General features: G+C 41.1%; 5 protein-coding genes and 1 long non-coding RNA gene across 6 annotated transcripts; 1 reads left to right on the forward strand and 5 right to left on the reverse strand.

Moving 5' to 3' along the window:
- Window positions 1-2,481: 2,481 nt before the first annotated feature.
- Window positions 2,482-2,978, reverse strand: LOC122657418 (diphthamide biosynthesis protein 3-like). Its single transcript, XM_043852116.1, has one exon. The coding sequence runs from the start codon at window positions 2,844-2,846 to the stop codon at window positions 2,598-2,600; it is 249 nt and encodes an 82-aa protein (XP_043708051.1). The 5' UTR covers window positions 2,847-2,978; the 3' UTR covers window positions 2,482-2,597.
- Window positions 2,979-6,392: 3,414 nt separating this feature from the next.
- LOC122658302 (spermidine hydroxycinnamoyl transferase-like) lies at window positions 6,393-7,784 on the reverse strand. The gene has a single exon (XM_043853224.1). It carries the CDS (start codon window positions 7,782-7,784, stop codon window positions 6,393-6,395), a length of 1,392 nt encoding a protein of 463 aa, XP_043709159.1.
- A 4,342-nt stretch (window positions 7,785-12,126) lies between these two features.
- On the reverse strand, window positions 12,127-39,478 carry LOC122658303 (LOB domain-containing protein 41-like). The gene is made up of 7 exons (XM_043853225.1): window positions 39,473-39,478; window positions 28,929-28,934; window positions 18,889-18,905; window positions 18,615-18,824; window positions 18,401-18,534; window positions 14,834-15,020; window positions 12,127-12,281 (listed from the first exon to the last, which is right to left on the reverse strand). Exons 4-7 carry the CDS (start codon window positions 18,802-18,804, stop codon window positions 12,127-12,129), a joined length of 666 nt encoding a protein of 221 aa, XP_043709160.1. The 5' UTR covers window positions 18,805-18,824; window positions 18,889-18,905; window positions 28,929-28,934; window positions 39,473-39,478.
- LOC122657417 (diphthamide biosynthesis protein 3-like) lies at window positions 12,285-25,435 on the reverse strand. The gene is made up of 2 exons (XM_043852115.1): window positions 25,063-25,435; window positions 12,285-12,296 (listed from the first exon to the last, which is right to left on the reverse strand). Exon 1 carries the CDS (start codon window positions 25,323-25,325, stop codon window positions 25,077-25,079), a length of 249 nt encoding a protein of 82 aa, XP_043708050.1. The 5' UTR covers window positions 25,326-25,435; the 3' UTR covers window positions 12,285-12,296; window positions 25,063-25,076.
- Window positions 30,072-47,748, reverse strand: LOC122657416 (F-box protein SKIP23-like). Its single transcript, XM_043852114.1, has 2 exons — window positions 46,462-47,748; window positions 30,072-30,474 (listed from the first exon to the last, which is right to left on the reverse strand). The coding sequence occupies exons 1-2, from the start codon at window positions 47,708-47,710 to the stop codon at window positions 30,455-30,457; spliced, it is 1,269 nt and encodes a 422-aa protein (XP_043708049.1). The 5' UTR covers window positions 47,711-47,748; the 3' UTR covers window positions 30,072-30,454.
- LOC122657422 lies at window positions 44,191-44,636 on the forward strand. Its single transcript, XR_006332304.1, has 2 exons — window positions 44,191-44,338; window positions 44,530-44,636. It is a non-coding gene; the product is annotated as an uncharacterized LOC122657422 (long non-coding RNA).
- Window positions 47,749-51,297: the final 3,549 nt, after the last annotated feature.

The raw sequence follows: 51,297 nt of genomic DNA on the forward strand, positions 1-51,297 counted from the left end.
CCATCACCTACATCTTCCCCTAATTTCTATCCCAACCTACCCACGACCGACAACCCCATTATCAGCACAGACAACAGCTTTGGGCGATCTCAAAGAAAGAAGGGTAGACAGCCATTATTATATCTAACAAACAATTTTCTTTGGCTACTATGAACTTCGACACTACAGGAACAGCCCAAGAAGTTGAAGCGAGAGGAATACAAAAAGGGGCATCAAAAGCATCATCGCTAGGTCTCAAAAACCTTGAACTCAGGACCGACTCCATAGGACTGGTGCAATGGTTGACTAATTCGGTTGCCCATCCATGGCCACGGGAGCTATTGTTTTCAATTTGTACTCCTTTGTTAAAACTGTGAACTCATTTTGAATTAAATAATGGAAAGAAGTACTATTAGTATCACACATAATATTGCTTGTCAAGCTAGGTCTAGGAAGCTGAATGCATGTATCTCTAATGATGTAACAAACTTTATCTTTCAATACTTCAATAAATTAATTCTCTTGCACCCAAAAAAAAACATAATTAACTCAAACTTGTATTGAAAATAAAAAATTAATTCAAGGGAAAATGATTCTCATGATGCCAATGTGCAGATTCATGTACTGTCTTACACCCCACCTGAAAATGATTCTCATGATGCCAATGTGCAGATTCATGTATGTCTTACGCCCCACCCGTGGACCCTACACACTCTTTTCTCATTAGATCCCCCTATTGACCATTTTGATTACCACCTCCTAATTGGTGGGAATTACAATTTGGTGTAGTAGCAATCCCTCTCCCTTAAAACTCAAAAACAAAATGGATAAATTTTCCTCCCCTATATTGTTTTTCCCATCAATAAATCCATTATATGTACCCTTTAACAAATTCAGATCCTGTCCCTCTCCCTCTCCCTTAACTCAAACAAAAAATGGATAAATTATCCTCCCCTATATTGTTTTTTTGCCCAATAAATGCATTATATGTATTCTCTAACAAGTTTATATCCATTTCCAACCCCCCTCCCCCCCCAAAAAAAAATAAAATAATGACCTATGTATTGATAAAGGGGGAGGCCAGCCTTCTTCCACACCCTCAAACAAACAATGATGACAATAGATGTAAGCTGATACATGATGATTAAGGTAATTGATGCAAGTCAAACAACGGGTATATCAGCAGTTGTATTGTTACAATTAAGGATAATCTAAAAATAAAATAAGAACAGAAAGAGAGAGAGAGAGCGAGAGTGAGCAAATAGGATAGGGTTTTGGCTTTATCGACGAAGCCGGAGGAAGCCAAACTCATCTCTAAACAGAGAATTTCTAACGATTCAATACTTCCCCTTTCTTAATTGAAAAAAATTAAATAGTTGGGTTGAGATAGCAACCGATTACAAGACACCATGTAGTTACAACTTACAACCTCTTAAGTTAAGATAACTACTAACACTACTACCACTCACATCTAACTTCCACCACTAACACAGTTACATAGGCTATACTAACAACTTACAATTGCAAATCAAAATACTCACGTACATACCAGCACATAACATATGTATGTTGCAGTAGTTTTCAATACTAAATAAATTAGGACAGATACAACAGCAAGTTCAACTCTTTTTCCTACAATAGAAAATAATAGCAATAATGCAACATTGGTCCGATTGAAGCATGTATTCGCAGAAAAAACTGACCTTATCACTGCGAATTCGATTTTTCAAGAAGAGTCCAGACTAACAAAAAAACACCCTCATTTTGAATGGCAGAAGGCAGTGGAAGAATTTCCTCATATTGTACCCGTCCCCCTTTCACTTCCTTATAATCTGATCCTCTTCTTCTTTTTTTTTTGTATTCGCAGACAAAAGCCCTAATGTGGAGAATCTGTGGCTCTTCTTCTAATTTCTTCTTCTGCTTTCACTCTTCTTCTAATTTCTCTTCAATTTTAGTCATTGCAGTCCGCAATGGAAGCCCTTGAAGGCATGAACACTGTGGAAGAAAAAACCACAACGTATTGGACCCGACTCTTCCTCCTGCGTCTTTTTCATTCAATCGGTTGTCACGGTAAAAGCATGTAATGGGTTTCCAGGGGCTTTCTCATTCATCGCCTGAGATTTATCTAAACAACATATCAACAATTCACAATGAGGGCAATGGGAATAGGGTCACAAGACAGCCGTATTGCGAGTCTTGCGACCACTCACCCTGTAAAATTTCAGGATGAATGTTTGCTTTGTACCCAATTGAAGAATCACTTAAACTGAAGGAAACACCGCATCAGCAAGGGGGGTGTCTCCAGAAAAGGGGGGGAAAATCAAGGAATTTCAATAAAACCTTACTTAATCATCGAGAAAATTACCCAATCATAATAATTACTTCCTCATCGAGAAAATTACTCATAAAAACCAGTTTTGCTTAAACTGGTTTTATATCAATCTTATTAAATTTTCGCCGAAATCACTTTACAAAACCAGATTAGAAAACTCGAACACTCGTAAGGAAACTAATAATTGAATGCCATCAAAAGTTCAAAACTGTTACAACTCATCAGGGTAACAAGAAGAAAAAATTAAGAAGAAATTCCAAGAGTGCATAAACTCTGACCAGACTTTCTAGGCCACGGCGACCGGCTGCTGTTTCGAAGACTCAAGATTGTTCTTCTTAGATTCTCCCAAGAAATCTTCCATATTATAGATGACGGTTATGTAAAGAGAACAGCTTGGGCAATGAGCAATTTCTTCCCCAAGTCTTAGCTCCTCCTTGGTGATCTGAAACAAGTCCCCACATGGGCACGGATAGGTGAAAGCTTGAAGCCCTTCTTTCCACTCCATGTCTTCGATTTCTACATCATCGTACGACATCCTTGTTCTTCCCTTTCGTGGAATAAACGAAATTTGATCGAGGGAACCGGAAAGAAAATCGGATGCGGGCGATTTTGAGAAAATTAGGGTTTACAATCTCACCCAAAAGCCAAAAAGAGGTTTTATGTTTCGGCGGTGTTTGTTTCCTAAGGCAGCACGCAGCATCACAACTGAGAAGACGCGTGAATCTTCCGCCTGTGTTGAAGTGATTTGTATCTTCATCGTTCTGTATCTGACGCTGTCTCTCTTTCCAATCTGAAAACCTCATGGGCCACAACTGTGACGGCGTACTCATTGTGTACATCGTAGGATTGGAATATTACAAGAACACTGAATGGTAGTTATGTTCTTGGAATTTTTTTCATCACCTGTAATTCACATGGGTTCGCATGGTGAGTCTAAGGTGATATAGTACATGGCATTAAGGGTGTTAATCGATCGAGTCAATCCGGTTTCAATCGGGCTGAACTTGGTTCAATCTATTTTTTTGGGCTAACCCGAAACCAAATTGTTAAGAGTGTGTTTGGTTGCATAAATCAATATCGTGGAATTGTGATTCTCAGTTATCAAAACTGTTTGATTGTGTAATTCCACTTTTTGTACTCAAGTTGCTTTATTCCTAAGATCACCCTTAACATATGGACCACCTAATTCCTTGGATGAGAGGGAAAATTTTGATAAAGGGTTTGAAGGTACTTGATTAATGATTATGCTTTTTCTAGTTGGATGTACAGAGATATGTGTGTATTCTATTTGGTAGACGAGAAAGTAAGCTGTGCGCCTGCGTCAAACTGAAAAGGAAGAAAACTCCGTAAACCTTAAAAACAGAGGAAACAATGTAATCGCAAATCGCAATTCCCCAAGTTGACTTTTGATTCTTTGCTTGTTCGCTTAGGCCTCTCGTCTCTTCCCTTTGTTTGTTTTTTCTTCTCCACTTCGAACTGTCCCTTTAAACTCCTAAGTTATTTTGAGTGTCTTAAACTTTCAAACAATACCTTGTTTCTAGACTTTTTTTTCGAGGGGTCTAATTAATTTCATTATATCTCTCCACTTAGTATTCAGTTTGATCCGATATTTAAGAGAAAGCTTTTGCCTTGGTTCTTATATTATAGAAGTCATTAAGGTTTGCCAATTGTGCCACAGGAAAGAGATTCCATTCTTAAGTGTCGGCAGCAGAGTAGAGCAACTAAAAATAAGAAGTTAAAAGGAGGTGAAAAATTACGAATGTTGTATATGGATAAGAAGAAGGTGAAACGAATACGGTATTGGTTTGGCTTAAATGTCTTATGCATTTCATCAATGCTCAAGCTTGAATGCCTAAGATTTCATGCATATTCAAAACCCTAGATATTAGAATCTTTTCAGGAAGATTAAAAGAATAGGAACAATTGAAGGGGGAAAAACATACCGGTGTTGATGTTCTTCCTTCTTCCATCTTCGAAGCATGGAAATGGGTCCAACAATAGCGTCGATTGCCTATACAATTTCACAGTTCTTGCGCTTCTTCTTTCAACCCAACGAAATATTGAAGAGGTGAAAACGATGAATGTGTTTTGTTTTCTGGGTAAATGGGGTTTTACCCTTAAAGGTATTGTGGTAAGTTTATTTCTTTTTAAGGATAATTTGGCCATTATTAAAAACTAACAGCAACTTAACTGTAAAAGCCTAACGAAGTGGACTAAATTGAAATATAACTATAAAATAAGAACAGTCTGTGATATTTTTTCAAAGTTTGGAAAATCCATGACATATTGAATACTTACAAGGGGTGTTCGTGAAATTTGCCTTAAATCTTTTGAAAATCACATGAGACTTATTTGAACCATCTTAAACCCCAAATCAAAACCCACCCGACCGATTCAAACACATCAAACCAAAAAAAAAAATCCAAATCCAAACCCAAACCCAACCCATTTCACTTTCACCTACCTTCTTCATCCCTCGCTCTCTTTTTCCACCAATCTGCCGGAACAACACCATTGAAACCCTATCTCTAAACTTCCTCAAGTTTTGCTCTCTCTCTCGCTCAACCTTGTGTGTGGTTTGACACCATTCAGTTGGGTTTCTAAACCCCAAAGCTGCAGACCACACCACCAGTGTTTCCGACTAGGGCAAGGGGGTGGCTTCATCTGTCCTCAGCATGAACGAGAGAATAGCTCCATGGAAGAGATGACCATCATCTGATGTTACGGCAACAGAAAGGAGACAACAAACAGGTAAATTTACGGTTGGGAAATTGTACAAAATGTTGAGAGCCTCAAAGGAGAAGCCAAGGCAAGGAGGGGTTAATGATCCTTGTAAAGTTGAAAAGGGTTGAAGCTCAGCACCGATTCATTTCCCTCCTCTTGCAAGTTACCACCTGTCTGCTTTAGCCATCATCTCTCATTAAAGACGGTAGTAGCAAAGAAAACGAAGCCCACAAGTAAAAAAGAGAAAGAAATAAAAATCCATTAATTACTCTAAATATCTGTAATTGATATCACAAATCTTCTCCAAAAACCCAACACTTATTTCATCTGAGTTTCCCTAGAAAAAAATTAAAAAGGAACAAAGAATTTAAACTGAGATTCTAATTTTAATTTATAGTTCAAGCCATGGCTGCTTCTTCTTCACTTCTTTGGCAGCTCCTTCTTCCTCAAGCTCGAACGCAAAGATGGGGGAATTTGAAGGAAAGAAGATGAATGGCTTGATAGGGTTTCTGAGGCTTGAACTGTTTGGGGAATTGCGGAGATGAACGGAAGTCACCGTTGGAGAAGCAACAGCAGAGATGAACAACGGATTGAAATGGGTTGGGTTTGGGTTTGGATTTTTTTATTTGTTTATTTTTGGTTTGATGGGTTTGAACCGGTTTAAAGTGGTTCAAATACGTCTCATGTGATTTTCAAAAAATTTTGAATTTTTTCAATATCAGCCATTGGATGGTTGTCAGGCCAGGTGGCCACCCACTGGGAGCTCATGGAAGTAGGATGGATGTACAAGTTTCGTAAGTAAAGGATCCGGATCCATCACTAAGTATAGTGAAACAGTTCATCCCACTATGACATTTTTACCCTTAGTAACAAAAAGGACTTGAGGATTTATTTGATACAGTAACATTTTAAAGGTGATTTTACAAGAATTATCCCTCCACTGATCCACTCTTTAGTCAGCAAAATTATTAATAAGGGTAAAAACGTGATAATGAGATGAACTGCTTCACACTTTCACTAGACCTAGTGACACGGAAGATACTTCCAAAAAAAAATGTGGTACGACATCTAAAATAATTTTTCACGGTTTAAGAGTTGCATCTGAACCCTAAACCCTATAAGGTTTTCCAGAAAAAGAAAATAATAAATCACAATAAAGATGGTCGCTGAACAGATTCTAGGTCCGCCAAACACATTCATTCATTCGGATATATAACGCCATAACCACCATGATCTTACTTGCTACTCCCCTTGGAAACAAAAGAAGAAAAAAAATTAAAAAAACGATAAAGATGCCTAACAAGCTTTTAAATCAGAATCCAAGCTTGCAAGATCAGATAACAGAACCCCAATCTTTCTAATATGCTGCTTTCAAATTCAAAAATTTAGATATCTCTCCATAAAAGAACTTCTTGAAATCCTCCATGTGTGCAGCCATCAATCGTAATGGAACAATGAACGATCCATCCTCATCATCAGGTCCTGGTATGATATAAGACCTCCCTTCAAACCCTAACGCCACGGGTCCCATATAAATTGGCTTTCCCCACCCAAAATCCGCACCATAGATGGGCAACCCTAGCCAGCTAGTAATAGCCAGATTAGGGTTCCCAAGGAAGGCCCCTTGTGCACAGCCGACCGTATGGAACGCAGTCCTGAAAGGTCTCATATCTGCTTGCCCTCTCAAAAAATCAATGGCAGACTTAAAGTACTCATCATTCATCTTATCCACTGCCTCTCTTATCCTACTTGCAGCAAACCCTAATGGATTCCCCATCAGCTCACCCGCCCGGCTCGTCGCATTCGTCACAAAGACTGTGTTCCCAAAGAAGTTATTTGGGAGTACTGGACGAAGCCTGTTCCGGCTATCAACGGCAATGCGCACATGTGTCAGCTGTTCACACTCGTGCCGATGGGCTTTCGATGCACACCTCCAAATATGTGCAGCTATGGATTCGAACCGAGTATACGGCCGGCAGCCAGTCATGGTCGCAGCATTAGCTTTTTTCTTGAGCGTCTCCACTTGAACTCTCGTCAACTTCAACATCACCACCGTAGTTTCCTTCTTCCTCTCTTCTTCACCATCGGTCTGACCGATTAAAAAAGGCGGTGGATCGAACTCGGGGTGGTTGAACCGTGCGGTGGGCGGATATTCGCTCCTACGTAATACAGTTCGGTCTATGAATGGTAGTGGTGTCTCCTCCAGGTTCTCTCCACGGGTGACCTTCGCCCACGTGTTTGTGAAATGCATTGCCGACTGGCCATCTACCACGGCGTGAGATATGGCAACACCAATACTCCTTCCACCACACCTGAATTGGGTGAGTTGCAGTAGAAGGAGAGGGATTTCAGTGATGGGTTGGCTGTAATCGATGTGAGGGATGAGTTCTCTCATTTTTGGAGTTGGACTGAAGTCTCCAAAGCCGGAGATTTCCATGTCGGACTCTGCTTCAAAGAGCTGAACTCCCATGGAATTGCAATCGAGCTCGAGCCGGCCTCCTTCGATCCATTGAACCCTACCGGCTAATGGGTAGAATTTCACCAGAACTTTACTCAGAGAGTCTCTCATGGTGTCCATTGTAGAGATGGTGGTGGTGATGATGGAGTTATCAGTTAGGGGGGCGTTGTAGAAGTAGACGATTGGTGCATGGGTCATGGGCTTACATTGGTCGACCTCTGATAACCAGAGCTTACCAGCTGGAGTTGGCACTGCCGGAGTGACTGTGTAGGAACCCTTGAGCTTCACCATCTCTACGCAGCTTCTTTTGGTTTTCGAGTAATCTCCTTCCTTCGTTCAAGAACTCACAAGCCACACCATCCTTCAATTTCTGGGCATTTATAGAAGCAAAGACACAAAGCATCACCAAAAAAGTGAGACCGCCGAAGAGGGAAAGTGTCTATAGCTCAATTATCCTATACACATACTCGTGGACAGAGAATTTTCACCAATAATAATAATAATAATGGAAATGGGTTCATGTGAATCATGTGTCGGTGCAATTAAAATTAGGGTTTTTTACAATTACCATTCCCAAATCTTTCATATCTACTATTATCCCCCCAAAAACTTTTAAATAACTGTTACCCTCCCCTGTTGTATACTAATAACAAAATGACCCCCACCGTTACAGACTCGTAACGGAAGGGGTTAGTAGTGATATTGTGCTGTTGTCATGAATTTTATATGACCAAAATACCCTTCGTCCAAATCCTTCCTCTGCACTTCATCACTTGCAGGAAATGGGAGGAACAAGAACATCGCTTCCTTCTCCGGCGAACACCTCCTTGTTTCGTGACGACTTCTTTCTCCGGCGAACAAGAACATCGTCGGCTTCCTTCAAGCAGATTTGGATTCAGAATTAAAGGTGATTGAGTACTAAAGAGAAAGAAACCGAAAAAAAAACAATGAAAGTTACCAACCGGGTGCCAGGATTCATCGTTCTCGACATGCCCATGGTTCTGATGATCTGTTCTGTGGCTAATTCTCCTGCAGCATTCATCAAAATGTAATACCATCAAATGTCAGACCTCATGAAGCCATTAAGTCTCTGCTACTACGTCAAATACACAAATCTATATTCTTACATATCAAAAGAAGATAGTGGGGGACAAAAGAGAATCTTTAACAGAACATACCATCCATGGTAGGGTACACTATTTAACTGAGGGTTGTTGGAAAAGCTTCCATGGCCACTGTACCATCAACATTCCAAACACAAATTGCATCAAGAGCGTGAAAATTAAAAGCAGGCGATGGATAAAAAACCCACTACACAAAAAACTGAGAAGAAATGGGGTTTTAATTTACCAATCATGGCCAAGAACAAAGAGAGCCTAGAACATGGTTCCCTGCGCAGCCCAATAGAGAGGCCAGACAAGCCAATTGTTGAGATAAGCGGCAGCAGCAGCTAACCCAAGAACCACAACCACATCTCTAACAACATAGCTCATTGAGCGCCATGGATCCTTAACCCAACAATGTTTAGGCATGGCTGTTCGAATGTCGGCCAAACGGAACGGAGGGGGATTACTTGGATCGAAATCATCTTCTTCGCCGATCCCATTAAACCCATTCAAGCCCATCTTCTCTTCTTCTTTGTCCTCTCCGTCGATGGATGGAACCTTCAAGGGAGCGCTCACCTTCAACTTCCACTCTCTACCTCTGGAACCACCACCAGAGACGGGGGAGGGGTCTGACACCACATTCTGACAAGACCCAGCTCGCCATTACCGACCCAGATGAAGAAAAACAAAGATATTTAATTCAGTGCCTACTACTTGTTTGTGAGAAGTCCACAAAATAAATGGTAGAGAACCAGAGACTCGCAGAGCGTACGTGAAACCCAACAAATTTGTTTAACTAAACAGATGAGAAAAGATTCTAACTAAATATAATTGATAATCAGAAAACAAACAAACAAAACAACTTGTAAAGGATTTGGGAGAAGATAAGGAGATGGGTTTCTCTCTTCTCTTCTCTTCTGATTTCCTTCAACAAGAACCTCACGTTTTGGGTTTTGTCGATGAATTGCGAGTATGGTGAGATCGAGTGAAGAAACGCGTCCGTCGGGAGAGCAGTTGACACCGTTCCAGGTGCAAGGATTGTGAGAATTAGGAATCCAATCGGTCAAGAAGCCAATGGGATCAGTGTGAACAGACAAGTTCTGGAAGGATATCAGGGCCACATCCTCGTCGTCTTTATGAGGAGCAGAGAAGAAGTTATATGCACAAATGGTTGCTGCCGGAGCAAGAGGTGTTCACCGGAGAAAGAAGTCGTCAAGGAACAAGGAGGTGTTCGCCGGAGAAGGAAGCGATGTTCTTGTTCCTCCGGTTTGCTGCAAGTGATGAAGTGAAGAGAGGATGTGAAGAAGAAGGATTTGGACGAAGGGTATTTTGATCATATATAATTCGTGACAACAGCATAATATCACTACTAACCCCCTCCGTTACAGGTTTGTAACGGTGGGGGTTATTTTGTTATTAATATTCAACAGGGGAGGGTAACAGTTATTTGGAAGTTTTTGGGAGGATAATAATAGATATGAAAGATTTGGGGGTGGTAATTATAAAAATCCCTTAAAATTACTGTTCCTCTTTAAAGTCACTTTTACCCAAGGAAAACTGCTCTCATATGCTCATCTATCATGAACTCCTTGGACGTTGGTTTGTTGACACGTGGTAGGTCATTCACGGGAATCGTTTCTTCAATCCACTCTTATTTCTCCCACTTTTTTTATTCCTTTTTCTTACTTTTAATTTTACACCCCAAAAAAAAAAAAAAAAAAATTTACTTTTATTTCTCCTTCGGTTTCTTCCTTCTCCTTCCCAGTAGGCGATGAAGGAACCCCACTGCGGCACTGTTGGACGGGGTTGTGGCCTGTGGGTTGATACTCATAGGACTGGTGACGCTCACAGAGTCACAGGGGTAGGATTTCCAACTTTTTTTTTTATATTAGATTTCTAAGGTTCTAGGGTTCGAAGTCTGGGACTGGGGTTACGAGATGTTTGGTGGGGTCCGGAGGTTGGTGGTCATGAATCACGATAGTTGGAGGCTGGGTTGGGTATTGCAGATGTGACGAAGAGGGAAGTTGAGATGTGGGTCGCGATTGCAGGTGGGGGTGCTTGCAGATAGGAATGAAACCGGGGGGTTTCGGGCGCCGTGGGACTGGGTGTGCAGGGAGAGCACCGAGTGTGGGTTGAGTGGGCGTAGGAAGTTTGGTTTGGTCGACTTACATGGTGGTCAGTTGTTCAAGGTTGAAGGAGAAGGAGGGGCTTCAGGGAGAGGCTGCATGAAGAAGAAGACGACCACGGGTTGAATATTATTAAAAAAAAATGACAAATTGAGGAGGTTGAATAAAAATTAGAAAATTGAGGTTGCCATGAATCTCTATCAAAGCAAGCGCAGGATCAGATTTTTCTTTTAGTCTGGCGTGGAAGTGAAATAAACCAGGAATGGTGACTGAATTTTGTTACTAACTCATGCCATTATTTATGGATGAATCAATTGAAATAAACGTAGGACAACAATTTTAAACTGTAGCTCTGAATTGATAACGGGAGAAAGGAAAAAAAAAAAAGATTTAACAGAGACTTCTGGGGGTATAACGAGGGGTTGCAGCAGTGATCGCAGCGGGGCATAACGGTGCCTTCGCAGGGATTCGGCGAGGGAAGGTAATTGCTATGGGTGAAAGAGGCTCGTGCGGAGATGCAGAGGGTTATGTCGCGAAAGACGTTCCCAAATGGTCCTGTGTGTTGTCGGTGAAGAAGATGTGTTCCGTTGGGTGGGTCCATTTATTACATTTTAAAAATAAAAAGTTAACAATCAGCGACTAAACCGGGAGAAAGAGTTGCCTGTTTTGAAGGACACATGTACGAGGAGCTGAGCCGGAATCGAACCGAGTTGAAAACCAGGTTTTTTGACCCGATTCGCTCTCTTCAAAACTTGGCTGAGACAAACGAGTCAAACTTAATGAAAAACAAATCATGTTTTTTGACCCGACTCGCTCTCTTCAAAACTTGGCTGAGTCGAATGAGTCAAACTTAACGTAACAAGGGTCTGTTATTTTTTCAAACATAACAAGACAGCTACTACCATCTTAAAACTACAATTAAGGACACAATTGAAAATAAATTTATAAGAATAATTGGATGAAATCACATTCATAAAAATCTAGAAACCCAAAAATTTTAACTAAATTTTTCAACAAGGATTAAAATGTAATTGCGTACCACCCATCTCCCCCAAAATCATCTAGCCAACATCTATTGCCTCCTCTTACCATGAACCAACCACACCTCTTTTTCTCTTGTTTCCGACAGGCTAAAGGTGACAGACTAACAAAAAAAAAGAAGCAAAAACTCAAACAAGATTTCCTAACCCTTCCCTAAACTAATCTACGAGCATCTCTCATATCCGCCGGTTGGTGGAAACTCCTGAAGGTAACGTCTCCTTCCCCTGTCCCTCTCTCTCTCGCCAAATTTCTGGTTTTTCCTATATCTGAACCGTCACTTTCTTCTTCCAGCCAACGCCACTTTGCTTCCAGTGAAACCGAAACAGGTTCAACGATCCGTTGAGGTATCAGAGCATCATTCTAGTAGGCTTCTTCTGGTGGAGGGTCTGAAACCTCCTGTTCTAAAGCCTCCGCCTCCAAATCCTCAAGCTTCCTCTTGTGATCTAAAGGAACATGGTTTACAGCTTCTGCCACCCCTTCTTCTGCCATTGATTTGTCACAGTAATCTATATCCACTGAAATACAAAACCCTAAAACTAGCTTGGGCCAAAAAAATCCCACCTAGAGTTTCTAGAAAGTGATAAAATGGTACAGAAAATGAAACAGAATCTAAGGATGAGAGGAGACCTGTGTGAGAGAGAGGGGTTATGGGTTCACAGAAATTACAGTGACATAGTGATCATGCGGGGTGAGTGGAACGGAGAAAGTGAATGTTGATTTTCAACATGATTTCCACACCATTAGAGCTCAACTCCAAATGAGATGAGTTGTAGAGAAGAAACAAAAAGTGATGGGTAGTGGTGGATCTATGGTTGATAATGAAACCATATATTGAAGGGTGGTGATGGTTAATCGGCTGGACATAAGCTAACTACTACTCATATAATTAATTGAAGGCGGGAAGAAGAAGAACGGAGGAGGGTCGGTTGTCTTCGTCGAGTAGACTACAAAATGCAACGATGACTTGGACGGAGAGAGAAAGAGAGGGGTAAGGCAAGGAGTATGTTATGAAATGTCAGAAATGCCATTTTAAATACCAATTTATAATACAATCAAAAGATTGTAATAACATAAAATGAAATGTCTAGTTTACCCCCACCCAATTGATACTTTTATGTCCCATTACTCGTTTTTTATTAGTCTTTTCACTATTTTGTTATTTTTTCAAATGTAACCCACCCTCCTTGTTAGATGAATAACAACCCATATATTAAATCTAAATAAAACCCAAAGAGACAACTACATTAAATATAAAAATAAAATCCAAAGTGAATGCATGACATGGACTTTTCACGTGAAACAATAAATTGGTAAATGTTCACGTGAAAGGTAGATGACAACAATTAAGAGCCCGTTTGGTAATGTTTATGGTGTTTTTCTATGCTACTGGCACAGGAAAATGGAATCTATCGTTTGATACGTCTGGTCTATTTTCCTGTTTTATAAACCCGTAGCTGTTTTCCTCCACCCTCCCCTTCAATCTCTGTCCTCTTACTGTCCCAATCAACCTCTTGTGGCTTCAACTCGCTTCTCTGGGTCTTTTCTCGACCCTTCAATTATTGTCTTCCAAAGATAAGTATCATGCTAATTATGTCGAAGACAAGAGTTACTATAAAGAGAAAGGACAGCTCAATCCTCTTTTGAAGATCTGTTTATCTACCTTGTCACCCATCTGGAGACACCCTGAAAGGAGGGGAGAAAGTCTGTGTCCTTAACAAAAGATATTTCTCAAGTGTGATTCGAAAATGGCCAAAAGGTAGCAGCGCTCGAGTACTGCCATTCTAAAATGGTACTAGCAGTGCAACATTTAATATCAGCCATTGATCTATATCAAGGCTAATCCTAATCGTTGATTACTTTACAAGCCTTTAACCTATTACTTTCTGTTACAATGACAACCGGTTAACTCCTCTTCTATCAAATGTGAAGGAGCGAAGTGGAGATGGTGTGCAGAGGTGGGTCAAAGATGGAACAGATAGAAGACACAAGAGGATGGCGCTGAATTCTTCTCATCTTCATCAACATGGGCAATGGAGACAATGACTCCCATTCGACCTTCTAATTGAACCCCAAAATTGTGGAAAGAAACCATTACATTCTTCTAATTAAACCCTGAAATTTTGGAAAGAAACCATTAAATTCTTCTGGGATTAAAACCCAAATTTTCCGATGGAGTTTGAGTTCTTAATATCACTTCTAATTTCAATTTCCGAATTTCCGAGAGAGAAAGAGAGAGTCGAAGAGTGGAGATAGGGGTGTCAACGGGCCGGTTTCGGTTCGGACTTTTCGATTTCGGTGTGACTTTTATAGAAACCGAAACCAAACCATTAAGAAATATTCGGTTTCGGTGCGGTTTGGTTTCGTGTCGATTTCGATTTATGATAACGGGTTGATATCGGTTTTGATTCGGTTTGGTACCGGTTTAATATAACTAGTAAGGTCTGGTTAGTGCTAATTTTTCTTCTCTTTCTCTTTTAAGTACATAAAATATTTCAAATACAATGCATCTTTGTATCCTATGTCCTATGTCCTATAGCCTATGGATACAATTGGTTGGGTAATCACTAACAAAAGATATGAGATAAAGTGAGAACCTATCACAACACATTTAGGGGGCAATGGGCCATTAGGCATTTACTGATTTGCTCATTTATCGGGTTAGGTCGGTTTGATTTTGGTTCGGGCCTAACGGTTCGGACTATCGGTGCACCGTCGGGCTAGCCCAAACCAAACCAAACCGTTTGTCTTTCTGGATCCACAAACCGAACCAAACCATTAAGAGTTCGGTCCGGTGTGGTCCGGGCTCGTTCGGGCCGGTTTCATCGGTTCGGGTTGGGTATTGACACCCCTAAGTGGAGATATGGATCATGGAAGAAAGAGAGAATCGTTGCCATGAAAGAAAGAGAGAGAGAAACAAAGAAAGAAAGAAGTGAAGAGTTTCTCTCTGACCGATCCAAATCTAACCTAAGTAATTTTTCCCAATCTTTACTCTTCACGAGACACTACAAATTCCGGCGACGTTGCAGGTAGTGCAAGACCAAAAGGAAATCGAAGAGAGAGTGCCGACTTGAGGTCGAGAGAGAAAGGAGAAGAAGATGAAGGGAGGGAGGAGAACGCTTGAACCGGTTCCGGGTCTTGACCTTGTGAAGCTCTTGAGAAGCCGCAGATTTCTCATCCTTGGAGACATGCCGTATATCGAAAGCTTTCAAGGGAGGGCATGGGTTTACCGTAGCTTCAGAGGAGATTTGAACCACCTATCACGGCCCTAGATCTTTCTAAGCAACCGCGCCAGCACTTAGCACTCACTCTAGCACTAAGTCAGCCTTTCACCAACTCTAGCAAGGGACTTGGGAAGAGAACTTAGAGAACACTAGAGAGACTTTGAAAGAATGCACTTGAATTGCTTGAAAGCTTTTAGTACAAGACTTGATAGCTTGCTTGCTTGATTGGGTGGTTGGTTGGTTGATTGGTTGTGCCTTAGCCAAATGAGGCCACCTCTATTTATAGGCACCTCAACTTACAATGTATGGTTAGGATTTGTACAAGTGTTCTCCATCCAATGGTGGAGAACTTTCTAGCCTAAGGAACTAGAATTTTCCCACCTCCTTTGTGGAGGATTCTAGCTCTTTGGAGAACTCTAGAATTGTCCTCCTTCCTTAGATATTTACAAAGCTTTTCTAGAACCTTCAGAAACTTCTTGACCATCTTTGTTTCTAGAGGTTCTAGAACATATCTAGATTCTCTTCTAGTGTAGAGAGTTCTAGGCCATGGACTAGGTCTTAGCCCAATGTCTAAGTCCATGGGCTTGCAAGTTAGGCCCGTGGGCCTTTGTTGGGCGGGCCGTGACACTCTCCCCGCCCAAGTTGGCGACCCCGCGCAACCTTCTTGGAGAACTTCGTATATGGCTCGCATGAACGCTGTACGCCTCCTCCCGTGTGAAGTAACAACGTCCATTGTGCCACAACTTGAGTCTTCCATGTCTCTCCTCATATGGGCGAGTGTGTTGGCGAGCCTTCTCCTTAGACACCTCCTTTAGGGACTTGTCGAGCACTAACTCCCCGTCTTTGAAGCTTGTCGTCGCCTTCTTTTGCTAGCCCTCCTCTTTCTCTTCTTCTTGGTCTTATCTTTGCAAGACCGGGCCACATCCACCTTCCCCTTAGGTGGTGATTGTTTGTGGATCCTCGATGGCCGATGTCCTTACATCCATCAAGAGTCTTCTTAGTAGGCCTTGCTTCGCATTTACAAGGCCGCCTTCCTTAGCTCCAACCGATACGTCGAGAGTGGAGTCTTGGAGCTTCTTTCCCTCTTTCTCGAGTCGAATCGCGGTCAAGAGCTTGGCACCCTCCTTAGTCCACGACACCGTGGGGACCATGCATGGAGCACCTTCCTCCATGATGCACACCGTGTTGATGAATGGCATGGGTATAGCCTTAACCCTTCTAAGAAAATCCATGCCAAGCACCACTAGATAGTCGTCCATGGGCACCAAGCGGATCCAAGGTGCCGCTCCACGTCCCCATCCGCATCTCGACCCCTCGAGCTATGCCTTGTATGGGACGAGCTTGGGAGTTAACCGCCTTAAGCCATCCTCCTCCTTGGAGACCTTTAGTCCAAGCCTCTTTGCTTCCTCCGTTGAGACAAAGTTGTGGGTAGCACCGTGGTCGACCATGACACGTGTAGGCTTCCCGTTCATCTGCGCCTCCATGTACATCAACCCCTTCGTGGAGTAGTGACCTTGACCTCCGTCTTGGCCTTGATAGCACCAAGCGCATTAGGGAACCCATACGAATCGGCTCTTCTTCTTGACTCTTCTCCTCGAGTAGAGCACTTAAGGCCTTCCTCTTTGGGCAGTCCCTAGCCCAATGTGGCCCATCACACAAGAAGCACTTGTCCTTGGGCTTGAACTTATCCTTCTTGTCAAGACGAGGCTTACCCTCCTTGCCTAAAGAGGGTTTGCTACTACCTTCCTTGGGGTGATGAGCATCGAACCTTGGTCTCCCCACCATTCTCCCCATTGCTCTTTCTTGCTCTGTCTTCTCTTTGGAACTCCATCAATGATTCTCACATTGCTATGGTGAAGCAAGGTCTTGCACACCATGGCGTTACGACTCTTGTGCAGCCTTGTTTTGGAGACCATCCATGAAGTTGAACAATAACTCCTCATCGGTCATACTCGGGACATCGAGCGCAAGAGTGGTGAACTCTTTGACATAGTCCCGAATAGACCCAGATGTTTGAGCCTTTTGATGTTCCTTCTTGCCAAGAAGGTAACATTGTTGGGATAAATTGCTTCTTTAACTCCTTCTTAAACTCATCCTGTGTGTCTATGGTGCACATACCTTTTTCAATATCTCCGCATGTCTTCTCGCGCCACCATAGAGTTCTTTGTGTCGGTGAGGTAGAGTGTAGCCGTCAGACCTTAGTAGGTTCATCCTCGAGTGCCATTGCCTCAAAGTACCTCTCCATGTGCCACACAAAGTTGTCGACTTCCCGCGCATCTCTCTTTCCATCGAATGGCTTGGGCTTTGGTACCTCCACCCTAGGTACCTCACGCGAGGTAGTGGCTCCCCACTTGCAGCTCCTACATATTGCCCAATCCGCTTGTACCTCATCGATGCGAGCGTCCATCTTGGCCAATGCTTCCCATACTTGAGCCTTGAAGTCGTGCAAACTCTTCTCCCGTTGGGCGTGCATTATGGTGTTGAGAGTGGTTTGTAGGGACTCCTTGAGCTCCCCATTTGGCCCACTAGCTCCTCCTTGAGCTCCATCATGTGGCCTTCGAGCTCCTCCCCACTTTGCTCCACAACATCGAGGCGCTCCTTCACCTCGGCCGTTGCTAGCTCCACCGAGCGGGCGTGGCTCCATAGCTCCACTAACGTCCACAGACTTGTCCTTGCCTCTTCGCCTCTCCTTGGTGGGAATGGCCTCCTCCCACGGGCTTGCTCACTCACCATCATGTCTAGCACTTTCGATTCGTTAGCCATGATGTCGAATCTACAAGTATCTTCCTCGCAATCGAAGCTCGATACCACACTTGTCATGGCCCTAGATCTTTCTAAGCAATCGCGCCAAAGACTTAGCACTCACTCTAGCACTAAGTCACCTTTCACCAACTCTAGCAAGGGACTTGGGAAGAGAACTTAGAGAACACTAGAGAGACTTTGAAAGAATGCACTTGAATTGCTTGAAAGCTTTTAGTACAAGACTTGATAGCTTGCTTGCTTGATTGGGTGGTTGGTTGGTTGATTGGTTGTGCCTTAGCCAAATGAGGCCACCTCTATTTATAGGCACCTCAACTTACAATGTATGGTTAGGATTTGTACAAGTGTTCTCCATCCAATGGTGGAGAACTTTCTAGCCTAAGGAACTAGAATTTTCCCACCTCCTTTGTGGAGGATTCTAGCTCTTTGGAGAACTCTAGAATTGTCCTCCTTCCTTAGATATTTACAAAGCTTTTCAGAAGCTTCTCTAGAAACTTCCTTGACCATCTTTGTTTCTAGAGGTTCTAGAACATATCTAGATTCTCTTCTAGTGTAGAGAGTTCTAGGCCATGGACTAGGTCTTAGCCCAATGTCTAAGTCCATGGGCTTGCAAGTTAGGCCCGTGGGCCTTTGTTGGGCGGGCCGTGACACACCGGAGCACCTTTCAGAACAGCTTCAACGGCGGATTGACAGAGTTGCCAGCTTCCAGACCACAACAACCCAACTGAACCATAGATTGGATTCACTATTCTCCCACAAGCTTCGTAGAGAAGTGACCTGAATATCGCTGCAATTAACCAATGGCAAAACAATTTAGCAAATCGAAATCAAATCGAAATCAGAGAAAAACAGAGAGGGGGTAGTTACCAGGACGAAGATGTTCAGGTCCGGCATTAATGAGATTCATGAGCCCAGCACGGCCATAGAACTTGGCAAGGAAGACAGTGGCATGTGCTTGGGATTCTGGGTTTTTGATCCATTGCAAGCAAGGTCTGATGCTGTAGTTCTCGCTGCAACCTTTGCGGAGAACTCGACATCCATTACAACTCATCCTCATCTTTGTTGCTTCTGCTTCTACTTCTGCAACTATTGCTAGAACTTATCTTTGCTGACTTCGATCGATTGAGAAATGGAGAAGAAAGAAAATGATTTGAATGAGAAAGGAGAAGAAGACGAAGAGAGTTCATTCTGCTTTGACCTGCACACCTTTGCAAGAGAAAGAGAGAGTTTCACTGTAACAGCCGGTTATAGGTTAATGGTAGAAAAGCAATGAACGGCTTAGATTAATCTATATTCATCAACGATTAAGATTAATATATAAATAGCAACGCTTGCAGTGCTCAAGCGCAGCTACCACTCACCCTTCGAAAATAATCAAGCCCGAAATGCTGTCCTAGAAGCCTCACCTTCGTGGTGGTTGCAGAATCACTTCTTACATTTCTTTTCTACGCCCCCCCCCCCCCCCCCTTCCTCCTTCAAGATACTGTAGAGAAACCAATTTTCACCCGATCTAGATCCAGTTACACTCAATTCCAGAAAGTTTCATCCTCACCCGTTGTGTGTCTTCGACAGCCCTGGGAATGAAACAGCCTTTAATAAGAAAACAACTGCAGAAAATGTGCGCATCATGGAGCTTTTCCTTGATAGCCCTGACGCCAAGATCCAAGGTATTCTAGTTACGTCTCTCCCTGCATCAATCCCGCCCCCATTCCTCGTCTGAAACACCCCTGCCATTGTAGACACCCAATTTTGCCCTCCGCCAAAAAGCAAAAGAATGCTCCATTTACAGTATCCAGCACTACGCGGTAAAGTTGACCACTTTTACCCCTAAAGTTGGGTGCTAAAAGCCACCCAAAGAAATTATTAAAAAAAAAATAATTCAGAAATAAGAGATACTGGTGAAGCATGAATTTTGCCAGCCAATCCAGAGATTCTTTGGCGAAAAAAGTGCTGATTCACCAACGAATCCCCAAAATTACTAACGCAATAGCAATTTGTCAGCACTAGGGGTGTCAACGGGCCAGGCTGGGCACTTTCCTATTCCCCTCTAGATCTAAATGCTCTCACCTCAACCATCTTGTAGGTCGTGTAAACCATTTATCCTACTGGAAATGTAATCTCTTCTCCCAAGCACAAAGGACTATTCTAATAAAATCAGTCTCAAGTGCTATTCCGACCTATCTGATGTCTTGCTTTCTATTTCCCTCCAAAACATGCAACACTTTGGATTCAATTCAAGCAAATTTAGGAAAGGGAATCATGAACCCAAAAAGAGCCTCAACATGATACCTTGGTCCTCCATATGCAGACCAAAATCTCTTGGAGGATAAGGGCTAAGGCTCAGTTCTACTCACAATAAAGCCGCCTCAAACTTGCTTGGCAACTGCTCAAACAAACTGCCTCTGGGTCCGCATAATTATAGGAAAGTAAATCCATTCAAAATCCATCTTGGACAAATCCACTAAGTGGAATAGAGGGTTCTGGTCTTGAAACAGCCTAAAGGCAACATCCACTGACCTCTACAATATCATCTGTTGGAGTCCGGCTAAGCTGGCTCCTCGTATGAGGAGGGAGAGGACTCTCCTTGCACACTCGTTGGCCAACACGTGTCCTTCCCGAAACTGTACACTGGTTCTCATGGTTTGCATTTTTTTAAAATATTCAACCAACTTCTTCTTAGAACAGCACCGCTCCAGTGCCCCACCCCATCCTCTGCAACCCCGCCCCCACCCCCACTTCGCAACCCTGCGCCCCCACCTTCTCCTTTTCTCTCCTCCTGCTTCTACTACTCTTTCTTCCTCGTGCACAGTTCCCCCAACAGCAATAGCAACAGCAACAAATCAACGTCGTAATCTTGCTGCCCTCCACACCGTCAAGAACAAAGATCCCCCGCATTCAGATTTCTTCTCCACCTGAGACTTTGCTGCACCCAATCCTTGCTCCACCTTCGCCAAGTCTCCTCTGCTCCCAACCCCTCCGCCACTGGTCGATTCAAACGCTTCCCCCATCTCTATCTCTGTATCGCAACCCCCTTCTGCCACATCGCCCACAGCTGCAACCCCCTTATGACCCACCTATCCCACCCCTCTGTTAGAGAGTTGTTTGACCGCGCTCTCCAACTGATCCAGCTGGTTGCCTCCCCCTCCTCTGGAGAAGATTGGTGGGGTTATTTTTGTCCTGTGGATCAATGCACCATAGATGTGATCCAGTACATAATGAAGGATGCTCGGATTTCCAGTAACCAGCTCCAAATGAAAAAACCCACAACTGAAACACCTCCAAGTCACAGAGGAAGGAATATTTGGATCTGATCATCCGATAATGGGTTGGGTTATAATTTACAATATCAGAGATGTTCCAATTCAATTCTCTCTCAAAAGCACAAATGTCAAAAAAGGGGAAAAGAGGAAAAAAATTCTTATCTGAATAGACCACTGATCACAACTTATCTCCCTTTTTCTCTTCTCTTCTCTTCTCCTTTTATTTTCTTAGATATATAGCCATACCGGAAAGAGAAAATGCAAAAAATCTGGAAGTGAGGATTTAAAAAGGAAAGAAAGATCGACAACTAGTAGGAGTCTCAGGCTCGCAGCGAGAAAATAGGGGGGAGAAGGTGGGGGCGCGGGGTTGCAACTAGTGTTAGCTAGAACTGATTTAGCGGAGATTTTTGGGAAACTATCAATGACGGATGGATTCCCACCAGCCCATGGTGGCTACACCAAAACCTCCAATCTTCACCAGGGGAGAAGGTGGGGGCGCGGTGTTGCAGCAAGGGTGGGGGTTGTGAAGGGGGGGGTGGGGCACTGAGGCAGTGCTGGTGGGACACTGGGGCGGTTCTTAATGAAAAAATAAACAATTTATACCCAGTATACACTTTCGTGATGGAAACGTGTCGGCCAAGTGAGTGTGCAAGGAGAGTCCTCTCCCTCCTCGTATGAGGAGCTGAGCCGGACCCCATCTGTTGGAGGGTAGGTGATGGACTGTCAATCAATATCTAGACCGATCTATGGTTACCCAACTTCCAAGATTTACGCATCCCTCTCTCAGTGGAGAGCTATCCCCTTTACACCTATGTCGATGATTTGATTCACAAGAAGCAATGGAACCAATCCCTCATCTACTCCATTTCTCAAAGATGATAGCAGATGCTATTATTAGTATCCCCCTCAGTGCCTCTCCTCATCCAGATCAAATTTTCTCACCCATTACCAAATCTGGTCTCCTCACCATTAAAGTTGCGGCAACTATCCAAGAGCCTCTAAAATCTAAATCCAATCATCAGACCTCTAATGATAAGTTGGTTTGGAATACCATTTGGAAACTCAAATTACTCCCCAAATTTAAATTTTTTCTCTAGAAGATCCTAAAAGGTGGCCTTCCTTATCTATCCAAACTCAAACTCTTCATTAACACTAATGATCAATGCAGATTCTATAACTCTGCAGCGAAGACCAATTGGCACCTCTTCCTTGCCTATAATTTCTCTAAACATATCTGGTCGACCGGCTACCTCGGGCTTCAAATTGAAGTCATTCACAGCAATAGTATCCTAAATTGGGTCAAAGATCTCATCACCAACTCCAACATAGAAAAAATCTAATCAAACCCACATCTTGATCACCGTCTCCATCACAACCTATTTCATTTGGATCGTGAGAAATAATTTGATCTTCAAGAACGTCAAACCAAACCCATACCATCTTCTCTCCCAAATAACCAAATGGGAGTAAGACTTTCAAATCCTCCCATATTCGTTGGAACAACATACACCCCCATCTGCCCACCACCTACATCTTCCCCTAATTTCTATCCCAACCTACCCACGACCGACAACCCCATTATCAGCACAGACAACAGCTTTGAGCAATCTCAAAGGAAGAAGGGTGGGCAGCCATTATTATATCTAACAAACAATTTTCTTTGGCTACTATGAACTTCGACACTACAGGAACAGCCCCAGAAGTTGAAGCGAGATGAATACAACAAGGGACATCAAAAGCATCATCGCTAGGTCTCAAAAACCTTGAACTCTGGACCGACTCCATAGGACTGGTGCAATGGTTGACTAATTCGGTTGCTCATCCATGGCCATGGGAGCTATTGTTTTCGATTTGTACTCCTTTGTTAAAACTGTGAACTCATTTTGTATTAAATAATGGACAGAAGTACTATTAGTATCGCACATAATATTGCTTGTCAAGCTAGATCTAGCAAGCTGAATGCATGTATCTCTAATGATGTAACAAACTTCATCTTTAAATAGTTCAATAAATTTCATCTCTTGCACCAAAATAAAACATAGTTAACTCAAACTTGCAATGAAAAAAAAAATTAATTCAAGGGAAAATGATTCTCATGATGCCAATGTGCAGATTCATGTAATGTCTTACGCCCCACCTGAAAATGATTCTCATGATGCCAATGTGCAGATTCATGTACTATCTTATGCCCCACCTGAAAATGATTCTCATGATGCCAATGTGCAGATTCATGTACTGTCTTACGCCCCACCCGTGGACCCTACACACTCTCTTCTCATTAGATCCCCCTATTGACCATTTTGATGTAGTAGCAACCCCTCTCCCTTAAAACTCAAAAACAAAATGGATAAATTTTCCTCCCCTGTATTGTTTTTCCCATCAATAAATCCATTAGTACCCTTTAACAAATTCAGATCCTGTCCCTCTCCCTCTCCCTCAACTCAAACACAAAAGGGATAAATTATCCTCCCCTATATTGTTTTTCTGTCCAACAAATACATTATTTGTATTCTCTAAGAAGTTCATATCCATTTCACCCCCAAAATATGGCCTATGTATTGATAAAGGGGGAGGCCAGCTTTCTTCCATACCCTCAAACAAACAATGATGACAATAGATGCAAGCTAATACAGGATGATTAAGGTAATTGATGCAAGTCAAACAACGGGTATATCAGCAGTTGTATTGTTACGTGCAAGGATAATCTAAAAATAAAATAAGAACGAGAGAGAGAGAACAAATAGGCTAGGGTTTTGGCTTTATCGACGAACCCGGAGGAAGCCTAACTCGTCTCTAAACAGAGAATTTCTAAGGATACAATACTTCCCCTTCCTTCATAGAAAGAAAAATAAATAGTTGGGTTGAGATAGCAACCAACTACAAGACTCCATGTAGTTACAACCTCTGAAGTTAAGATAACTACTAACACTACTACCACTCACGTCTAACTTTCACCACTAACACAGTTACATAGGCTATACTAACTACTTACAATTGCAAATCAAAATACTCACGTACATACCAGCACATAACATGTATGTTGCAGTAGTTTTCAATACTAAATAAATTAGGACAGATACAACAGCAAGTTCTTTTCTTTTTTCTACAATAGAAAAAAAATAGGAATAATGTAACGTTGGTCCAATTGAAGAAACTGACCTTATGACTGAGACTTCGATTTTTCAAGAAGAGTCCAGACTAACTAAAAAACCCTCATCTTGACTGACAGTGGAAGGATTTCTTCATATTGTACCCCTCCCCCTTTCACTTCATTCACCTTATAATCTGATCCTCTTCTTTTTATGTCTTCTCAGCCAAAAGAATCTATGGCTCTTCTTCTGCTTTCACTCTTCTTCTAATTTCTCTTCAATTTTAGTCATTGCAGTCCGTAATGGAAGTCCTTGCAGGCATGAACACTGTGGAAGAAAAAACCACAGTATGTATTGGACCCCACTCATCCTCCTGCGTCTTTTTCATTCAATCGATTGTCACGGTAAAAGCATGTAATGGGTTTCCACGGCTTTCTCATTCATTGCCTGAGATTTATCTAACAACAGATCAACTATTCACAATGAGGGCAATGTGAATAAGGCCACAAGACAGCCGTATTGCGAGTCTTGCGACAACCCACCCTGTAAAATTTCAGGATGAATGTTTGCTTTGTACCCAATTGAAGAATCACTTTAACCGAAGGAAACACCGCATCAGCAAGGGGGTGTCTCCAGAAAAGGGGAAAAAACCAAGGAATTTCAATAAAATCGCATCATAATGAAACAATTTTATAATTATAAATTATAATAATTACCTAATCATCGAAAAATTTACCCAATCATAATAATTACTTACTCATCGAGAAAATTACTCATAAAAACCAGTTTTGCTTAAACTGGTTTTATATCAATCTTATATTCAATTTTCGCCGAAATCTCTTTACAAAACCAGATTAGAAATCTCGAACACTCTTAAGGAAACTAATAATTGAATGCCATCAAAAGTTCAAAACTGTTACAACTCATCAAGGTAACAAGAAGAAGAAATTCCAAGAGTGCATAAACTCTGACCAGAATTTCTAGGCCACGGCGACCGGGTGCTGTTTCGAAGGCTCAAGATTGTTCTTCTTAGATTCTCCCAAGAAATCTTCCATATTATAGATGACGGTTATGTAAAGAGAACAGCTTGGGCAACGAGCAATTTCTTCCCCAAGACTTAGCTCCTCCTTGGTAATCTGAAACAAGTCCCCACATGGGCACGGATAGGTGTAAGCTTGAAGCCCTTCGTTCCACTCCATGTCTTCGATTTCTACATCATCGTACGACATCCTTGTTCTTCCCTTTCGTGGAATAAACGAAGTTTGATCGAGGGAACCGGAAAGAAAATTGGATGCGGGCGATTTTGAGAAAATTAGGGTTTACAAACGCAACCAAAAGCCAGAGAGTGGTTTTATGCTTCGGCGGTGTTTGTCCCTTAAGGCAGCACGCAGCATAGAAGACGCGTGAATCTTCCGCCTGAGTTAAAGTGATTTGTATCTTGTCATCGTTCTGTATCTGACGCTGTCTCTCTTTCCAATCTGAAAACCTCATGGCCCACAACTGTGACGGCGTACTCCTTGTGTACATCGTAGGATTGGAATCTTTAAATTGGAATATTACAAGAACACTGAATTGTAGTTATGTTCTTGGAAATTTTTTCATCACCTGTAAGGCTGTAATTGACATGGGTTCGCATGGTCAGTGTAAGGTGATATAGTACATGGCATTAAGGGTGTTAATCCATCGAATCAATCCGGTTTCAATCGGGCTGAACTTGGTTCAATCTATTTCTTGGGCTAACCCGAAACCAAATTGTTAATGGTGTGTTTGGTTGCGTAAATCTACATATTGGAATCGTGATTCTCAATTATGAAAAGTGTTTGATTGTGTAATTCCATATAATTAAGAAAAATCCCCTGATTCCACTTTTTGTACTAAAGTTGCTTCATTCCTAAATTCACCTTAACATATGGACCATCTAATTCCATAGTACATTTAAATATCATTATTCAACTTGGAAGCAAGGGGTAAAATAGTAAAAAAAAACCTATTTTTTTTTAAAAAAATCAAGGGTAAATTTGTCTAATCCATGCCATATCGATTTTAAAGGTGACCAATACCTGATCCTATACCGTGCCCCAAAACCATGTTGATAAGGGAAGGTTTGGTTTCAATTCGATTTTGGTTTGGTTTATTCTTATATGTTTGATATTAGTCATGTTTGAGGTGGATTTAACATGTATATATTTACATAATTATGAGGGGAAAACATGTTTTTTTAATTGCTTTTGGGTTGGTATCTATTGCGTCAGGAAACCTTCGATCCAGTCTACCTGGGATGAACCTGCAAAAAATCGAGTGAGCAAAGGAGAGCCAATGTGGCTCCGACCGAGGACTCTCCGATCCCTAAGTCAAGTCTTCAATTTAGCAGTAGTTACACTTCGCAAAAAGTGAGATGAACGTTTGAACTTCATACCTGGGTATTTATAGAGCAATAATAAGGTGGTGGAGAAAAGTCCTATTTTTGGTAGGAGTCTACTAAGCGGAGTTATATTTGGAAGTGGATTATTCATTTGGTAAGAGTCCTTATTGAGCGTGATACGGTTTCGTCGTTGGATAATGATCAGATTTGACTGATTCAACGTATCCCATGACTGTTGGGACGGGCTGACGTGGCTCCGCGATTTTGGCGGGTTGCAGTTATCGCTTCGTATGAAGGCTCGGCTTGAGACATTCGACCCTTCATCCTCGGAACATTCAAGGTGCCCTTGTAGGGCTTGACGTCCGAGTGTATTAGGTTCATATGAGCGAACAAGTGAGGAGGGGTTGGCCAGTTTGCCGTTCGTGTGGGACTCGGCCATAGCCGCGCATACAGAGCTCGGCATAGCGCTAGGGCTTGGCTTGGCCACCAACCAATGGCTGATCTTGGAGGGGTCGGCCTGGTTGCCGACTATTGCGAGGTCGACCTGGCTACCGACTTGTGCATGGTCGGCCTGGCTGTCGACTTGGGTAGAGTCGGCCTGGCTACCGACTTAAGCATAGTCAGCCTGGTTGCCGACAAGGGCGAGGTTGGCCTGGATGCCGACTTGGGTAGAGTCAACCAAGTTGCCGACAAGGGCGAGGTCGGCCAGGTTGAGGCCCCAGAATGGTCGGCCTTATTAAGTTATTATCCATCCCGGAGAGGTCAATTTGAGGGTCCTAGGCGGACCGGGGCATGGTTCCTTCTTGTGACTGAGCTCTTCCACTTGGCACTGAACCAGACACGTGTCAATCTTTGATTGGGGGTTGTTTTTATGACTCATCAGTATCGTTGCCCCCCCCCTCCAGTTTGGGTCTGTATTTTTAGGTTTCGTGTGGTTTTTCAGCCAGTCCGATGTTGGTCTAATTTTGAATTGGTTTAATAATACCCCAAACAGAAGCTGGCCCAACAGGGAATCTTTGGCTTTGGCCGGTTTGACTAGTTCAATTTAGGGTTGATACCCCTAATAAAGCCCAATTTGAAAACAAATTGATAAGGGTTCGATTCACTCCACTCTATGCTGAACCAGTCTGTTTTGATTGGTCCAACCTGTCCAAGCTGCTTTTTGACACCCTTACACAGTATGGTGGAGAACTTTTTCTCTTGTTTTTTTTTGTGGAGTTCCACGTTCGTTGTAAGGGAAATTAAAGGAAAGGGATGTGAAATTTTTCAACCTTAAAAAAATTGAAACTTTTGTATTCATCACTATAAAAAATTATTTTATTAACTCCAAATCATTATATATTTGGCTATCAAATTTTGCTTTTTTTTGAAAAATATACATCTAAGTATCTGACACATATCATTACATTTTTTTTTCGAGAGATAAAAAGTATCATTACTAAATACTTTAAAAAAATATAAGTAATTTATACTCTCATGTTAATGATTACAAAATAATTTTTTTAAAGATTTGATAATTTTTATTTCCCTCATAATTTCCCTTGCAAGGAGCATTTTGAAATAAATAAATAAACAAACTTTGAATTCCTTTTATATTTGTATATCTAAGTATAAGTGGCGTCCCCTTGTATCCTCCACACTAAAATGTCCACGCAAAGGAAGTGGAACAGAGAACACCAATTTTATCTCATCCATGGAATTAAATCCTAGTATCGTATCACTATATCAGTCGAGATACATGGATAAAAATCCTCTCCAATTCTTTAATCTGACAATTCCTGGCAATACCATCTTCTTTGTGCGACACATGGCACAAACTAATAGTGTGGTGGAGATTGCTTTGAACCATTTCATGAAGCTCAACCCATTTTAACAACCGGATCCTCTCAACCCGGTTAGAATGTAAACCCTAAAACGCAGAAAATATAAAGAAAAAAAAAACCACAGAGAAGAGAGAAGGAAACCCTTTCTCATCGCATCTCTCGGTTCATATTCTTCCCTTCTTCCCACCATTGGAACTGCGGAGATTACTCCAGACCAACTTTCTGTGTGCTTGGATTTTACATTTGAATACATCATAGAAAAAAGCGCAGAGAGAATGAGAGGTTTTCAAATCGACAGATTTCCCTCTCTCCGTCCATCTTTTCGAGCACTTCTTCTGGTGGAAGAGACAGTCTTCATGGCCTTTTGCTTGGCTTTGTCGTCATATAAATCTATTTTCAGCACTTAAAAAAAATAGCAGCAGAGATGATAGAAGATCTAATTATCCGACAAAATTCTGAAAGTTTCAAAAGTAAATCAAGAAAAGAAAAATAAAAAATTCTAAAGCTTCAAAAGTAAAACAGGAAAAGAAAAAAAACAGTAGTTGAAAAGCACATCAAAGAACGAAGCATTTTAACTGAATTGAGCAAAAAAAAAAAAAAAAAAAAAAGAAGATAATCTGACCTTCAATTTTCTCTGAGTTTCAAATATCTGACTGGGAAGACAAGCAAGAAACAAGCACAGATCTCGAAAGTGGAACACAGAGACGATTAAACACCAAAAGAAATTAGGAGACAGAAAGAGAGACCAAGATTAGTGCAGCTCCAATGGTGGGAAGAAGGGAAGAAGATGAACGAGAGAGGAAACCTGCGATTTGAAAGAGTTTCTTGTGTTTGTTTTTTCTTCTTTCTGCATTGTGGTCTTTACATTCTAACTGGGTAGAGAGGATCCGGTTGCTAAAACGGGTTGGGTCTCATGAACTGGTGCAAAGCAATCTCCACCATACGATCAGTTTGTGCCACGTGTCGTACAAGGAAGGTGGTATTGCCGAGAATTACCAGATTAAAGAATTGGAGAAGATTTTTATCCAAAAATGCAACCATTTGATTTAGAAACGAACCGATACAGAATAATTCAACCACCCAGCTAGGTTGGCATATATTTGAAGCAGAGAGTCAATAGAGTGGATCCCGTGATCTCCTAGGAGCATGCACTCTACTCGCAAACCACTGACCAACTGACCAAGCAGTTGTTCACTCTTGCCCTAAATTGGTTTCAGTTATTTGTCGGTGTCATATACTCCAACCCCTTTCATCTTCCAGTTCAAGGCTTCAAGCCCAGATCTAAAAGGACCACGCTGGACCTCAATCGTAATCCATATTGCACCTCACTGCTGATTCGGTAAACATCTTTTGTGGGGCCATCACCCAGAAAATCAACCAGAACACCTATAGCTAGAAGCACTACGAATTTATAAAACTAAATAAAAAAGTAGAGTGGGATCCAACTCCATTTCTCTAGTAGACTCACTAAAGTGTTGGATCTGTAAACATAAGGCTACTGTGTTCATTATATATCATTAGGGATAAAGTTCTCCGCACTGAGGGTGCAGGGTATGCCCAGACACACGAGGGGTGGGCAAAATGACCAGCCCGCCCTTCCCCCCAAAAAAAAAAAAATGATGCAAACCCCGCCCTTGTCCCACCCCATGTGTCTGGGCACAGCTTACACCCAGATGCGCTCCGGGATAGAGAACGTGCACCCCATATCATTATATCCCCATAGATATGATGCCAACTTATTTTGAAGGCTTATATATGCTTCAAACCAGAAACCTGTCATCCATAAGCCATTAGACCATAACCCAGAAATCTCATATTAATTCATGAACATCACAAAGTCAAATAACATAATTGCCAATGACACCAGAAACAATCAACTGGATAGGCAGTGAGAATATCTATTGATCAAGTTTTCCCTTGGTATATGTGCATTACCTCCTAGGCATCCCATATTTGAAACTTTGATGTCCCTTGCTTCCAAAAAGCCAGTAGACAGGGCATATGCTTATTCAGAAAGGGAGCAGATTTTTCCACAACCAGTGATCAATCCTAAGCCATTTACTGATGCTTCCCTGTGGACTTGATATATTTGCAGGTATAACCCTCAGAGATCTCCCATCCACACAAACCCTTCAGGCTCACTGCAATCACCTCACTTCACAAGGTTTGATCTTCAAGCTGGTTGTGCATTTGCTGCGTTAATCATATATGGCTCATGAGTAAAAAAAAAAAAATCTAGAACAAACATAAATCTGATTGCAATCATGATGAAGATTAATTATATTGGTATTGTGGAAGGCTAGAAGCCTGCTTACAAAGTTGGTGAAATGTTTCTGTGTTGAGGGCACTATTCATGTTTTAGAACATGTTAAAAGCCTGTTCATCCAAAAGAGGCTTTACCAATTCTGCTACCTCAAAGCAGGATACTGTTTACTTAAAGGTTGTGGGGAAAGTACTACTATACACACCCTAACTCTGGAAACTCAAAGGTAATTGAAGGGTCTCTAGAAGCCTAAAGCTTTAGGATTAGAAACACACCAGTAAACTAGAATCAGTGAATAAATAAGGACCAGGATTAAAAAAAATGATAAAAACAGTAATCTGTATCTCATATTTGTATTAATTTTTAAATGGATTACAACATTCAGATATAGGAACAAATTATCAAAAATTGAACTTGATCTGAGGTTCTGATCTCAAGTTTCAGAAGAGTCCTACTTGAGATAGGACTTCCCAACCAAGAATCAATATCAGCAATAACTGGAAGGATCTAAGCAGCAAATAAATATGATCAGATTAGCAGCAACAATAGGGAAACCCAGCATAATTTTCAGAACAATAATCTGAGTTAAAAAGTATAACAGAGATCAATAATGTGAACTGGATATTAAAGAAGCAAATCTAGGATATCAGAAATCCTAGTGGTAGCAGGATTCAAATAATCTGATGTCAGATTCTGAAAGTAAAACCATGAATAATTACAGAATAGAGATTTTTGTAAAATCTGATATCAGAATTGATATGTCAATAGTGATAAGCAAGAAACTGAGCTCTTCCAGAATTATAGTATGTGCAGGAACAAAACAGAGTAGAACTAGAAGTTACTGACCTGTTGCAGAGATTAATCAATAAAGATGAGGATTAGTAGAAGCGGCTATGATTAGGCTTCTCATCTACGACTTACTGGAGTCCCATCAGCAGTATTGGAATCTCACCAATGGAGTAGTTGAATATTATAGAACATAGCAACTTGTATCATAATGGCCATAGGATAACCAGCAGACAATAGGAAACAAGTCTATTCACAGAAGGAATTTAAAAGAAACAAAATATTTCTAAGATAAACAATCCCTGTGCCTTATACTTGAGTGCACAAACTCCTGTAGATATGCAACCCATTTAAAGTGTTGGTTGCTCACTGACTTCTGTGAATGGAGGTTGCTTCAGAGCTTTGTGATCTGTGAAGATGAACTCTTTGTCAACGAGATAGTGTCCCCAATGCTTCAGTACTTGTACTAAAGTGTAGAGCTCATAGGTAGAGTAGCACCTTTTGGCATTGTGATGCAGATTCATCACCAAATAGGGCTTGTTTCATTAGAAATAAGTCTAGGGTTGGGTTACATACCTGTTGGGCCTTTGATCCCATGAGTTTCTAATGTAATATGCCACTTTTCTGGGCCTAAAATAGGGGTACATAGGTTGCATACGGGATTAGCCCAATACTTAGTTTTTATTGTGTGTTTTTAATTGAACCGGTTTAAATTGGTTGCATCCAATTGGTTCAATTGGTCTAATTTAAGTGAAGTGATCCCATTGGCTAAGAGGTTCTTATATCCTATTGGCTACTAGGGAATCTTCTTTATTTTAAGTAGTTTAAGTTGTTTTTAAGTCATTAGGACTCTATTTTGAGTCTATTTCAGTTTCCTAGTCAATTTAAGTTAGCTAATAGGTTAAGGATTGGGTTAGGCCATTCCTTTTTAGTGTCTAAGTCTAATTTTGAGTCTTTTATATAAGGTTCTAAGGGGGCCATATATTGAATACGAATTTGATTAATAAAAATTAGCTTTATGCTTGCTGCCATTGCTGCTGCTCTTTGTGAGTGTATATCCTTGTGGATCTCAGGGTGGATAGGGTGGGTGGACTCCTGCGACTCCTTGCATTGTGAAGATCGGGAGGTTCTCTCAAGTCATCAAGCTGTTGCCATTGTTCCGGCAATATAGTGAGTTTGAATCTGTTTTTATTTTAAACTTTCTTCTACTTAGACCTAATCTACAATCCCCTCCATCCATCAAACCTTAATCTCCATTAAACCTGCAACTCCTACTTCAACTAGGACTCCCTTATAACTACAGATCTGGCCATCAATTTCGAACCCTACTTCCAGCCTATATCCCCCACACCTCTCCCTACACTCGACCTTAACCCTAGCCCTTAGTCTCCACTTTATCCCCTCCATTCCTTCACTCCATTAAAACCCAAAACCTGCAACACAATTCTGTCTAGAACTGCAGAATTTTAAAACCTTCCCAAATCCTATTATTTTTATACCATATTGACCCCCCAGACCTGCCCATTAATACCCTATAAACCCCTTTCCCAATATCCAACCCTAACCCTAGGAATTGACCTAAATCCTAGTGCTGTCCATTCGAGCCAGCAACCCCTTTTGTTATTTGATCCTGTTGTTTGGCTCCTAGTAGGCCTCTTACCTATCTAGGACTACATTAAGTGGTATCAAAGCCATGGATGAGTATGGCCAGCCCATTACCTCTGTCTCCATCGACTCTTTGAACAAAATTCTGGAGAAGCTTCAGCAGTTTCATGCTGGTCAAAGGGCTATAAGTGAAACATTGCAGTGAATTGAGCAACACCAAACTACTCCAGAAGGAGCAACAACATTCCCCTAGAAAAGGACAAATATCAAGTCAATTCGGTAGCACAAAGAGCCCCAAGGACAGATCAATACAGAGAAGACAGAGATTACGAGGGATCGCGTAGGCATGACAGAGATCATAGTGAAGATAGGAACAGAGGATACAGAGATTACAGGAGACGCCATAGACCTCCGAGGCGTGTGAGTTGAGAGACTATGATGGCGGACCGATCCACAGATATTTTGTGTCGGTTAGCGCTTTAGATGATTATTTTAATTGGTATGGTTTGCTTGAGCATAGGAAAATGAGACTAGCACATACCAAGCTAGTGGGACCAGCACATAATTGGTGGAGAACCCGGATGGATTATCCCGACTACCATGGTAGAGAACCTTACATGGGCAGAGATGAAAGAAGATCCGAGTAAGAAATATTTCCCACGGACGTTGAGCTCTGACAAAAAGGTAACTTAAATTCCCATCGACAACATCACCACCAAAAGCCTTCAAATCGAAGACAACTTGAAGCCTCCATCAATGAGATTCCGTTTGCAAGTTGAAGAGTGTTGGAAATCGACATCACCAGTGTTAAATCAGCGGCTGAATACAAATGTACATTGCCAACGGAAATTGAGAGAGCACAAGTTGAAGACAAAGTGAAGTGATCATAGTGAATTGTGATGAAAAGAAAGAGACAATGCCGGAGCTTCAAAGATGGAAAGTCAACATGCGGAAGATTCTATCGAAGAGGTCTACCTTGAAGAAGTCAAAGTAGACAAAGCTGAAACAAGAGAAGATGAAGAGGTGGTTGAGAATATTCCACAGGAGATCAATGATATTCAAGATGATGTTCTTGAAGAGGTGGAGCTTGTATCTCAAGTATTAGATGAGAAGGTTGCTAACACTAAAGACTCTATGGATAGGGCATTCACGATTAGTGCTTGATTGAGGTAGAGCACATAGAGTTTGTTATGCCACCATGGTTCTTCAAGAGAAAGCTCCACGCCTTGAAGACTATATTCCTAATGTTCTGCTTCACCGAATTCTCGTTTGGGGATGGTCAAAGTATTGATCACATGTTGATTCCCCTCATCACTACAAAATTCGAGGACGAATTTTTCCAAGTTGGGGAGAGTTGATGCGATTCATCACCAAATAGGGCTTGTTTCATTAGAAATAAGTCTAGGGTTGGGTTACATACTGTTGGGCCTTTGATCCCATGAGTTTCTAATGTAATATGCCACTTTTCCGGGCCTAAAATAGGGGTACATAGGTTGCATACGGGATTAGCCCAATACTTAGTTTTTATTGTGTGTTTTTAATTGAACCGGTTTAAATTGGTTGCATCCAATTGGTTCAATTGGTCTAATTTAAGTGAAGTGATCCCATTGGCTAAGAGGTTCTTATATCCTATTGGCTACTAGGGAATCTTCTTTATTTTAAGTAGTTTAAGTTGTTTTTAAGTCATTAGGACTCTATTTTGAGTCTATTTCAGTTTCCTAGTCAATTTAAGTTAGCTAATAGGTTAAGGATTGGGTTAGGCCATTCCTTTTTAGTGTCTAAGTCTAATTTTGAGTCTTTTATATAAGGTTCTAAGGGGGCCATATATTGAATACGAATTTGATTAATAAAAATTAGCTTTATGCTTCGCCATTCTTCTTGCTCTTTGTGAGTGTATATCCTTGTGGATCTCGGGGTGGATAGGGTGGGTGGACTCCTGCGACTCCTTGCATTGTGAAGATCGGGAGGTTCTCTCAAGTCATCAAGCTGTTGCCATTGTTCCGGCAATATAGTGAGTTTGAATCTGTTTTTATTTTAAACCTTCTTCTACTTAGACCTAATCTACAATCCCCTCCATCCATCAAACCTTAATCTCCATTAAACCTGCAACTCCTACTTCAACTAGGACTCCTTATAACTACGATCTGGCCATCAATTTCGAACCCTACTTCCAGCCTATATCCCCCACACCTCTCCCTACACTCGACCTTAACCCTAGCCCTTAGTCTCCACTTTATCCCCTCCATTCCTTCACTCCATTAAAACCCAAAACCTGCAACACAATTCTGTCCAGAACTGCAGAATTATAAACCCCTTTCCCAATATCCAACCCTAACCCTAGGAATTGACCTAAATCCTAGTGCTGTCCATTCGAGCCAGCAACCCCTTTTGTTATTTGATCCTGTTGTTTGGCTCCTAGTAGGCCTCTTACCTATCTAGGACTACATTACATTGTTAAGCTTCTCACTGTAGAAGGCAATGGGATGACCTCCTAGCATGAACCCCTCCAATACCACCAAGTGAGGTGCTGATGCTACTTCGAACACCCGGTTAAAGTCTGGCAGCTGTAAAATGAGTCTCAACTCTCACTGTTTAATAAGCTGAAATCCTTTAGTAGCCGCAGCCATCCACTCGAACTTCCCTTTGCTTTGCTTCATGCATTTAGTGAAAGGCACGGTGATGGCGCTGAAATTTCTGATGAACCTGCAATCAAATGAAGCAAGGCCGTGCAAGCATCGAACTTGGGTGGGGGTTTTTCGTACTGCCAGTCTAGAATGCTCTTGACTTTCTCCGGATCAACCTCGATTCCTCTCGAAGATAAAATGAACCCAAGGAATACAACCTTAGATAGCATGAAGGAGCAATTCTTTATGGGAGCACGTCTTTAAGTTTACATAGATGGCGGACCTTGGCGCAATGGTAAGGTTGCTTCATTGTGATCAAGTGGTTGCGGGTTCGAGTCAGGAAACAGCCTCTCTGTGAAGTGGGGGTACGGCTGTGTACATTATGACCCTCCCCAGACCCCGCATTGGCGGGAGCCTCGTGCATTGTGCACGCCCTTTCCTTTTACTTCTCTCAGTTTACATATAGCTTTTCAGATATAAGTACTCTTATTACATGCCTCAAATGCTCAAAATGTTCGTCCGCCTCCTTGTTATATATTAGTATATCATCAAAGTAAACAACAAGAAACTTGTCAATAAGAGATGCAATACACAAGTCATAACGTGCATGAATATGCTCAGCACATTGTGTTCATGCTTTCTTAGATAAACCCTTTCTTTAGCAAGTCGTCAACTTGCCACTTTAACTCTGCGTGATCTGTACGGGCTCAATATGTAAGTATGGGCGTTAATTTAGAACCAAAACCGAAAATGCCCGTTTAAAACGAACCAAAAAATCTGATTTGGTTTTGGTTTTGAAATGTGAAATTTCATTTGGTTTGGTTTGGTTTGGTTAGGTTTTAGACTAAAAACCATCGGTTTAAACTGAACCAAATAATGTGCAAGCCGTATAAACTGAACCTAATCTAGACTAAACCCTACAATCATGTGTCTTTATTGAGTTGTGTAAAATTACCTACTATGAATTTCTTTGTTGAAATGTGTAAAATGAGCTGAAAGGTACGAGATTTGATATTGTGAGATTGTAGCTTCATGAGGTTATAATTTCCTCCCCAACTTAATTTATTTCAGCAGGTATTTCTACTTAAACCGAATTACCGAGATAGAGTACGGACCGAATGAAACCAAATAGGAACAGAATAAAACCGAACCGATTCAGTTATGAAGTCATGAAAATTATTCGGTTTCGGTTTTTAGATAATGTATCTTGAACCGAAAACAAAGATTGACACCCTTATCTATAAGTGGGCAGATTTGGCAACACGAATCCAGGCAGTAAATCAATTGTGTGTTGTAAATCACACATAGGCGGCAGCTCTTCTGGTTACTAAGTCCGAAAAATCTAAAATGTCCGATAGTAAGTCTCGTACTGGCTTGGAAAATTTAACCTCAATTTGAGGGGCCACTTCCCATGTGACGAGAGCCAATACGAGTTTCGTATCCTTGCTGAACTCTAAGAACTCTCTTTCTGGGATAACTAGTAGTGTTTTCATCTGCTTCTACTATTGCAATCATGGTATTGGAACTCTTTTGCTTCACCAAAGTGCCTATATGTATTACAGTTGTATCACTTTGTGTTGCTGTTGCTGTTCACAGGTGCCTCACCTTATCTGGAAAGTTTTTCTGTGGTTGACCCATAGGTCGGTTAGTTACAGGCATAGTTGTCATGGCATCGCCATGGCATCCTGACGGAGGAAAAGAGTGCATATCGACCAACGATATGGTAGATGCACAAATATTGACCGATATGGTCTCCATGGCGTCGCCATGGTGCCGCCATGGACGCCATACCGCAATATATGGCCATATCAGGCGATATTTCCTGTTTCAGTGTATAAATTTATAAAACTTAAGTTTTTAAAAATTTATTTGTTTTTAAGAGCTTAAATGCCTTTTCCTTAATGGGTATTGGAGGTGTAACTTTTCAAGTTTAACCTACGATACACATTAACAAATCGTGTTAAAAAGTCTAAAAAGTAAAAACTAATCCAACAAATCCCTAATTCCTAAAACGAAAACCATCAACTTCCGATTCCTCTCTGGCTTCTACGCAAACGCAAGCGGCAACTCTGTAACTCGATTCTTCTGCCTCTTCCAGTTCCGGCAAGGCAGCAACTCGACTCTTCTGGTAAGGTACTCCCTAGTCTTCTACTCTTCTTCTTCTTCTTCTTCTACTTCTCTGTTTTCCTTTTTTTTTTTTAGTAGTTTTAATGCCTGCTACTGCTTCCCCCCAACAACAGCTCGAGTGCTCGACTCTTCCAGTTGCGGCAACCATAGCTTGACTCTTCCGTCATCTCTTCCAGTTCCGGCAACTGTGCAACTTGATTCCTCCGTCATCTCTTCCAGTTCCGGCAAGGCAGCAAGGTACTCCCTAGTCTTCTACTTCTCTGTTTTCCTTTTTTTTTTTTTTTTTTTTTTAAAGTTTTAATGCTTGCTACTGCTTCCCCCCAACAGTCGTCAGCAGCTCGACTGCTCGACTCTTCCAGTTCCGGCAACCATAGCTCGACTCTTCCGTCATCTCTTCCAGTTCCGGCAACTTTGCAACTCGATTCTTCCGTCATCTCTTCCAGTTCCGGCAAGGCAGCAAGGTACTCCCTAGTCTTCTACTTCTCTGTTTTCCTTCTTTTTTTTTTGGCTTGAATGCTTGGTTAAGTGGCTGCTCTTGTTCTTCTACCGTAGTCTGCAACTCAACTCTGCTTTTTTTATTTTTTGCTTGAATCATTGAATGTTCTTCAACTTCTTCTACCGTAATCTGCTCTAGTGCTCTTTGTTTTGCTTGAATATACACTAATGGATATTACACTTTCATGAATTAAGCCATAGTAGAATAGTAGTACACTTTCATGTTGATTTTTGATGTTATAGGGTATATATTATAGCATACTAAATGATATTATAAATAGAGAAAATAAAAAATAAAAGATGGTCGACATGATCGCCATGGCGGGTGACATGTTGATATATCGATTAGACACCCCTCCACCGACTTGGATCGCCATGACGACGTGACAACTATGGTTACAGGTGGCCTCCGATTCTCCCTGACTTGAGAATTAAACATCCTAATTGGAGTCCGTATATTCTCCTCGGCTCTCAACGCCTTTTGCAAGCAATCTTGGACATCGTAGATATCATGAACATTCAGCTCCTTTCAAATATCAGGATTCAATACTTATTTGAATCGGGAGACAAATTGTGTCATCTTCTTCAATTCCAGTACGTGAGACAAGAGCATCAAACTGTTCCAGATATGCTTCAATTGCTAAGCAACCTTGTTTGAGAGTATTGAGCTAATCATGCAAGCGAGCTCTTTAAGTTTGGGAAAGATACTTGTTCTTCAGTTCTTCTCTCTTTTTTCCCTATGTAGTTAAAGTTCTGCCATGTTCTCGTAGTCTATTCTCATTATTCTTCCACCACTCTCTGGCTGGCTTTATCAGTATGGTATGTGCAAGCCTCATCTTCCTATCTTCTGTAAGAGTAAACCAATCAAAGTAACCATCAAGATAAGCAAGCCAGTCATGGAATACAGGGGGATCGAGTTTCTCGTTGTATTCTTTCAACTCAAGCTTTACCTTCTGGGCATCATCATTAGTCCTCTTATTATTGAAACCATTCTGAAAAATATTCGTAAGGTATCCTCAAAGGAGGGCTGGTTTGAAGGAACTCCTCTTTGAACTCTCATGATATTATTAGCAGTTGAATTAGCAGGCAATTCTTCATCTGTTCTAGGATGCTCAAGAAAGTTAGGTGTGGGGGACGGATTAGAAGAACCTGTTAAGAGTTTATGTAATAGGGGTACTTTAGTCACTGGTTTATTGTATTGTCACCTTAAGTTGTAATTGTTTTCTTTTTTACCTATTACATCCCTAGGGAGGTGTATGTAATTCTTATGGAGAATGTTAGAAAAGAATACTGGGGAGAGAAATCGATTCTCTCTCCCACAGTTGCACATCTCTTCTTTCTATCTTCTTCTCTCTTCTACTCTTCTCCTCTTCTCAGCCCTTACTTTCTTGTTTGTTCTCTTGAATTGATCCTTGCTTGATTTCCAACTTGGTATCAGAGAGAAGGTCTTTGGTTTGAGAGTCGTCCTACCGGTACTTCCGCTTCCATTTCTCTCTCTTTGGAACCCTACATTACAAAGGGGTTCCAAAGGAAGAGACCATTGTGTGAAAAAGTAAAAGGAACCATGAGATAAACTTGGAAGAGGGTCATAGGAACATCAAAAGGAGGTATGTGAAGAAATCGGAGCTCAAAATACTGTTCGCATAAACAGTGATTTCGGTGTTAGAATGTCTCTCTCTCTCTCTCATCCAGTTGTTCATGAAGCTGGGGTAGGGCTCATTTGAATCTCCCTAGGCCCCTCTTATCACTTCCACAAGCCCTTGGATACTTGAAGAGAAGGGTTGTGGAGCCACAACTCAGTTCTCTACTGTTTTAAGGGTACCGCCAGCTTCCTGGTTCTGTTTTTTTGCTTTCGAAAGGTTGTTTATGATGGGTCTCAGCTGCCTTGTGTTGTCAACTCTATTTTTCTGTACCTCTTGAGTTACTATGAGATGCTGTTGCACCTTGAAGAGCCATTTGAGCTGGATTTTTTGTGATGTGTGTTCGACACCCTTGCTGCATTTGTTTTTTGGGTAGAGTGTACTCCCCGTTTGATTACATATCACACTGATTCACTAAGTGTGATTGCATATCATGTCTGGGTATTAGGTCAGTGGACCTGTGGAAGTTTCGGCTAGTGGTTTGGGTGGTACCAACCCTAGTATGACTGTCTTTGAGAACCCCAATACTCAGATATCCATTGTGAAGTTGGACAACACCAACTATTTGGACTGGGCTCATTCTGTGAAGTTGTCTCTGCGAAGTCGGGGAAAACTGGGTATAATACTGGTTCCATTAAGGCTCATGGGTCAACTGATCCTACGTACCTGAAATGGGAGACCGAGAACTCAACCGTTATGACTTGGTTGATTTTCTCTATGAAACATGAGATTGGTAGAAGGTTTATGAGGAAGGAGATTGCCAAGGATATTTGGGACAGAGTCTCCAAGACATTTGACAGAGTGGGTGACTCGACAAAGGTATATCAACTCCTTCAAAAAGTCATCACAATGAATTAAGGTGACACGAGTATTTCTGAATACTACAACACTATTATTGGTCTCTGGAAGCAGTATGATTATTATAGGGACCTCCAACAGTCCAACCCCAAGGATGAGGCAAAGGTTAATAGAACATTGTTCTTATTTAACTTGGTGGGCTTTAAGGACACCACTTCCATCTTTAGATGAGGTATGTAGTAGCTACTTACAGAGTGAAGAGACCAAAAGAGTAGCCATGGACACTGCACCAACCCTGGAGAGATCTGTACTTGCCTCTAGCTCACACAGAGACTGACGAGGTGGGGGAGAGGCCTAGGGTCACCCCGTGGAGATGACATAGACCCAAATGTGATTATTTTGGGAAATCTGGGCACACTAGAGAGAGGTGTTGGGTACTTCACGGCCGTTTCCCTTGCATGTGTGGTGGATCCACTAATATGCGTGGTGGCAGGAGAGAGGGAGCTAGAGCCCACATTGTGACGACTGAGACTAAGACTGAGCCTATGGGTACTCATCTGGATTTCAGGCAGATCATGATTCCTTTACTAGAGAGGATATTGCAGCATTCCATAGGATGATGTCCCAACTAGGAAGCTCTTCTACTACTCCCATAGTGTCAGACCCTTCGGCCTTAGCCTTACAAGAATCTAAATTTGCACCTTCCACTGCTCCTTGGGTCATTGACTCTAGTGCCACAGATCACATGACTAGTATGTCTCAGTGTTATGAATCCTACTCTATTTGCTCTAGTAGGGATAAGGTTAGGATTGCTAATGATTCCCTTTCTTTTATTTCTGGTAAGGGTAGTGTTCAGGTCACTTCTTCTATTTCCCTTGAATGTCCTTCATGTTCCTAACTTTGCCACTAATCTATTATCTAAGTCATCTAACCAAATCCTTGAATTGTTGTGTCACCTTCTTCCCTCTTATTGTCTTTTTCAAGATTTGGTGATGAAGAGGATTATTGGCAATGGACGTGAGGAGAAAAGACTCTACCTTCTTGAGCCCCACACACCTGTTTTGCCTACTGCTCAGTCCTATGTGTGTGACCGGAGTATTAGTACTATGGATTCTGTGATGCTTTGGCATCAACGTTTAGGCCACCTTTTTTTGTTGTTATGAAAAAACAATTAACACATTTGTTTACTTCTTTTTCTTCTTCTCATGTTATTCAGCGTGAACTATGTATTTTTGCTAAGCCTTGTCGTTCTTCCTATCCCTATCATGGTAATAGATCCCTTTCAATATTGTGCATTATGATGTTTGGGGACCTGCCCTCAGCACAAACATCCCTATTTATTTCAACAAGTCCAGTAGTCGATAGTAATGCTTGAAGAACTATCAAAACGGCAATGAAGAAGGCTTTGGCCACTGGTTTTCAAGCTCTGATACCATGTTACAATACCATTCGATGAATACCAGTAACCACAGAGAGAAAGAGAGGGAAAAGAATGAGAGAAGAGAGTGAGACTGCTGAGAATAGCACGCAGGCTCTATATCCCAGTAGCTCCCCCACCGATTGTATTTATAATAGAGAAAAAGATATCACAACTTAGATAGCTACTAGGAATCCAACTTAGAGAACCAAGTAGGAATCCTATAGAAAAAACAATTCAAGCTACATAGCTAAGATAATAAGAAACAAGATAAGTCCTAATCTAACTATAGGACAAACCACAAACAAAACACCAAGCCATGATAGGGGGGTCATAGGGACACTCCCCCTATCGTAGTACACTATGACACTGTTAACAACCCCTATGTAAACTTCCATCAGAAGTGGTCAACTGAAAAGATTCTTTAGTTAGACAAACTTGTCAGCGAGGTTTGAGTTTTAAGCTTCAGATGACTCTGCAGATGTAGGCGAAAAATGGCGTAAAAAGAAGGGAGAACTTGAGTGCCATACATTCTCTTTTCTGTTTAAGCAAGAAATTTTCTTTTCTCCCATCAGATTTTATTTTATTATTTTTATTTTGGGGGGGGGGGGGGCGCTGGAGGTGAAGGGGTGTAATATTGGAACTATATTACTATTCAAAACTAGAACCTTATCATTTTCAATAATTTTTAGGAGCCAAGCTCAACATTAGGGTTAAAAAAACTGTTGTTACATAAAAGAAAATTAGCAGCAAGTTTGGAGGGGTGCGTTGGCAGTAAGTGCAAACAATAGATACATTTTTTTTTATTTTTCACAAACCACCAGTGATTCATACTCATTGAATAGAACCACACACACAAACTAAAACGTTGATCAATGTTGTTCAAATAAGAAGTCAACGAAAAGAATGAAAATAAAATTACAACGGACCCACAAAATCCTCAATCAGATATCCAAATCATCTATACCAAGGGAGTTTTAGATGCTGCAAGAGCCAAGAAGCTTCCAAAAGCATCCGAACCCTTTCCTCAACTCCATCAATGACCAACCCTACTCCTAATTCACCTATACTAAATATTGAATTTTGGGTCTCTCAGGAGGTCTCCTCTCTTATCTTAACCAAGAGGATTGACGGTGAATTCTAATGGACCATACCCTTATTGAATCCATCTTTTAGATACATACTTCAATCTGGATCAAATGCGTTTCTTAGGAACAATCAAACTTGATTCTGGGTGTCTGTACGAGCTAATTTCATCAAGTGAAAGATGATGGAGAACCAACACCTCTGCTAGGCAGCATGTGGAATGGCCGAGAGCGGACCGTTTTGGATATATAATCCAAGTTGAGAGTGGAGTTACCGCCCTAGCTGATCTACGACCAAAGAAGCAACGGCAGAGCCCAATGTATTCCCGAAAAGTCGAAAACTAAGTGATAAAGTGTTTGTGAAATCTTCTAGGATGTGTTGATGGTTTCTAGAAGTAAGGGAATAGGTTCAGAAACTCAGTTGAAAACCAGAATCGCAGTGAAGAAAAAAAAGACTAGATTCAAGAGAAATAAAATATCTAACTATCATCAACTCAGATTGAAGGGAAACCTTGGTCAAAGGTCTGATTTGTATAGGGGAACTACTCCTCAAAAGATGAGTCTGATCCAATGGTCTGATTTGTAGTTACAAGTTATCCTATTAGGGATAGGATTCTTTAAAATAGAATTCTAGAATTGACTACTGATAGCAGATCTTAATGGGTTCAAACAGTAATCACAAGTGCATCAAAAACACCAACAGATTTCAGCAAATAATAAGAGGATAGTAATTTGAAACAGAAAATCAAATCTGATTTTAAAATAGAGTAGAACTGGAAATCCAACTTGAAGTAGGATTCTCAGAAATCAGCACAAAATCGAACCATGTAGGGTGTTTAGAATACTAACCAATTACCAAATATGAAATCAGACTTGGAATCACAGATGCAATCAATGGAGAAATTGAAATTGCAACAAGTAGGGTATTCACAAGAAGAGAATAGAAAACAAATCACTGACCAGATTTGATGGTGAACAAAATGAAGAAGAATGGAAGAGAAATACAAAGATATATACCAAGCGTCTCTCCTGGAACTAGATTGGAATCCCACTGATCCTCAGCATCTCACAACAATATTCTGAATCACACAGAATTAGAAGAAGGCAAAGCCAATCTTATTCAATAATCAAAACTGTGTGGGTTACGAAGCCCTACAATGCTAATATTGTAACTGAGATAAGAAAGAAGTAAGAAACTCTATCCAAAGTAGGAATATGTGTCCCATATGTCTGAAACTCTAAGGGCATACCCAGTGCACGAGGCTCCCGCCACTGCGGGGTCTAGGGAGGGTCACAAGGTACACAACCTTACCCTTGCTTTTGCAGAGAGGCTGTTTCCAGACTCAAACCCGTGACCACTTGGTCACCATATGTCTGAAACTCTATCTTCTCTAATTACTTAGAATAGGTGTCCCACATGACTAAAACTCTATCCAAACTAGGAGGATGAGTTCTATTCAGACAAGACTCTATCCAACCTTTACAAGTTAACATATAAACAATGAAATAAAGAAACGGAACAACCCAAACTAAACTAAGAAAGTAAATTGTATTCCTACCTTCTACCCATATTTTAGGCCTATTAAAGTGGCCTATTACAAATAAAATCCATTGAACTAAAGGTCCAACACCTACATAACCCAACCCAAGGCTTATTTCCACTAAATAAGCCCTATTCTGTGTTTTATCTGCATCAGCTGTTTTACACAGTTTCTTCATGGTTATCAAACTTAAAAAGTTACAGATATCTAGCAAGTCCTCCTCCTCACTCCAAAGCTCCCTTAATCGAGAGAGTTCCTTCCCTATAGAATGATTCTTCACCATTTGGCAAACTCAACCACGCCGAGCAAGAACTGCTGCAAATTAAAAAGATGAACCCCAGCAGAGCCAGTAGATGAAGCAAACTTAATAGGACGAGGGGATTCTTATTTCAATGTTTTACCAAAATGTCCATATAGTTTGATGTGAATCCATGATTGTCCATCACATGCTTGAAAACCATTTATTCTCCCAACCTCCCACCTTCTCCGCTCAAAAAAAAAAAGAATGAACACCAATTTATGAGTGAGATGGGAAAGGAGGTGGTAGTGATGCTGATACAGGAATACTAATATCGAAGAAGAAAGACGGAAAGATAAGAGATCGCTCAACACAGAGAAGTATTGTATAACTAGAGGGCTAAAATTTTATCAATGATTGATATTTATAAGATTAAAAAAATATATACTGAACTGAAAATCAGAATACTCCTCCATTTATCTAGCAGCAGTAACTAATATGACAAGAAGAAGGAGGAAGACTTCTTTAAATTTTCATGTCACCCACAAACTGATAAGAGGAGATAGCCTTTAAATGGAAAATAAAAATTTTTAACTTTAAAGCTAAAAAGGCTTTTCTACTTAACAAAATTCTTATTCTCCCCCTCTCCCCCCCCCCCCCCTCTCTCTGTCCCTCAAACATCTTCAGGCCATATAAGCTCCGAGGTTCTTCCAATTTAATGTCAAGGAGGCTCCTTGCTATGGTGCTTTTGTCTCTCACACATCCCAACCCTACAAACTCCAAGGAGAAGAGTCCAACCAATGTAGTTGCCCCTCTTCAGATGAATGAATTACTGCTGAATTTTTTTTTCCAGAAGCCATGTAAAAAATTCAAAGCTCAACACACTTGATTGGGGGGAGAAATCTGATAATTCCCTTCTCTATTCCATGAATACCATTCTTTTTCCCCTTCACAAACCCTTGTGCTCATGGCATTGTTTTTTTCTATATCAACTCTCAACAGTCATAGGTTACACTGAAGAGTCATTGGTTGCATATTTATTCTTGTGGCTCTTCTGTACCTTCCACGTTATTTAACTGTTATCATTGTTTTATCTTAAGAATTCTAGTTAGGACTGCCCTGAATATACTGGGTTGATCTCATTGCATGAGAGCCAGGATCAAGGCAAAATCGTTGATTCTTTGGTCTGTGCTGTAAAGGGTACAAAGTGTTATCAGAAGGGTTTTTCTTCCTTTCTTTTTTTTTGGTGGGGGGAGGAAAAGGCCAGACAAAAAACGCTAATTGAAGACATCATTTTTTGATGGAAACATGGGCACAAAAGAGAAGAGATAACACTAATTGAAGACATCGCCCTCAAGTTATATCTTGCATGGAGATGCAGAGGTTGCAAGTTGGTGATGGCTTCGTTCAATTTGTCAATTGCAAAATCAAGGTTAAAGATAACTATTGTCGATTGAAAAATGAGATAATATAATGCAATGGTGTGACTAAGCTTGAACCATGTCCAACAAAAATAAAGGAGCATAATTAAAAGATATAACCATGGGAGATGAGTGCTCACTTCCTGCACTGGGGGCCGCAACCCAAGATGGAGGAGGCCAAAATAACTTGGAATAGTCTGGATAAGAAGCTAAAGGTCCGATGCAATCATCCTCCAAGTTGAATACTCCTATATCCTTGAATCCATAATCATCCTCACCATTTGAGCAGTTAAAGGCGTCGGTAAAGTAGATGTGGCTCCTTTTACAACCAGGGAAATCACAGGCCGAGGCAGAAAACGAGCAATTGTCGCCCAAGAACAACAGGCGGTCACCCAAGGATTGCAGTTCAACCCACTTCTGCCTATCTTCATAGAGCTTGAAAACTTTAAAGCGGACTGTTTTCTCAACAATGTAGGAATCAAAACGTTCATAGAAATCATCATCGATGTTGATGTTTTCGAAACGTGGATCGTCTCCATGGCCCATGCTGAGGTACAGATCAACCAATAGTAAATCCCCCTCGGATTCCACCAAATACTTCTTGTCACCGCCAAATGCATGGACTGCAGTTAAGGTCACAGTTTCAGAATGCTCAACAATGACAGTCCTTCCAATGCTATCAACCGCATAGAAATTTCCCTTGAAGCATATCACGTCGTCATAGGGAGAGTGTTGGTCTTCTATGATCGTCCATTTCTCGTCTCCCGACTTAAACATGGCTAATTTCCCAGAAACGTGAATCGTTAAGAGGGTAAAATTATCGTTGTCGTCTGCAGGCGAAGAAGAATTCGAAGACGAAAAGGCGATTTTCTCCATATACAAATTACTAGCGTCGACGAAGGAATGGGCAAAGGGACGGTAGGAATTGGCAAAGGGACGGTAAGTAATGTACTGAAGAACATATTCTTGACCTAATTCAGAGATACGGAGATCCGATAAATCCAATACGTTGGGGAACATGGACGGTAAGGGCTTGATTTGGGTCTCGGTGAGAGGATTCAAGAGATGCATCATGTCGGGAACATCTTCTTCGACCTTAATCAGCCACCCATCGGAAGCTTCGCTGGAGCCGATGCAGGTCCGAATACGATCCTCCGGCAATCCGAGACGATAAATCGTGCGCTTGGAGAGGTAGAAACCGCAGGTGGTTTCGACGAACCCCTCGTTGGTCACAATTGGGAAACGGCAAGGCAATCGGCGAGGACTTTGCGGAACAGCCGATCGCCATGAAGAACAGACGGCTCGAAATCGAAGGACATCAAAGTAGGTCGATAGTCGTTTCGCTATCACCTCCAATACGTCCCCTGGCAGCAGAGACCATTCCGACATGACCTTCTCTTACAATATACGAACAGAAAAATAAAAATGAAAATAAATCAGAGAATCCAATCATTGAACGAATGAAACAGAGATGCAAGAGGATCACAGAGTCGAACGGACGAAGGAGAGAAGGAGAGAAGCAGAGAGATGGTGATACAAATGAATGATGAATATCAAACTTCTTCTCGTTTGAGAAAAAGAACACTTCAAGATTACCTGGTTTTGGTCTTTTGGGTTCAGCAGCTCAACCATGGTTTCAAGAATCGGATCGGTGAGTCGATCGATTCATGATCTCGATTCTCTTCTAACTTCTTGAATCGGAATCCGATGTTATTCTCGATTCCTGAGCTGATTCCATTTTCACCTCATAATGGCTGAGAATTGGTTAGATACTTAGATTGATTCGATAAAGAACCTCCCAAAAAAAATTTATTGGCCGATGTTGATCCATATCTAATCGGAATCGGCTCCAACAGATTCGATTCCAAATTTTAAAACGCTGGTGCCAAGTTCGAATGGTCCAATTTTTTTTTCATTCATTCTTCTCAAGCTCGATACCGTTGTCTTTAACATCTTCCATGTGTCCAGTTCTCAATCCTGAATTGCACCACACTACACTTACAAAGATTTGGAGAGGATTTTTTCCACAGCTAAGCATACATTTGTAGTCCAATTAAGACTCAGTTAAGGAAGCCTGCTTAAAGCCCAAGCCTACGGCCGAGTATAAACCGTACCATGCCCGTCGAATGTAAGCCCGATTAGATAAACAGTCGGTCATGGTGTGGCCCAACCAAGACCGGCCCGGCTTGAGAGAGGGTGGTGGGGGGTTATGTTATGTTAAGAAACGTTTTAGCCTAGGATTCATTTCCACAATCTCAATTTTAATCAATTTCGTTTCACACTTACCAGGTTTCAACTTTCACCCTCTCGTCCTCGTCCTCGTCTTAGTTGTCTGATTCACTCTCAAGTCCCGCGGCGAAACCCTTCACGGGTTCTATTTCAAGCCGCCGTCAAACCTTGAATCTGCTCTTCAAGTTCCGGCAACACAGGTAACCTCTCTCTCTGCGTCTATGCCTCTTTGGTTTACAGCGCCTGAAACACCCCCGGTGCTCGCCAGCGTCCTGAAACCCACTGCTGGGTGAGTTTTAAAAGGCAGAACAGGAGAATCTGGCAAATGTCAAGGCTTGAATCGAAGAACCAGCAGAAGGATAATCACTTAACTTCGATAAGTGATGGAAGAATCTGTCTTTTTGACATTTGGAAATCCTCTATCCCATGCTTCTCTTCTTATATTCCTTCTACTAGATTAGCATTTAGAGACATAAATTCATAATGAACAAAAGAATCTTGAGTTCCACGGTATCCATGTACGGAGATCAATCCCAAAACTATCACATATATTGAACCATTGCCCTTTTCTTCGATAGAGATTTTATTTTTTATTTTTGTTTTTATAAAAGCTAGGTTTATGGCTTCCTAACATTGCTGTGAGAAACAAGAAAACAGTAAGGAGTGTCATGGGAGTTGCTTTGCCTGAATGCCTGTGCAGACTGTTGCATTGCTTGCTAATGTTATGTCTTATGAGAGATCTTCCCTATGGAGACAAATTATCTGTTTTCTTTTGGTTCTTGTGCTCTCCATGAGTGTGGTGGGAATGTTGAGTATGGGTTTTGAAAAATAATGCATGTATGCAGTATTCAAATTAGTTAACTATGTGATATCCTTTTGGAGGGGGTTCTCAAATAGGGTTTCATTAAAAAACCAGCTTCACTCATAAATTCCCTGCAAAATAGCCCAATTATGTTTACTTTCATTCTTTCTCACCAAGTTCCCACATTCAACATGAAGGTATAAAGTGAAGTCAAATTACGTGATTTGGTGACCCAATTATGTTTACTTTCATTCTTGTTGTAACTGAAATGTGCCTTGACATGTGTATGTAGACTTGCTTAACCATTTGACTAAATGTGCCTTGACTTGTTGAATTTTTCAATTGATATCTTGGCTTCTTGCTAACAAGATTATCACTTCAAACTTTCAAAGTTCATACACGTATATTTTTTTAATTTGTACAGATGTCAATGGAGGAAAGCGCTGGCTCAAATCCAATAAAGCAATCAAATGAGCCAATCTCCAACACATCTACACATGGAACTACTTCCTCTGAGGTATCTTCTAATCCCAAAGCAATAGGGCAAAGCAGTGTCTGGAATCATTTTACCAAGATTAAACTTCCTGATGGTTCAAGAGCTATAGAATGTACTTGCAATTATAAATTTGGATGTGTCAATGAACATGGTACAAGCTCATTAAAACGTCATTTGGATAGATGTTGGCAATATCTATATAGTAAAATGGATAAGAAACAAAAGCTCTTGAATTTCGCAGTTGAGGAGATTGATGGTAAGACTTGGAAGTTTGACCAAGAACTTTGTCAAAAGGAGCTTGCCCGTATGATTGTTATGGATGAATTGCCTTTTAAATTTGTAGAGCGGGAGGGTTTTAAAAGATTTTGTAAGGCTTTGCAACCTAGGTTCAATCTTTTATCACGTACCATTGTAATAAAAGATTGTTTTGCATTGTATGTGGAGGAGAAAAAGAAGTTGAAAGATATGTTCAAGGTAAGTAATCAACGTGTTTGACTCACTATAGATGTGTGGACTTCAATCCAAAACTTTGATTATATGTGCCTAACAACACATTATATTGACAAAGATGGGAAATTACAGAAGAGGATTATTAACTTTTGCGTTGTTCCATCACCACACACTGGTGAAGTTATTAGTAATGTTCTTGAGTTATGTCTGTTAAACTGGGGTTTGGAGAAATTATCCCCCATTACTGTGGATAATGCATGTATTAATGATGTGACAATTCAGAATTTAAAGAGGAGGTTTACCAAGAAAAATGGTTTGTTGTTAAATGGTGATTTCTTTCATGTAAGATGTTGTGCACATGTTCTGAATTTGATTGTTTAGAAATGTCTCAAATATTATGGCGATTCCATAACTAAAGTTCGTTCTGTAGTGAGATATGTAAGGAGCTCGCATGCAAGATCACAACAGTTTAAGTTGTGTTGTGAGCAAGAAAAAATTCAGTGTAAGAAAACCTTGTGTTTAGATGTTCCTACTTGTTGGAACTCTACATATCTCATGTTACAAATTGCTTTAGAGTTTCAAAAGGCTTTTGAATGCCTAGAACATAGGGACTTGAACTTTCTAATAGATTGCAAGGATATGGTTCCAAGTGAACAAGACTGGGAAAAGACAAACGTTCTATGCAATTTTTTAGAGGTTTTTTACAATGCCACCTCAAGATTGTCTGGGTCTCTTTATATCTCATCAAATGTTTATTTTTCGGACGTGTATACAATTGAATTACTATTGATGGAGTGGTCAAAAAGTGAACATCCCATGTATCGTGATACGGCATTAGCCATGATGGAAAAGTTTAAAAAATATTGGGATAGCATAGATAAAGATAACATCTTCTTGGTTATTGCTATTGTTCTTGATCCTCGTTTGAAGTTAACATATGTGGAGGTTTGTTATTTGGAAATATATTCTAAATCTGTGGTTGAAATGAAGATTGGAAAT

The sequence above is a fragment of the Telopea speciosissima genome, chromosome 4, assembly GCF_018873765.1.
Source record: "Telopea speciosissima isolate NSW1024214 ecotype Mountain lineage chromosome 4, Tspe_v1, whole genome shotgun sequence".
In the NCBI taxonomy this organism is placed as follows: Eukaryota; Viridiplantae; Streptophyta; class Magnoliopsida; order Proteales; family Proteaceae; genus Telopea; species Telopea speciosissima.

Bases quoted from the DNA above. Each gene is read 5' to 3' on its own strand.
- LOC122657418 (XM_043852116.1), bottom strand. From the start codon at position 2,846: ATGTCGTACGATGATGTAGAAATCGAAGACATGGAGTGGAAAGAAGGG.
- LOC122658302 (XM_043853224.1), bottom strand. From the start codon at position 7,784: ATGGTGAAGCTCAAGGGTTCCTACACAGTCACTCCGGCAGTGCCAACT.
- LOC122658303 (XM_043853225.1), bottom strand. From the start codon at position 18,804: ATGAGGATGAGTTGTAATGGATGTCGAGTTCTCCGCAAAGGTTGCAGC. The intron at 18,535-18,614 runs GTAACTACCCCC...GGTTAATTGCAG, and splicing joins ACCTGAACATCTTCGTCCTG to CGATATTCAGGTCACTTCTC. The intron at 12,282-14,833 runs GTCGGCACTCTC...TTTGTATTTCAG, and splicing joins CCTTTCTCTCTCGACCTCAA to TGGATATAGATTACTGTGAC.
- LOC122657417 (XM_043852115.1), bottom strand. From the start codon at position 25,325: ATGTCGTACGATGATGTAGAAATCGAAGACATGGAGTGGAACGAAGGG.
- LOC122657416 (XM_043852114.1), bottom strand. From the start codon at position 47,710: ATGTCGGAATGGTCTCTGCTGCCAGGGGACGTATTGGAGGTGATAGCG. The intron at 30,475-46,461 runs GTGAGCACTCAT...TGATTAACGCAG, and splicing joins TGCGGCCCCCAGTGCAGGAA to CAAATGCACAACCAGCTTGA.